The sequence below is a fragment of the Barbatula barbatula genome (genome assembly GCF_947034865.1).
Source record: "Barbatula barbatula genome assembly, chromosome: 19".
Lineage (NCBI taxonomy): Eukaryota > Metazoa > Chordata > Actinopteri > Cypriniformes > Nemacheilidae > Barbatula > Barbatula barbatula.
Window position 1 is genome coordinate 63194 of NC_136782.1, and position 60948 is coordinate 124141.

Here is a 60948-nt window from a genome sequence, read left to right on the forward strand (position 1 = left end):
AACGCGGGTCCTGGTAAAAGTAGTTGGGAAGCGGACGAATAGTGGTTTGGTGGTAGGGGGCGTGGCCTCGGAAGGGTCTGCGGGGTCGAAGGTCAAATTGGCACCCATAGTTGATCAGGGGACGAATAGTTGTTTCGTGGACCCTGGCACCGGTGGGCGGAGCCCGGCACCCGCCTCCCATGCAAACAAATGAGCCGTGGTACTCATATGATGTTGGAGGACAAGCGGGGAAGCACAAGTACATGGGATAAACCTGTGAGGTACGAGGCGGGGCCGGCACCGCTAGCCAGCGAACCGCCCTCTCCAGGGGCGATGAAGCAGATCGTACCTCTAGTGCCCCTGTCGCAGTCTTTGAGTGCTTGGTTAGCACTCACCAGACCGTCAAGGTGGCTGGAGAACACGATCCGTCTCGGCTACTTCCAATAACAACTGATGCATTTGTTGCATCAAAGAGTGCAGAACAGTACTCTACTCTCAGCCAGTCTTGTCTCATTGTTCCAAGGTTACAAGAGCGGAGCGGGCAGGGCGCAATCCATTCCTAGACCTGACCAATGCTGGACGAAGGAAGTGACGTCCCTACAAAACTTCAGCCACTATTAGATTATTAATGATAATTTTAAATCTAATTTTTTTTTATTTTCGCCTTGTTGTGCAAGCACTGTTGAGCTTGTGCAGAGGCTGCAGTTTTTGCCAGAGGGGAACTGGAATCCCCTGGTTAGGCCTGGTTTCCCTCCGAGGTTTTTTTTCTCCTCCAATGGAGTTTTGGGTTCCTCGCCACCGTTTGCATACTGTTTTGCACTGTTTTGCCTGGCCGGGGGGGCTGCTAGAATTTGGTAGTCTTATTTAATTTAATTAACACTGCATATAGGAATTTATTGTGTGTCTGATATTTGACCTGTGTTTTGAATTCCATAACCTTTTATGTTTTACTTATAGTCATTTTTTCTTGTACAGCTGCTTTGTAACAATGAAAATTGTAAAAAGCGCTATATAAATAAAGCTGACTTGACTTGACTTGACTACTCGATCCAGTTTGCCAGACCTCCACCCAAGTTTCGGGGCATCCTCTTTACCTCGGTCAGAGGCAGAGATGCTCCCGTGCTGCGGGAGGAGGTGGCAACCCTTCTGGTGAAGGGAGCGATCGAGCCCGTCCCCTCGGCCGAGATGTCCAGCGGGTTCTACAGCCCGTACTTCATCGTCCCCAAGAAGGGCGGAGGGTTGCGCCCCATTCTAGATCTGCGTACCCTGAACAAGCACCTCCAGAAGCTGCCGTTCAGGATGCTCACGCAGAGGCGCATCTTGACGTCCGTCAGGCGTCAAGATTGGTTCGTGGCTATCGACCTGAAGGACGCGTACTTTCATGTCTCGATTCTCCCTCGTCACCGGCCATACCTACGGTTCGCTTTCGAGGGGCGAGCATATCAGTACAGGGTCCTCCCATTCGGTCTGTCCCTGTCCCCACGTGCCTTTACGAAGGTCGTGGAAGCCGCCCTCACTCCCCTCAGGGAGAGAGGTGTGCGGGTACTCAACTATCTCGACGACTGGCTTATCTTAGTACACTCGCGAGAACTGTTGTGTACACACAGGGATCTGGTGCTCCGGCACCTAGACCGTTTGAGGTTACGGGTCAACCGAGAGAAGAGCCAACTCTCCCCGGCGCAGAGTTCCTTTTTTCTCGGTATGGAACTCGACTCTGTCTCCATGACGGCGCGGCTCACGACAGAGCGCGCACAGTCAGTGCTGAACTGCCTGAAACTCTTCAAGCAGCGACCAGCGGTCCCCCTGAAACTTTTTCAGAGGCTCCTGGGCCACATGTCGTCCTCGGCGGGGGTAATTCCCCTCGGGTTGATGCACATGAGACCGCTGCAGCACTGGCTACAGAGACGAGTTCCCTGGAGAGCGTGGCACGCAGGCAGGAGGTTGATCGTCATGTCACCTCTCTGCCGTCGTATCCTAACCACGTGGTCACCTTCCTACGGACTGGCGTCCCCATGGGGCAGGTCCCGAGGCGCGTCGTGGTAACGACCGACGCCTCCTTACGGGGTTGGGGTGCAGTGTGCAAAGGGCACACAGTGGCGGGTCTTTGGACGGAGTCCCAGCTGTGTTGGCATATCAACCGCCTAGAGTTGTTGGCTGTTCTGTTGGCACTCAAGGGACTACGGTCCCTCGTGCAGGGCCAGCACGTTCTGGTCCGATCAGACAGCATGACTGCAGTAGCGTATATCAACCGCCAGGGGGGTATACGCTCACGACAGTTAACGCAACTTGCCCGACGCCTCCTCCTGTGGAGTCAGCAGGTGACGAAGTCTCTGCGTGCCACTCACATACCGGGCGACCTGAACCAGACAGCCGATGCGCTCTCTCGTCAGTCGACGCCCCGTGGAGAGTGGCGACTCCACCCCCGTGCGGTCCAGCTTATTTGGGTGCAGTTCGGGCGGGCACAGGTGGACCTGTTTGCCTCCCTGGACACCACCCATTGCCCGCTTTGGTACTCCCTGACCGAGGGCCCCCTCGGCACGGATGCCCTAGCGCACAGCTGGCCACGGGACAAGTGGAAGTACGCCTTCCCCCCAGTGAGCCTCATTGCACAGGTCCTGTGCAAGGTCAGGGAAGAGGAGCATCAAGTGGTACTAGTTGCGCCGTACTGGCCCAACCGGACTTGGTTCTCGGAGCTAATGCTCCTGACGACAACTCCCCCCTGGCCGATTCCCCTGACGAAGGACCTTCTTTCTCAGGGGAAGGGCATGTTGCGGCACCCGAGACCAGACCTCTGGAACCTCCACGTCTGGCTCCTGGATGGGACGAGGAGATCCTGAGTGGTCTACCCCCCGCGGTGGTGGAGACCATCACTCAGGCTAGGGCACCTGCCACGAGGCGGCTGTACGCCTTTAAGTGGCGCCTCTTCTCGTCTTGGTGTTCTTCTCGCAGAGAAGACCCACGGATTTGCTCGGTCAGGCACGTGCTGTCCTTCCTGCAGGAGAGGTTGGAGAGTAAACTCTCTCCGTCCACACTGAAAGTGTATGTAGCCGCTATCGCCGCTCATCACGAACCAGTTGCTGGAAAACCTCTAGGGCAGCATGACCTGATCATCAGGTTCCTCAGGGGGGCGAGGAGGCTTAACCCACCTCGATCGCGCTCCGTACCCTCTTGGGACCTCAATGTGGTCCTGGCGGGCCTCCAGAGGCCTCCCTTCGAGCCCCTCGGAGAGACCGATCTTTCTCATCTCTCGATGAAGACGGCTCTCCTGACGGCGCTCGCCTCCATCAAGAGGGTGGGGGATCTGCAAGCATTTTCCGTGTCCACAGAGTGCCTAAATTTCGGGCCCGGTGATTCTCACGTGATCCTGAGACCTCGGCCCGGCTACGTGCCCAAGGTTCCCACCACTCCCTTCCGGGACCAGGTGGTGACCTTGCAGGCGCTCCCCACTGGGGAGGAAGACCCAACCCCGTCCGTGTTGTGTCCAGTACGCGCCTTTCGCCTCTACGTGGACCGCACGCAGAGCTTCAGAGGCTCTGAGCAGCTCTTTGTTTGTTTTGGAGGTCAGCAGAAGGGGAAAGCTGTCTCCAAACAGAGACTGGCGCACTGGATCGTGGACGCCGTCATGGCTGCGTACCGATCTCAAGATTGCCCGTGCCCGCTGGCAGTGAGGGCGCACTCCACCAGGGGTGTTGCCTCCTCGTGGGCACTGGCTCGGGGCGCCTCTCTGGCAGACATATGCAGAGCTGCAGGTTGGGCTACGCCCCACACCTTCGCGAGGTTCTACAACCTCCGCGTGGATCCGGTGTCAGCTCGAGTCTTGCAGGATAACACCAGGTAAGACCGGCGGCCGGCAGGGCGTACGCCTGCGACAAGCGCCAGCCCCCCTCTTGGGGGGGGTCAGTGCGCAATCGTCTGCCTCCCTTCTTTCCCCTCGGGCGAAGAATAGGCATTCCATCCATCACTAAGCACTCAAGGCAGCGGGCTGGGCGGAGCAGCCTGCCACCTTTGGCGGGCACAAGTTGAGTTATCTACGTGTGACTCTAACCGACCTCAGTGCTCCAGACGTGGTAACCCCCCAGCAGGGTGGTTCCGTCTGAGATTCCGTCATGAGCTGTTCCCCCGGAACTCGTGACCTTCCCCGGGTGAGCATCCACCCTGCGGATTCTCGCACATACCTCCCATGAGTTCTTCCCTGCCGGTAAGACCATGCTGTTTCTCCACTGTATTCCCCCCGAGGGTGGGAAGTGGTCTCCGTAGCGCACCTCCCCCTTGATGGTCCTATGGCCGGACGGCTCTCGCCATTGGGGCCGTCTGAGTTGACAGAGGACAGGGGCTACCCATCTTTTCTTGGAAGCTCTGGGTCCCCCTGTCTACCTACTGGAAGGTTACAATCTCGCGAGAGCGCTTCGTCTGACTCGCCTAGGCTGGCCAACGTCGCTTCGCTGGAGATTGTGATGCGGCTATTGCCGTGGCGTTTTCCATAGGAACCCCATCTGTCGGCTTCGACACAACGTCGAGAGACCGACAGAAAGGGAACGTCTCGGTTACGTATGTAACCTCTGTTCCCTGATGGAGGGAACAAGACGTTGTGTCCTTCTTGCCACGACAATAGCCGTCCGCTGCAGCAGTCACGAGATGCTTTTAGGCTCCTCAGCACAAAAGGTAAATGAATGAGCACGCCGGCTCCCCTTTTATACCCGGATTTCCGGGGGCGGGGCCCGGCATGCAAATTTCATTCGCCAAATTTCATTGGCCTTTTCAAAATAGTCAGAGATGACTGGTTCTCAAGGGCGAACCCCATCTGTCGGCTTCGACACATCGTCTTGTTCCCTCCATCAGGGAACAGAGGTTACATACGTAACCGAGACGTTCTCAAGTGCGAACCCCATCTGTCGGCTTCGACACAACGTCTTGTTCCCTCCATCAGGGAACAAAGGTTACATACGTAACCGAGACGTTAGTCTCCCTATATATATACCCTCTTGTCTATTGTCTTGTTGCTCGTTCGTTGTGTATGTTTCCTTGCTTGTACTTGTATCCTGCCTCTGAGTTGTGCATTGTCCTAAAATCCTATGCAGTTAACTATAGTTTGTTTAGGTTTCTTTTGAAGTTAAAGTTCTTGTTTAGTTTGTCAGTAGTTCGTGTTTGGTTAATGTGTCCCCGGTTCTTGTTTTGATACCCCCACGTGGGTGTTTGTTTTGTTATTTATTATTAAAGTCTGTTACCCCGTATTGCTGCCTGCGCTTGGGTTCTTCACTACCTGTTTCGTGACAGAACGAACGAGCCAAAACAGAACCCAGCAGCAGCATGGACACTGGCCGGTCTAGCTTGGCCCGCCGCCTCTGCAGCCTTCTCCAGGGAAGTGAGACTGTGGATGATTATGTGGAGTGGTTCCGAGTCCGGTGGTCCCGAGTCCGGTGTCTCAGCCGGCCTTCCAACCGGCCTTCCAGCCGGTGTCTCAGCCGGCCTTCCAGCCGGTCTCTCAGCCGGCCTTCCAGCCGGCGTCTCAGCCGGCCTTCTAGCCGGCGTCTCAGCCGGCCTTCCAACCGGCCTTCCAGCCGGCGTCTCAGCCGGCCTTCCAACCGGCCTTCCAGCCGGTGTCTCAGCCGGCCTTCCAACCGGCCTTCCAGCCTGTGTCTCAGCCGGCCTTCCAGCCGGTGTCTCAGCCGGCCTTCCATCCGGTGTCTCAGCCGGCCTTCCAACCGGCCTTCCAGCTGGTCTCTCAGCCGGCCTTCCAGCCGGCGTCTCAGCCGGCCTTCCAACCGGCCTTCCAGCCGGTGTCTCAGCCGGCCTACCAGCCGGCCTTCCAGCCTAGAGCCTCTGTGACTCCCCCTAAGACTTTTACACCCTATCCATTTCCTTTTGGACTGCCCCCTAGGCACTCTTGTTTGCCTCCATTCTGTCATGATTCTGCCTTCTCTTGATTTTCTGGTCTGGGTTAGGGTTAGGGTCTACATCCCTGACACATGTGTGCTCCCCGCCTTCTCTCCTCTGTCTGAAGCTGATGTCTCCAAGGTCATTGGCTCCAACCACCCTACCAGCTCCAGTCCTTCTCTCCAATGGTTGTGCCTGCTCTGACCCACATCATCACATTTACATTTATTCATTTGGCAGACGCATTTATCCAAAGCGACTTACAAGTAGTTTTTTTTTTTTTTACAGTGACATTACTGCAGAGCAATCAGGGGTATCCGTTTTCAGATCCGTTTTCCTTAAGTCCTGCGCCCTCAGCAGGTTGCGTTGCCAGGAGAGTCTCAAAAAACACACACACACACACGTCCAACTCGATTCACACGTGAGTGACGATTTGTGTGTCCACTTTATGTCAAAGAGGTGAAATGGACTCAACCCCAACACTGTGAAACAGCTTTCAGTTACACAAGAACTATCACTGCCAAGTGTCATAAGCACATTTAATAACAGATAATCCTATCGCATAATGTCCTTATTCACTGTGTGTGTGCAGAGACAGAGTACATTCGATCATATTCAATCATTTCAGCTCATATAATATTGTATTGTCACACTTTAATGGGTAAATTAATGTAGGTTTCTGGGTTAGGTGGTGGTTGCTTCATCTGACAGAGCTTCTTCCACAGGCTTCTGGCTGCTATGTTTTAAATAAGCACCAGATGACGCTGTTCTCTAAACTCTCGAAGCTTTGAATCTTTTCCCGGAACCATCAGGAGAAAGCCTCAGAAGGTTTCATTTCCCCATCCCTAAAAGAAAGTCCCCAGAGCAACAAAATCCAGAAACCCACACGAAATGCTATAAAGGCACAGGTGAAGGGATAAATAGGAGATGGGACACAGGTGAAACCAATAGACATTAACAGGACACAATGCATTAGTTAAAATTGAGTCTTAAACCAAAACACTGGCAGAAACACAGAGCAACATGGCGCCCTCGGGTGGAGAGCTGAGATGTCAGCAACAGGCTGTGACAAATCCCAACATAACCCAATTTCCTTGGAAGTAACAGGACTTTCAGCCATATCATGACTTAATGCATAGAAATAAATGTCCAATGAACATAGTTTATTGAAAATATATTTCAATTAAAGAAGAAACAAATAGGTAGTTCATGCAAACTCAACTGTCATAAAAATGTGCAATGAAAAGTAACGATTATGTTGTATGCAGAAATGTATCAAAGTATTTATGTTTCACAAAAAGAGAAACTCTATAATCCAGCAGTTGTTTTTAGGGATGTACACATGACATCATGCAGACTAGTTGGCGTATATCACATCAAAGTGTCAGAGAGCAGACTTTTCACTCATTTGTTTTCTTTCAATCCATTTGTTAACCAGTCTGTTGCTTGAAGTTTATTTGCAAGATCCTGTGTCTTTGTAGATCATAAACCTCTCTGTAACTACTATTCACAGCAATACAACTGTTCAAATATTCCAAACAGGTTGCACAGAACGCTGCAGAGCGTAAACACTGGAAAGTGTAAAAGAAGTGTGAAAGACCAGAAGACGTGACAAAACCATTCAGTTTCCTCCTCCTCTCTGGTGCTCTCGCTATTAATTTATATACAAGAATTATGGCTAAAATGAAATGACACTGACAAAAAATGTAACTGGCCTTTGTTCATTTAAATATCAAGACATAACTGGAGATAAACATTTCGCTGATGGAGCAAGGCTGTGTTCAAAAATTACATCTGGCCTGACAGGAGTGCTTTTACTAATATCATATTAGAGGACGACTATGTGTAGTCAGGAAAATAACATTTATTTTCTTAGAGTCAGGAGACGCAGCAGCACTCCAACATTCTCTTTCTTTTCATAAGGCCTCTTGTTTTGTGCTCATTGCGGGGAAGGTGGTCGAACAGCTCGTGCAGTGTGAACATGCAGAAGGAGATCTCTTCGTAAGCTGTTCTGCTGCCATTCTCAAAAAGACAAGCAAAGACTGTGACCGCTGGGGCATTGCCAGACGTCAGCTCAACGTACGCCAGGTCCGAGTAGGCACTGGGCCCGTCGTATATGACCCATGGTCCTAACCAGCTGTCCGGGTCACGTGGCAGATGGCTGAGGTAAACGCCTAGGTCGCGCCGGGCATTTGACCAAGTCGGGTGTGTATATATCACCCACGTTGGTGCGAGGAAGTTCTCTGGAGACCACATCTGGAGTCCCGGGGACATCGGCTGTACCAGTAAATGTTGGGTTTGACTAAGCGAAGAGAAGGGAGCTGGAAACCCGATCACACTGCCCTGACATCCATTCTTGGGCTCCACTAGTTTCTGCACCAACTGGCCATCCACAAAAACAGCACCCTTGTTAAAGCTAATAGCCTGTACCCGGCAACCCGACGAGCTCCGAGCGTTGCAGTACAGAACACTGACTCCATTTTCTTCATCTACAGACACCATTTGACATTCCACACTCTCAGGAGCCACCAACGCCTCCCCATAATGCCAAACCTTTCCATGTGTGTCGCTGTAAAAACAGAAGGAGTGAGCCGAGGTTTTGCACTTCTTGCCAAAGCAGTTTCTGCAGTCAATATGGTATGCGTAGGCAGGGATTATAAGCCGTCCAGATTTTAACTGCGTCCCGTGACCTGGACCCACAGCAAAAGTGGCCCACTCTAATAGGGAAACAGAAATGCAAAACCTTTGTTCACCATAAAGTTCACCAAATTAAAGAAATGTGAAAGGTAAAGCTTAGCTGTGGAATTGCTGAGCCACTAGCATCATCAGACAGACAGGTTTTCCAATGCTGGCTTATTCTAAATAAATGGTTCACAAACACGTTTTAACTGCAACGTAACTTTGTCTTTCCTTTTCTTTGACTTAAACCAATGCTTAAAATGTTTGTTTATAATTATTATAAAATAATAACGAACATGGGCGCGATTTCCCACGCAAGCACCCATGAAACAAAACGTGTTTATCTCTCTCTCCTGCGTTAATGGGAAACCGTTATATCTATAAATATATGGATATTTACGAGGGTGACGTTATGACATATGAGTTGTTTCAACCATGGGCGTAAATTTCATTTAACAGTGGGGGGGACAATAAACATAAAATGTCTTAAGAGCAATTTTTGAAGGGGACAAAAATAATAAAGTCAAAATTTTATAAATATATGTGAACACAGAGGAATGCCTTGCTAATATCATTATTGTAGCATGGAGACAGCATCATTATCATTTTTTTTAAGTTTCTTTGGATCAATGAAAAAGCATTTCTTTCTTCAAAACTATTTATTGAAATGTTTTTTAGTTGTTTAGAATCAAGCCATCAACATACAACCACATCTAAATGCAATCTCTGTTATTGTGAAAACGTATGTAGTATAAAAAACTGACAAAAAAACTCCTAAAGCAGCAGAAAATAATGTTTTCATACTCATAATAACTAACCTGTTTTCATTCCACTTGTAAAATTGACAGATCCTTCTGTTAATTGATGAGCCTGTGATGTTCATCTGCTGAACAGCCACAACTCTTAAAACATTAAAGGGATAGTTCACAGAAAGATCCTGTCATTTACTCACCAAATCTGTATAAATGTCTTTGTTCTGATGACGTAGAGAAGGATATTTGGACAAATGCTTGTGACCAAATAGTTTTTGGAACCCACTGACTACCATAAGTAAGAAAAATTACATCGATTTGTTTTTGTTCTGTTGAACACAAAAAGTGATATTTTGAAGAATGTAGGAGAGCAAAGAGTTCTGGGCAGGGCTGGACTGGGACAAAAAAAGGGCCCTGGCATTTTTACTCAGACCGGCCCACCACAATGGGTCGGACACAACCAACCAGTACACCATCCTTGCGGTCCCTGTAGATATGCATATCTACCATTCCCCCAAAAACCTACAAAGCTGAGAACTAAGTGCCATGGACCAGTGTACCAGTGCAAGTGGACCAGTGTACTCACTCTCTCTTGACTGACTCCCTGGTGATAGACCTATACCTACTTGTGGTGGGATTCGCGCAAATTGAGCGTTATTAAGGGAAGCCAAACAATCCAATAGTGGGATGAGACAGCGGGGTATTACAGAGCTCGCGCCGCGCTGACATGTCATCTGCGCGATTCAATTTCCTATCGCCAACCGATGGGCAGCGTGGCACCAACCAATCCGCTGCACTGACCAATTAAAACATATACAATGTTCATTTGGCGCCACTCATTTACATTTTACCCATAAACCTCTGCTATTATTAACATAAATAGTTGAGGTAAAATGGCTAGGTGCAAAACGTACTACAATAATAAAATAAATTACCTGAACATGTAAACTGTCCTATATAATTTCCAGGAGGTTGGCGTGCTCCTCAAGACTACGATATTGGAAGTCATTGAAGTTTCTGCTTTGCACAGGTCTTTCCGTAGCCTCTATAGTATTGAGTCTATACATATGAGAAGTTCTTCAAAGTATCGATGCAAAACACTACAGTTAACTGGTACACTATTAAAGATAATAATAAAAAAAAATATGCATTTCATCCTGATTTCCTTTGTCTTCTGTAGGGAAAAACTGATAGACTTGTGTAAATGTAAACAAATGTAAATGTTTTTTAGGAATGAGGGGTTTCTTTATTGAACATTTGAGTGTACGGTTTGCGCTGTTTAAATAACGTGTGCGCTGACGAGGAGTCGGCTGGCTGGGCGATTGAATCGCGCAGATGACATGTTCGCGTTTACGAACCAGGAGCTTGCTCTAGTAGGGACGTGATTATGACATAGCGAGCGGAGGCAGGAATCCGAAACAACAATAAAGGACTGCGCCTCTGAAGCATTTGATGGACCCAGACATGGCGCCGAACGAGTCTACGTCGTTCTTCAGCCTTCCATAGCACATAATGCGCAGCTATCCTCTCAACTAAATCCATGTCCGCCATTTCGCAATTAGACGGGCGCCGCCTGACAGAAGCCCCTCCATGACGCGAATGAAGCGAGTAAAAGCAAAATGTTCAAGCGTCCAAATAGACGCTAATAGCGCGATTTACTGCGTTTGGTGTGAACACTCTATAAGTCACTGACTGCATCTGACACGAGAAACTGGGGGGTGGGGGGGGTGGAGTCTGTTAAGAGATGATTGGGCCAGCCCAGTGTCAGTATGGAAAATGAACCAATGAGCTGCTGTCCCTGCTTTATGGGCCGGTAGTTGGCTGATTAAAAAAATATTATATTATATCGGCCCCCAAGTGCGTCGGCCCACCGGGCATTTGCCCGGTATGCCAGATTACCAGTCCAGCACTGGTTCTGGGGCACTTTTAACTACCATTGTCATTTTTACTGCAATGTTAGTCAATGAGGTCCAAGAAATGTTTGGTTACAAGCATTCTTACAAATACTCTGTGTTTAACCAAACAAGAAATGTTTACAGATTTGTAGAAACTGTACATCTTCAATTGCGACAGCAAAAATAATCAGTTCAAATAATCAGTATTTTAACAGAAAAGCATAAGTTGCCTCACATGTCGCAAGTTATTTACTCACTTTTGTCATCTCCGTCTCTTCTGACTGACTCTTCACCACCCAAACGGAGGCGGGTTTAAGAGTTTTAGAATCCAATCACATTACAGTTCGCCAGTTTAAATATACACACCCTACGTTTCCATATACATGCATTACGAATGATAACTTAATGCACAGAAACATAACGGAACAAAATGAAAACCCTTTTACACGTATTTAAAAATGAGCCCGCGGCGTGAGTTTTTTTCAAGGCGACCGTTAGAACGTATCACTTTAATATTTTCATGGCATTTTTTCTTTTTTATTCAATATATACAGAACTTGTAAACTATGTCATGAAACATCTTATATTCTGATTGTCAAATATATGTATATGAATGTGTCTTGTTGTTTAAACACTTTTATAATGATTGCGTCAGTTGAACTAACAGTTTTACGGGCGCCGCGATTCAGGAGGATTAGTTGTACAGTTTCCACAACAAATTTATTAATAAATCAGCACCAACTACATTAAATATAATCAGTTCATTTAAAGCTAATAACTTAATAGCGTTCAATATCAACAACCACATGAGCTGAGCCATGTAGGCCCTACCTGGCTTGCGTGTCTACTCTGTGTAGCGTAATAAGATGAATAGGGAAAGCTTGCAGTGGACCAAACCAATGTTAGGCAGGGGAGGGGAAACTCAACGGTTTTAAACTTAAAACACGTTCATTGCGTTTGTATTATTTCTGTTTACACAATTATTTTAGGTATACATAAATATATATTTTTCACAAAAGACAGTGAGATAAAAAAAAGGTTTTTGGGGGGGACAACACTCGGATTGGGGGGTCGTGTCCCCGGGATTTACGCCCATAGTTTCAACTAAATATATCGGTTCAAACAAATCATTATGTCACAAATAGAACATTATTGAACATTGACGTGATGTTTGTTATTCACAGCTGTTAGGACATCGCAAAAGGTTGGAAGTTAACACTGAAAACACTGGGTAGGATTTGTCAGCTGAATGTGCGGAACACTTGTCAGGGAAGAAAAGGCAACATGTTTTTGAGCACATTCACACCCGACTGTAAAGCACATAAAATATTCTCTGAATGCGCCACATGAAACATGGATTCTGTCTTCTGACCTTGCTTTTGATTTACTGTTGTGAGGGAGAGCGACAGTTCAGAAACCGACTGTGGCGAGTTGGCCCGGTCCCAATCAGCGTCGCCATGGATACAGAGGCAATCAATGACATCACCTGCCGATCGTCAGCCCCTGCTGCTAATTCACGGAGGATATCACTGGATCAACTCCAGAGACTGTATGACGTTGACCCTGTTTCTCTCTCTCTCACCAATACTCCCCCTCACGGGACCGAATTTCCCCACTGGCACCGTTTTGGAGTAGTTTGTTTTTGTTTATCCACGAGTGTTATTTAATTAACAACCCTCCGGGGCTGTGTTCACCCTTTAAAGTGTCTCGTGTCTTGCTCGCCACACCGACCTGTTTTACTTCATTAAAGCCACAATATGAAATAATTTTGTAGTGAAATATCCCAAAATCACTTGCACATTGTGATATATTTCTTGCAGGTGTGTACTTACATTATCCCGAATGTTGCCAAGAATGGGCAAATCCGGAGAAATACCTATTTTTTTAAATGGCCCGTCCCTTGTCTGCCTTGTATTTTTCGCATATAAGTGACTTAGTTTCCGCTGCCCAGCACAACCTGGTTGATGTTACTATGGCAATACGCAAATGGTTATACCATTTGCCATACAGCATCTCGATTACTCTTTGGCGAGTAAAGGAAATGCAAAAAAGCGTAAACGTAGTTTACTTTTTAAAATGCGACTGTATGTCTGTTTTAAACACGTAAAACTGTGTATCATTACGCTACCACATCAATTGACAAAGTCTTATATCATTCACAGGCAGGGCAAAATTTTGCACCAATGCTTCCCTGTCAATTCAATGTGTATAAACTATGTAAAGTACAAAAAAGCTGTATTTTGCACATACTGAGAATGCTTGTATCTCCTTCTTTGCCCCGCCTCTCTGAAACACATGGATTTTTGAAAAGTGAGGTGTGCTATAATTGGCCAGTTGACCACTGCAAAGTCATCGGTCGAATACTGCAAGCGTGTGACGGAAATGTAACGCCTCTTACCATATTTGGAACACCAGGTTCCTCTTCAATGGTACTTACAGATACACCCAGCTAACTTGCATTTGCATTTGGGGCGGTCTTAGTCAAATCATACCACAAACTGTCTGGGTGAGTATTCGCTTTTAGATAGAATGCATCTTTTATTCCGAAACTTTCATTTTTTGCAATTTTACGTGTCTAATACATGCATGAGCAACTATAACACACCAAAGACACAGAAAAACACGTATTTGTGCCATAGGACCCCTTTAACTAATTTACTGTAAAAGTAACACTGTACTGAAAAATACTGTGAAATGGGACCTACAGTAACAAACTTGCTTATATTAAACATGAACGAAAATGAACATGACGGTGGCTATATCTCACATGAAAGACATCATTTCTGGAATATGAGAAGTATTGAAATATGCAAATATAGCACCCTGGAATAACCCTCACCTTTAATGGTGTCCCCTATAACTGTCTTGGTAAGGTCTGTGACTGAGCTCCAGGTGTCTCCCTGATCACTGCTGGACACAAAGCAAAGACGGGTCACGTTCTTCCCTGTTGTTAACTGGTAAGATTCTGAGGTGTGACCCAGAACAGCAATGAAAAACAGAAAGACGGTGCCGGTAAAGTCATCATAAATAGGACAAGGGTTCATTGAACGGTGGCCAGGCAGTCGAGCTGTGCTCAACACCTGCATGTCCTTCCACTGCCAAGAGAGAAAATCAGAACATGACATTAAAACCTAATTCTGTCCAGGTTGCACATCGTTTCAAAACAGCGTTTTAGAAAGTCACACTGCCTTAGATTGCATTGCGTGACAGAGTCCCAGCTCACCTCCACGTAGCTTTTGTGAAAGGTTCCTTTGCGCATGGCCAGCAGATGCGCTTGATTGTCTGCAGGAGACAGTCGCTCTTCGCAGACGGACAGAAAACATCGGCAGCGAGGCAGGTAGATCAAAGCTGGTATACGATATGTCACTCCACTGGACTCCTTTTGGAAAAGCACAGAGCGTGCTGGGAAAGATTGAGAGGCCATAGCTCCACGTACCCGAAGAATAGTCAACACCAATCAAAACCAAATACACATGTCGGCTAGGGTTGGTCCGGATCTCACACAACACTTTTTGACTCGAACACGGAGGACAAGAAGCATTTGAGTCAGCTTTCACAAAGAAAAAAACAAGAGCGCACACGCACATATGGAACACAACAGAAGGTGTGAAGAGTGTCTGTTAGTTTAACGCAGTGTGAAAATCATTGAGTCAATGTGCAGAGAGAAGACAAAGTTCAGCGTCAGCATTTTGCTCAAAAGGCTTCTGGATTCAAATGTGAAAACTGCCGAGCTTTGTAATGTTTGCTTTTTAACAATAGTGTTTTCATTACCCTATTTAGCAATAATAAACAAATCTGGTGACAAAAAATCTGAAGGATTTCTCGCATGACATCCCCCGTATTCACTTATAATCTATAGACAAGCACGCATTACATGTCCACAGATCCACTTGACCGTTTTTTTCCGGGGTTAACATTTTAAGAATGTTTTCAAAACAAGACCAAGAGGATCCTTACAACGGTTGAGCTGAGAGATGTGTTTCTCTGTGTTGTGCACGAGCTGGTGTTCATTCATGTGTTCACAGGTTTGACTCATCAGCAGCACACAATAAAAAAAGAGCAGAACAAACATCTTTCCTCTTTCGCTTTAGATCAATACCTTGTTACATTTATGCAATTCATTTCTTAGAATGGTTTACTCGTGTTGGGTTAGGTAATGTTGGTTATATTGCACTGCTAATCTGTAGAAAAGTAGTTGATTTAGGTTACAGGGTCATTGTTATGGTCAGTTATGACTAGTTCCCTTTCTGTCTGTCTCTCGACGATGTGTCGACAGAATGGGGTTTGAACTTGAGAACATATCATCTCTGATTGTACTTTTAAAAGGCCAATGAACTTGGTGAATGGCAGGGCATTCCAGTCTTCCCCCCCTTGCATACGGGCATAAAAGAAGATGGCGCGCTCATTCATTCACCTTTTGTTCCTAGGAACCTGCGAGGCCATAATGTTGAGCTATAAATATCTATCTGATCCTACTGGACTTCTACGACGCAGAGCAGCGGACTCGTCCTCATGTGTGCAACTCCCTGGGTGTTTCCGAAGCGGACTAAAGTGTCTACAAATGTTATTTTTTAAGAGACAGCAGAGTAGAGAATGTAAGCAAAATATTATCTTAAAAAATTATATATTTCAAGTTTGGGTCATCACAGAGGGCTCTGAGGGTTCGCTACTATACAGTATATACAATCAATATATCAGTCAGGGTTCCCTTTCGAGAGCGGTCACTTCGACATTGCGGAGACCGCATATGAAACTCCTCCTCTTTTTCACTTTTCCTGAAGTCCTATAGGATAACGCCAGTAAAAAACTGGCCAATTGTCGCAAGACATGCACAGTATGCAAATACTGACGAGTCTAGACAGTATAATTACAGTGCATGTGACGACAATCCTCAGAATCTTCTTTTTCACGCTGCCATCGTTGAAGACGCAACTGGACACTTCTTCAACGCATCCGATTGGCTTCTTTCTGTCGTCTCTGCGCGGGCCCCATTGGCCCGCAGGATACTCACGAGCACTGCATTGCCTGCCTGGGCCTTGCCCATGCGGAGGATGCACTCTGCGAGTCTGATTGCGCGCACTGTTCAGACCTGCCAGCGCGTGTTTTGAGGACTCGCAGGAACATCACACGTGGACTCATAGGGTCGAGGCTCACCGCCGCCAACGAGCCGCTGGTGAGTCCACCCATTCCACGAGGTGGCGGCGACGACCCCTTCGTCCTCCGCCTTCCATCGCGGACGCCGTTTCCTTCGGCGTCGAGGAGGACGATGACTCCATGTCCATATCAGCTTCGGACAAGGACTGGGCAGGATCGGAGCGAGATCGTCCCGATCCGGAGAGCACCCCGGACCTCCACGAGGAGTTCGTCAGGGTTCTCGAGAAAGCCGTAAGCGAGCTCGACATCACCTGGGATCCACCTGAGATGCCGGCGAAGAGTAAGCTCGACTCCTGGTACTTTCAGACGAGTCGCCGCCAGGCCATGTCGAAAAGGAGTTCGCTGTTCTTCCCAGATGTCCACGAGCACGTGGTGAAGACGTGGTCAGCACCTCAGTCGACGAGCGTCCACGCTGCTACGCCGGCCATGTTCGCCCACGTGGTCGGGGCCGAGGCCCACGGTTACGTGCGCATGCCACCCGTCGAGGAGACCCTCGCCGCTCATTTGTGCCCTTCCGCCACCTCGTTGGGCTCGGACCCAGGCCTGCCCGTGCAGGTTTACCGCCCATCTCGCCGGTAAGGCATACGCGTCCGCTGGCGAGGCCGCCTCCGCCATGCACACTATGGCGGTGCTGCAGGTGTTCCAGGCAAAGATCCTACAGTTGCTGGATAGCGGCAGCCTGGAGGCGGACGACTTCGCGCTGATGGCTACGAAACGCGCCGCTCAGGCTATCGGCAGATCTATGGGGTTTATGGTCGTCCTCCACCGTCATCTGTGGCTTACGCTGGCGGATCTAAAAGACGCCGATCGTAAGTCCCTGCTCAACGCACCGATCACTCCCTCCGGCCTCTTTGGTGACGTCGTGGAGTCGGTAGTAGAGCGTTTTGGTGAGGCGCAAAAGCGCGCCAAGGCCATGAGTCACGTGCTGCCTCGACGCTCTTACCAACCGTCTCCGAGAGCCCGCTCTTCATCCGCGCCTCACTCCTCGCAGAGACCCGCCAAACAGCAAGCGGCTCCCGCACCGGCTAGTCGAGGTCGCGAGCCGGACGTCCGTCCTAAACAATGGTCAGGCCCAGCAAAGAAGAGGTACGGGCCGAAGAGAGGTCCACGCCACGACGGCGGAGCCCGTCGTCCTGACGGACCTGGGAAGAGGAGGAGAGAGTCCGTGAGTGTGCCGGCGGCCCCCAAACGCCGCTGTTTGCAACAGTTTTCCCCCTGCGGTTGCGGGCGATTATTGCAATGTTGTAAGTGTTGTTTGTATGATTGCAATAAAAACACATACCTGTTCACAGGCGGAGCTCTTTCCCCCTCACCCACACAATGCTGCGTCCCTTGCCCTGCCACGGTGCAGCGCGAAGCCGCAGCTAGTCACAACTATAACCAGCATTCCCTCGTCCACGGACGCTCCCGTGGACGAGAGACCACTGGAGTCTCACGCGCAAGCTATTTTCCCGCCAGTGCATTTAGCCTCGCTGGGCCAGCGCGCTACCCTAAACGGTCCGATGACGGTAACCCCCGATCAGATTCGGCCGTTATGTCTGTTTCTGGACGCGTGGAAAGCCATCCCAGGCATCTCTCTTTGGCTGCTAAACGTGATAGAACACGGGTGCTCCCTGCAGTTCAGGCGCAGACCTCCCCGCTTCAGCGGTGTGGTCCCGTCGCTAACATCAGCGCAAAACGCACCTGTGCTGAGGCAGGAAATCTGCAGCCTGCTCGCGAAAGTAGCGATCGAGCGTGTCCCCCCGAACGAGCGGGAAAGCGGGTTTTACAGCCGGTATTTTGTAGTGCCCAAGAGAGATGGTGGTCTGCGTCCGATTCTGGACTTGAGACCCGTCAACGGAGCGCTTCACAAGCGAGCGTTCAGAATGACAACTCTAAAACAGATCCTGGCACAAGTGCGCCCCGGGGACTGGTTTGTTTCCGTAGATCTGAAGGATGCGTACTTTCATGTTCAGATAGCCAAGCGCCACCGAAGGTTCCTGCGATTCGCATTCGAGGATTCAGCGTATCAATTTGCTGTCCTCCCATTCGGGCTGGCATTAGCTCCGCGCACATTCTCGAAGTGCGTGGACGCGGCGCTTTCCCCTCTCAAAGCGGGCGGAATGCGCATTCTCAATTATCTGGACGATTGGCTGATTTTAGCCCACTCTCGGAAGGCGCTAATCGGTCACACGCGGATGCTGCTTTGTCACTTGACATCCCTGGGTCTGCGCGTGAACATGCAGAAGAGCATACTCACGCCGAGTCAGTCCATAACGTATCTGGGGGTATGTTTCGACTCAGTGGAGATGTGTGCTCGCCTCTCCACAGAGAGGACGGAGTCCATCTCTTCAGCTCTACATTTGCTCAGGCCGGGCCGGTCTGTTCCCCTGAGGGAGTTCCAGAGGCTTTTGGGTCTCATGGCATCGGCGTCGGCGGTCTGCCACCTAGGTCTTCTGCACATGCGACCACTTCAGTTCTGGCTGAAGGCTCGGGTTCCATGGAGAGCATGGTCCTCGGGTCGGGCGCGAGTCCCGGTTACACGCGGCTGCCTCGGCGCCCTGAGTCCGTGGCGCGACGCGAGCATGTTCAGTCGGGGAGTTCCCCTGGGGCTTGTGACGAGACGCACAGTCGTTACGAAGGATGCATCGTCCTCGGGTTGGGGCGCGGTGTGCGAGGGCATGCCGGCATCCGGCCTTTGGTCACAGTCTGTGAGGAAATGGTACATAAATCGCCTGGAACTAAAGGCGGTGTCTCTAGCTCTTCATACTTTCCAGTCGAGGCTGGAGCAGAAACATGTTCTGATTCGCACCGACAACATGTCCGTGGTTTCGTACATAAATCGCCAGGGAGGGATCCGTTCCGGAGCTCTTTTCAAACAGGCGGCGGGTCTCCTACTATGGGCAGATCGGCATATACTCTCTATCAGAGCAGCGCATATCCCCGGTCATCTGAACCGCGGAGCGGACATGCTTTCGAGGGAGGGTCTTCAACACGGGGAATGGAGGCTTCATCCCGACACAGTCCTGTTAATTTGGGAACGCTTCGGGAAAGCGGAAGTGGATCTATTCGCAACAAGCGAGAACGCACACTGCCCGTTGTATTTCTCGCTGATCCACTCCCCCATGGGGAGCGACGCGCTGACGGTGCAGTAACAATATCGACCCGGCGTCTTGCCCCGTGTCTGATATTTTATCTTTCCTGCAGCACAGGCTGGACAACTGCGGCCTCCCGTCAACGCTGAAGGTTTACGTAGCGGCTATCGCCTCGTTTCGTTCCCCGGTTGATGGGCAATCGATTGGTAGGCACATGCTGGTGGTCAGATTCCTCAGAGGAGCGAGGAGACTTTTCCCCCCGCGAACCCCTTCGGTACCGCCTTGGGACTTAGCGCTGGTGTTGAAGGCTCTCTCTTCTCCCCCTTTTGAGCCTTTGGACGCGGCTTCTGTAAGAGAGCTCACACTAAAAACCGTTCTCCTTCTCGCCCTTGCTTCGGCTAAGCGCATAGGGGATTTACAAGCGCTCTCAGTCGGCGCTGATTTCATTCGTTTTGGACCCGGCGACTGCAGCGTCACTCTCCGGCCAAAATCGGGTTATGTGCCAAAGTCCATGTCTACCCCTTTTAGAGCACAGGTCATTTCTTTGCCCGCCTTGTCTTCCGAGTCGTCAGACTCGCAGGATGCTAACGCTCAGAGAGCGGTCTGCCCGGTAAGGGTCTTGCGGGCTTACATAGATCGCACGGCCGGGTTTCGGCAGTCGGAGCAGCTCTTCATTTGTTTTTGGTGGGGGTACTAAAGGCCGGGCTGTCTCAAAACAGAGGCTCTCTCACTGGGTAGTGGACGCTATTACCTTGGCGTACGAAAGCCAGGGTCAGAACTGCCCCTTCGGTATCAGAGCTCATTCGACTAGGGCTATCGCCTCTTCGTGGGCCTGGTCTAAGGGCACATCTATTCAGGACATATGCTGTGCAGCTGGCTGGTCTTCTCAGAATACTTTCGCCAGGTTCTACAGATTGGATGTGTCCTCGTTGGCTTCTCAAGTCCTCTCGGTGAGTGCTGATTAAGCTTTATCTTCTACCTTGTAATGTATTGTGCTACACAGTTGTTGCCGCATTGCTGTTTACACTGTACTTGGTGTACTTATGTTCGCTATTATATCGCCCGGGTTTCCGTGCTGGTTCTACTGCTGTGGTGTCTGCCCTGTTCAGCGCAGCCCGCTGCATTCGTTGGGTTTGGATATGCAAATTTGACAAAAGACCAATCTAGCAGTTCATTGGCGTGCTCAGTGATCTAGCAGTCCATTGGCCGGTTTCAGCCAATCAACGGTTAACGCTTGGGGCGACCTCGCGAATGGTTGATTTGTCTGCTCCGCATACTGTGTGCGTGTTATCCCAGTTATCGGGCTGTTTTGCTGGCTCTCACGGCGGGATTGTACTACCGTTCCATATGCAGTCTCCACAATGTCGAAGTGACCGCTCTCGAAAGGGAACGTCTCCGGTTACTTTCGTAACCTCGGTTCCCTGAGAAGCGGGAACGAGACATTGGGTAGATCGCCGTGTTCGCCGCTTGTCACCGGGCGGGCGTTCTATCGTAGATTCTGAGGATTGTCGTCACATGCACTGTAATTATACTGTCTAGACTCGTCAGTATTTGCATACTGTGCATGTCTTGCGACAATTGGCCAGTTTTTTACTGGCGTTATCCTATAGGACTTCAGGAAAAGTGAAAAAGAGGAGGAGTTTCATATGCGGTCTCCGCAATGTCTCGTTCCCGCTTCTCAGGGAACCGAGGTTACGAAAGTAACCGGAGACGTTTTCTCACCTTCATGTTATGTAGCGTGCGCGTGTGTGTGTGCTTTTTTAGAAACTTCATTACATTATTTCATGATACTTGTAATAATAGGCAATCATAAATCTACAATGAATGAATGAATGAATGAGACATTTATATAGCGCTTTATGCCAAATGCATAAATGTAATTGTGTGCTCTGCTCTGCGTTTTCGGACGCAGCCCATGAGCTCACCTACTAACGTCACTGGAGTTGCGTGCTGAGTGACGTCATCAGCGGGCGACGCGGCGCAGGAGTGACGGCAGTTCATAACAGGTTTTCTTATTTCTCATTTTAACGATAACAACATAAGATCAGAATCAAGCATGTGCGGGTTTACTACTTATTCAAGTGTCGATTTAGCCTGATCACTCAGTAAAATCTGCCACGTGTTTATAAACGTTTTAATGGCGGTTTATAATAATTCGACTTTGGCACGCGACAAAAAGATAAAGAAAACAAATGTAGATTTCTGCCGCGTGTAGACGTTAGTAAAGGGTTTGTTTAAAGATATCACGAATGCTGCCTGCACGCGCTATAAGAAACGTACCACGCGAGCTCGTCGCGTTCACGTGGAATCAGGGAGTCCAGACGATCAGTGGTTTAGACTGAAATGTGTCGTCCTGTCATCTGTCCAAAACAAACCACCGAAAATCCTCAAACGCAAGACTAGCATCGGATTATCCCTCACATGAACTATTCAACTGTCTTCATGATTCACTTTAACCCTGATAGCACACGTACATCCGGCAGACATCGATTTCATATCTGCATTTTCCTCTGCAAGACATCTGCTCTACATGTCTGAGACGTCCTGTAGACCTCTAGAAGATGTTTATCAGTTAGAATGGATGAACAACAGCTCTTTCTAAGATGTTCAGTAGACGTTTTTCAGATGTACCTGTGCTATCTGCGATTAGATTACTGCTGTGTAGGTGTTCTTCGTCATTATATTAGACCCGCACCCTTCCGTTTTAACAAGCAGCATTCTATATGTATATATATATATATATATAATTATTTATCTGTCACAGTCATTGTGTTTATTTGTCATCGCAAAGTTTATAGTTCTGATAAAATTTCACTATTAGCCACATGAAATAATTTTTTCCGGTTATAATGATCCATTTTAATTTTAGTAGTTCCCCTCATAGCACAATCCGTCCGTTTTACGTCTATTTGACATCTGCAATACGTCTGTAATACGCAGTGTTGTAATGTAACGAAGTACAAATACTTCGTTACTGTACTTAAGTAGAATTTTCACATATCTGTACTTTACTTCGTTATTTCTTTTTCTGGCAACTTTCACTTTTACTCCACTACATTTCCGAAATAAATCGTGTACTTTTACTCCGATACATTTCTCCTAACCATCTTCGTTACTCGTTACTACAAATTAGAAGAAATTTGTGTTGGTGACGTGACGTAATGCCTGTTCGAAATCATGTCAAGCGCCAAGCACGTTACCACTGACGGGCGTCTCGACTACAGTCGTGAACTTTGTGAACTTGGTGGTGGTGACGAAGATAACGTTACACACCCGTGGCCGTATTTGCAAGAAATATTTTCGTACATTCGAGAGAGAATTCTTTCTACCGGATTAAGTGCCTGTTATTCGTACCGAGAGTCACTGAAATATTGGCATTCAAAAACTCCCCGTCCAACATGAAGAAGCACATCGCAGTTTAAATTAGGAAGGTTAAATACATTTTCATTCAATGAAGCCGTAATGTCAACGCTATTTTACATGAATTAGTTATCATATAAGCCTGTTCTGATATCTGGCTAACGTGATGGCCAGGCTAATGTGTGCTAGTTAACTTTTCTGATGAGCCAATGTGCAGATATTTAACAACACAAATGATTTTCCTATGAAATAATTCCACACGAAACTCTTGAAGAGATGTCCATAATACTGAAAGGGTTAATAGCGGTTTCTGGTATAGCGGCTGAATATTTCCTTCGGTAAATTAGCGTTACACCGGTGGAGGTTTTTTTTTAAAAGTACATTAGGCTACTTCACATGGCAGCTTCCAGAGGAGCGTTCAGGATTACTCGTGTCTTCTAAAGCACCACGCATTTAGTTATACTTGAGATTTACTTTGATTTAATTACCTCAAAACTTGTTATCGGCTAATGTTATATATTGTGAATGTAGGCTTACATATTGATCAAAGTCAAAGTGCTTTTATTGCCACATAACATAGGTCAGCTAGTAATAGACAGGAGACAAACGACCAGTTAACACAATACAGTACAGGCTACACAACACCAACAACAGCAATGAATCCAAGCTAATAGTGTTGGTCTTGCAGTTAGGAAAATACAATATAAAAAAATGCTCATGTGACTGTTATTGTTGATTCCAACCGTTCACTATTTTTGAAATACTTTTACTTTTAATACCTAAGTACAATAAATGTCGGATACTTTAAGACTTTTACTCAAGTAAAATTTTGAAGGGTGACTTTAACTTCTACCAAAGTCATTTTCTGGTAAGATACTTGTACTTTTACTCAAGTATCGCTTTCAAGTACTTTATACAAGACTGGTAATACGTCTTCTGGAGATCTGGAAAAATCTACTGCATAAAAACATCTGCTGATTATCTTAGAAAGAGCTGCTGTTCATCCACTCTAAATCATACACATTTTACAGATGTCTTCTCGATGTCTATATGAGGTCTGACAGCAGACACCTCCTCTCGCAGATGAGCAAACTATGTACTGTAGATGTCTTGTAGACGTCAAATAGAAGTAGAGCGCATGTATGTGTGCTATCAGGGTCAGATTATAAGCATTCAATCGTGGAAAAGGATTTAATGGCCATTCCCAGACTCGAGTGTGATTTACATCATTTGAAAGTCAAGTCAGCGTGTGTTTGAGAACCAGGGCCCTTTGTAGCAGTGTTGTCACTAAGGGGTTTCTTGCCACCGGCTGCAGAACGTTAATGCGTGCAGCCCTAAACATTCCCTCATGTTTAATGACATGTGTGTTTGTGTCAGGATGATGACGTCACAGAGATGGAGCGGCGGTCACGTGTCACCTGTGCTCTGTGCTGGTGTTTGTTGTGGTTCAGAACAGCTGATGGCCACCGGAGCTGAAGGAGGTGAAGTGACGCTGTGGAATCACGACGGATCACCGCTCTCTAAACTGCAGGTGCGTGACGATGAGGACATTACGAGTGTAGCGTTCTCCCCATCGTCGCCCTGCGTGCTGTACGCCTCTCATGGACAGAGCGTCAGCGTCCTCGACCCCAGGAATCTGAAGACCACCGTGACTGAACTGCGGGATGTGGCGGAGGAGGAAATCAACTCGCTGTCTGTGAACGAGACGGGTGGCGTGCTCGCCGTGGCCGATGATTCTGGAGTCGTGACGGTGATAGACGCGCAGCTAGAGAAAGTGACCCGGACCCTGCGGAAACACATCAACATCTGCTCTTCTGTGACCTTCCGTCCTCATCGGCCTCAGAGTTTACTGTCTGCTGGACTTGACATGCAGGTAAAGACTAGCTGAAGACATCCCATAATATGTCTCTTACCATATGCTGCAGGCCGAGGAAATGATGAGGGTATTTTGTATTGTGTAATGCTGCAGGTGATGCTGTGGACTCTTCCTAAGGTGCGTCCGCTGTGGTCTTACAGTCTACAGGACGGGTCGGTAGAAGGCGCAGGGCAGATGTTTAATCCTCCGCTGGCACACTGCATCGACGCCGCCTCTTGCGGTGACGTGTTTGCCTGCGCAGCCGAGGACGGCTGCGTTCATCTGCTGCGGGTGTCTGCAGACTCCAGGCTCAGAGGACGAAGCGCGTTTAAAGCTCACAGTCAGGGAGTGTCACAGGCGCGATTCCTCAACTTCATGTCTCATCCGTACTGGCTGGCCACGGGAGGGAACGACGGACTGCTGGCTCTATGGGACCTGAGTGTAGACGCTGCGGCTCTCGACAACAAGATGACCGCCTGCAAGAAGAGATCTAAAGCCCGAGCAAAGACTCTGAAATCCCAGGAGGAATCTGATTCAGAAATGTGTACAAAAGTTGAGCCAAAACTGAGTTTAAATCACCAGGATAAAGTGAATTGGCTGTGTCCGGCTGTGTTAAGGGGGAAGCCCAGTCTACTGGTGACGGACCAAAGTCCCCAGCTGTCGGTGTACTCACTGGACAAGCTATAATGTCCATCTAAAATCTTTCTCAGCGCTTTGAGCACGTATGTTATGATTCATTGTTGGAATGTTTGGTTGGGGGAGAACAAAACTCTTTGAAAAATAACCTAGACAGTACTAAACTTACATGTGGTGACATCCATACGTTTAAATCTTATTCGTTCTTGTCACTGTATCACTGAAAACTCAACTTGAGCTTAAACCAAAGCATATGTGAAAGTTTTGTTCCTGTGATGATAACTGCCTTAAAATGACTTTGTTTCTCTACACCCTTAACTGATTTGGGGCCAGATTAATTTACACCAAAGCTACTGTGGGTATTTACTAAAGACGAGCAGTTAAAATGAGCTCTGAGAGGTGTGGACTGACCTTATTGCATATACATTTGTAGGAGTTTTCTCTGCTGAAGCAAATTTTATCTGAGGAGAATTTAAATGAATCTGGTCATTGTACTGGAATTTGTGGCTTTATTTAACACCTGAAAATAAAGCATGTCTGAAACCATGCGCTAATTTGCACTACTAGATTGGTAGATTGCATTGGTTATTATGGGAATGAGAGATGCATGTTAAAAACCTCACAGGGGAACTTTATTATATGACAACTATTCTCAAAAGACGTGCCATAAAATGAGATTTAAGTTTGTCAAGTGTTGCCACATTTACAGTAAGAGCTCTTGGGTTCAGTTTTATTAGATCAACAATTTATAGGGTTTTTATTTAGGCGTGTTTGTGTTTGTGCTTTTTGAGCGTGGATAAATGATGAACTTGTTTTTTTGGCTGAACAACTCCTTTATCAGGTCAAGGCTTTAAAAACCAATGATTGTCATCAGAGTCTTAAAACTCATCGTTTAATCAAAACAGACACAAAACATGAATACAGTTTGTAAAACATGAACCTCACTTCAGTTTCATTCTGAGAGCCACATCAATGATTTTAACCTGCTGAAAACTAAAGCAACAGGAGATCAAATAAACATGCGGTTACACAACAAACAACGTCCTGAATCTATTCATGTGTACACAACATTGCGTATAACAAATGTCTGAATGATTCCAGTTGTTAAAGGTTGAAGTCAGAGTTTGGCCAGAAACTTTTCCAGTGCATCAATATCAGCATCTCCATCTTCTTTACTTTCACGTGCATGGCACTCAACAAACTCCACACGATTAGTCAACTGAGAGAAGTCGAAATCTTTGCCCTTCTTCCCCAGAAACACGGAGGCAGTCCCCACAGGCCCGTCCTGAGACGAGAGCGCTGCTGATCGGGTGAGTCTCAAGGTGTTCCTGCGTAACAAAGACATTATTAAAAACATGTCACTGAGATGAAGAAGTGTCTAGCACCTTCTGTCTGTGTCTGTAACAGAATCATGAGGAGATGTGGAGCGTTTCAGCCGTAAGTATTTTCATTCATCTAGAGGAGCAGCAGGAGTACACGAGTGATATAGATTTTCCATCCGTCACTTACAGTCCAGATGGACCCTTTATTATAACAGCGTATAGTTTGAGTCAGGGATGGGCCTGGAGAGTTTAGTTTACACCCTAATTAAACACCGGATCAGGTGATCCAGACTTTCAGGACAACTACCCTGCGTTCCAGTCTGAAGCGATCATACCTTATATATCCCCTTCTCCCTTCCAAGAGTTAAGCTTTTGATGTGTCCTTTAAAATTCCCTTGGCAAATGGAGCAAGTGATATTTTTGGATACATTCTGTTAAGGACAGATGTTGAGTACTTCACAGTTCAATAGAGCTCCTTTCACAATTTGCATTGTTGCAAGTTAGCTGTACAGAAAACATCATGACATGACAGAAAGTTGAGAACCGCGGTTCTAACTCCATACTGACTCTCATGGTCCCCGATTGTGCAGAGTCACTTATCAAGATCAAAAGAATTTCAGCTAAGTTTTATGAGAAGACCCCCATCACCACAGACAAAGACAAGTTACTTTCCCTCTAAAGGTGCCACCGTCTGATTGGGTCAGTCACAGCTATAGGGCGTGACCTCCTCACAACTTAAATAAGAGATCACTTCTCTCTGCTCTTTTTTTTTTCCTTGTTTTTCACCTTTGGACCTGCCTCGACCAGAAACCAGTTCTTGGAGTCTCTTCGGAGATTGTCTTCACCCCCATCGGGGGGGTGGGAGAAGGAACAATGGACTGCGGCCTACCACTGAGCCACGAGGCCAGAACTTTTCCATCGAGATCGCATCCTGAAACCAATTGCAACCTTGCCATCCCTCCAAACGCTACGGATACAAATACAGCACAGAGCTCGCAAGTATTCCGTCCTATTCATAGAATAGCTGCGTTAAGTTTGTGCCTCTGTTAAAGATGTTTTATTGGTGTTCAGATGGTATTCTCACAATCTATTCTTCTCACATTTCTATCTCTCCTCTCTCCATATGTGTATTCATGTTGTGTGTTTGTTTGTATTTGCGATCGTTAAGTGTACCATTTAGATATAGTTTAATAAACAACCATATATTCATCTGTGATGGGTTTCTGTGATCAATGCTCACAACGCAAAGTAAATTCAACTGTGTTAGATCCAGGCTACCTCTGCTCCAGCCTCTGTTTAGTGAAGTAACGTAACTTATGGCCATGAGATAACGTAAAGTGTATTAATAATTGATACATTCGCTGGACGAATAAATACCAATATTGTTATACTGTACATTACTAATCAGAGACTGTAAAATATGTATATTTAATAACGATTATTATACATATTGTACATTGAGCTAAACTAATTCCTTGACTGTACTGATGTTTAAATAACTCAGTTCATTAATTTGATTAGACAGATCTGGTGGAGAATTCATTTGGTGAGCTAAGCTCGTCATTATTTTAACATGCAGCTAAAACCGCAACATACTCACACTTTTTGTCTTACTTTCTAGTAGAAATATCTAAATTATTAACTCTAAATATATATACTTGACCAGGAAAGTGACTTAAACAAAACAAAAAAGCATTTACTTCCCCTCAAGTTTTTGTTTTGTTGAACACAATAGATGTTTTTAAGAATTTGGTTAGCCTAACACTAACCAAACGTGACAAGATTCCTGCGATAAGCAGTTTGTCTGTAATTAAATGTTACATGATTTAAAACTATAAAATTGTTAGTTTATGTGGTCACATAGATGGCACATCGTTTGTTTCGATGAATCCGCATGTAATAAAGGTTTTGCAAACGCTGCATGTTGCGGTTTTAGTTCATTTAAATGTATGCATTCAGTAGAGACTTCTACGTGTTTGTACAAGTGGCTGATGTAGTCACGGTTGGTTTACACTCACTGGCCACTTTATTATGTAGACCTGTCCAACTGGTCGTTAACACAAATTTCTAATCAGCCAATCACATGGCAGCAACTCAATGCATTTAGGCATGTAGACATGGTCAAGACGATCTGCTGCAGATTTCACGCACAACCATCTCTAGGGTTTACAGAGAATGGTCCGAAAAAGAGAAAATATCCAGTGAGCGGCAGTTCTGTGGGCGCAAATGCCTTGTTGATGCCAGAGGAGAATGGGCAGACTGATTCGAGCTGACAGAAAGGCATCAGTAACTGAAATAACCACTCGTTACAATCGAGGTATGCAGAAGAGCATCTCTGAATGCACGACACGTCGAACCTTGAGGCGGATGGGCTACAGCAGCAGAAGACCACACCGGGTGCCACTCCTGACAGCTAAGAACAGGAAACTGAGGCTACAATTCACACAGGCTCACCAAAATTGGACAAAAGTAGATTGGAAAAACGTTGCCTGGTCTGATGAGTCTCGATTTCTGCTGCAACATTCGGATGGTAGGGTCAGAATTTGACATCAACAACATGAAATCATGGATCCATCCTACCTTGCATCAACGGTTCAGGCTGGTGGTGGTGGTGTAATGGTGTGGGGGATATTTTCTTGGCAAACTTTGGGCCCATTAGTACCAATTGAGCATCGTGTCAATGCCACAGCCTACCTGAGTATTGTTGCTGACCATGTCCATCCCTTTATGACCACAGTGTACACATCTTCTGATGGCTACTTCCAGTAGGATAACGCACCATGTCATAAAGCACGAATCATCTCAGACTGGTTTCTTGAACATGACAATGAGTTCACTGTACTCAAATGGCCTCCACAGTCACCAGATCTCAGCACATTTGGGATGTGGTGGAACAGGAGATTCACATCATGGATGTGCAGCCGACAAATCTGCAGCAACTGCATGATGCTATCATGTCAATATGGACCAAAATCTCTGAGGAATGTTTCCAGTACCTAGTCGAATCTATGCCACGAAGGATTAAGGCAGTTCTGAAGGCAAAAGGGGGTCCAACCCGGTACAAGTAAGGTGTACCTAATAAAGTGGCCAGTGAGTGTATAGTTTCAACTATTAAATCGCAGAATGGCCTATTTTAGTCACCGTATTTAGATAATGTTATAATGTTAAAGCATGTCATATAATATATAACTATACACAAGATGAGATATCTATAAGGATATTTCTTCACAACCATGAGCATTTCATTAGGTTGTCCACCGCGGCAGCCTTATCGTGTGATAAACCGTAAAGACCTGCGACTCCACCGACACCTTTTTGTATGAACCTTTGCACAGTTCTATTTCTCCCTATAACTTTCCTATTCTTCACTCTTGTGTTTGCAAATCCCTTCAATCACTACAACTCATAAATCTCATGTCTTAAATCGTATGCAACTAAAAGTCTGCACACTCCGTCCATGTCTAAAACGGCATTACTTAATCTTCCAATTGGTTTATGGAATTTATATCTGCCCTATACAATAATGATGTTTTCTCTTCCTGATTTGGCCTACTAATGTCAAATGATTGGAAATTGACATTACTACCTCCATTGTGCGACAACAACTAGTTCAGGTCAATCATCCACCCTGATTAAATCTACTCCGTCGTTTTTTTTATCGTCAGCCTGGATATTTCTTGGAGGAGTTGGATGTGCTTCCTCGAGGAGTGCATCGCTCCAGGCTCAGGTCTGCTGAGAGGAAGTGATGCAAATCAAAGGACCCCACGGACCTCTGTTTCTATCAGTCTCTACTCTCTTCTTTCTCCACTGCTTAAACTCAAAACTGATACTACCACTCTAAAATCAACAACTCGCCCCACTTTCATTCTCCCTTTAAAACCTTCTCTGCTCTTTTTGTCCGCCCCAAAAAAATGCAGAAATACGTATTTATATGGAAAAATCCCATCCATGGTAGTATTATTACAGGATTTCACTTAACCCATGGCCATGTGAAAGCCGCAAATGTATTACATGGTAAAGGCATTTACCATCATACCGCCCAGTCCTAGCTACTGTATAACGTACAAATAATGTTCAGTTCGGTTTGTTTTTCTTAAAACATCAATGTGTTGCCTGGAGGCACATGATTTATTTTGTGTTACCCTGACTCTTTAATGAACTTCTGAACGCTTGAGCAGTGTTAGAATTGTGACAGACATGATACTCACAGCTCCTTCTCCAACTGCTGCTGAATTAATTTAGCTGATTTGGCCATAGTAACATCTAAAAAGAGAACACAAAATAATGAAATAACCAAAACATGAGCAGACTAAAAGGCAGAGAAATATGTTTTTTCCGAGTTGTCAATTCATGATTCCTTTTCATGTCTTAGTTCATTCAATTCCCGCCGCCGCAGAATGTCTACCGCTTCTTTACATTGACTTAACATATAAATCACTCGCACTTAACGCTTCATTCACATCTGGTATGATAAGACTTAAATAAATAAAAAGCTCAGAGGATTGTTCACAAAGCACACAGAGTTTCTGTGAATGAGGTAAGTGCTGTTCAGTTAAACTGCATGTACATTATCTTCGTCACAACATGTGGGTCTTGTTTGGTTTTGTGGGAGTTACGGTTGAGATGTGCACATTTATTGAAACGTTTACCTTGTTTGTTGCAGGCTACTAAAAGAGTTGGGCCATTTTTTGCTACTATGCTGTCCGTTAGGATCGAATAGAGAAATTCAGCCACATCTCTGACGTCCTTCTGGAAAACACTGCTGTCCACCACAAACACGATGGCTCTACATCACAACAGAAAGACATCTGGATTCATTCATGATCGGTAAAGTTGCGTAGGGAATCATATTTCTCAGCAGTATTTTGATCTCCATAACTCACCGAGCAATGGCCTTGTACTTCTCCACAATCTGAGATCTTAAACTCTCATGTCCAGGAACATCGATGAGAGTCCAGCTGGTGCCCTGAAGACACACACACATTACATGAGACACTGTATTCCTTTGAAATTGAAGATATTTGATATGGAAAAGATGTGCCACTGCTCTTACTATGAAAGCAACGCTCAATATGGCTGCTCTCTAGAAGGATTTCAAAATAGCCCATGGTCAATTGATAAAGACTAATCAATCAACGTTTATTTACAAAGCACAAAAACAAAGGCAGACCAAAGTGCTGTACAAGCAGATAAAACTTTGGGGCCAATAGAAGGTGCGATCGCCTCGATGTTTAAGTCTTGATCTGGGAACCACGAGTAACCCAAGCATATGGCGGCGCTGTACACGATCTCGTGAGGTGCTTGCTAACCTTCAAAAGGGGTTTTAGCACAATAAAAGCTTGTTGTCATAGCTGTTGTTTAATCGCCTGATCGGGATGTTGCCATTTAATTGTGATTTTTGCCAGCGATTTAAAAAAGATCTGACTTCCCCCATTCAAAAGACATCAGGCTGTGGTATTGCTTTATCTGAAATAGCTGCCAGAGGCTATTTCTAATCTAATAGAAAATGTTGTGCGGATATGGTGGTTATATTGTCATTTCCTTCAGACCTTTAGTCTGCACAAGTGTTTTTAATCCAAAACATGACACCAGTGGAGCAGCAGCTAATAACATGACAACATAGGAAAAATATGGATTTTCTTAACAAATAAATACGTTGCCCTTGTCTCACGATCCTAATGCTCCAAGACATAATTAAACATCTAAAATGATCTTCATTTGTTTAGGTTTTCTGAGAGGTGTCTCTTTACTAATACAAACGTGTTCATCGGAACCAAAGCGTTTGCGCGTCTGTGGTTTGGGTTTTAAAACACATGCAGGATTGAGAAAATAAAGTGCAGGACCGATGTTAAGAGAGATAAAGTGCAGGACCTGACTGACGTGAGTTATATGAGCTTTCCTAAAAATGAAAGTTCTAAAAGGAGCTACAGCGGCTCCTGACGACATATTAACGTTTATGAAGCAAATTGATCGGTCTCTCAAATAATGATTAAATATCATCTGTACTCTACAGCTTCTGCGATTCAAACTTCGGATGAATATCAATCGCACCCAAGTGTCTTAACGTTACTCACGGTGGAAATGCAAAAAGGAGACTAGCAACTGTCTCTCATAACGGCCGTATCCATCACATTGGTGACCTGAATAATAAATATCAATGCCATTTTCTCTTTTACAGACACTGTGCAGTCGCACGGGTGCAAACATGACGTTTAGAACACAGATTCAGGTTGGACCAAGGACCAAAAAGATGATGCGGTTAGCTGCTTTTCTTGATTCTGGTTGGCCAAACAAAACCAGGTGCTGGACCAAAGACATTTCAGACACCCGAGAGTAGATGACTAAGCTTAAAGCACTCGTCAACAGACATCTCCAGAGATCAGTCTGTCAAGCATATTGTGCAAGTCTGCAATAGATGCTTTGCTCATCTACAATAGGGAAATTACATGAAACTGTCGACCTTACCATGAACGAAATTAAGTTTTGCCAAGGGTTTTTACTCTGGTAACAGCACATAAATTAACATTTGGTGGTTCTCTTCAGATTTGTAAAGCATTTGTCCTTTTTTGTCACATCCATAACGCATGTTTATTTGCATTAGTAACAACAGAAAATGTTTTCATAGACTGATGTAATGTGTTTAGACTCTACCAGCAAGGGTTTAGTCAAATATAAACAGATGGTTATATATATTCCTAACAAATTCATTCTCTGAGCATTTTTATGTCACGTCCATAACATTGGAGTTGCCCAATATTTAGTCTCAGAGACGTCTGCTAAAGATCTGGAGAACATCTGCTGCGTATGTTAGAAAGAGCTGTTGTTCATCCATTCTAAATCATACACGTCTCTTAGAGGTCTACAGGACACCTGACAGATGTACATGTGATGGAGTGTAGTATCAGGATTATATAAAAGTGTTCATATGATCCATGTGAACGTAAGAACTTACTCTGTCGTTTTTGCTTCTGTATGACGCGCTGCTCTCTGTAATGGACGTCTGAGTTCTCACAAACCTTCCTGTTAGTAACTGCAAACACACACACACACATGAGATCTAGCATGTCGAATATGACATGTAACAACACATGTGTGACGTCAACTCACTCGTGTGAACAGCAGTGTTTTTCCAGAGTCACACAATCCCAGCAGAAGCACAACATTCCTCACTTTACTGGAGCCAAACACCTTTCCGAAGAACACTGCGCAGGAAACACATGAATGAAACGATATAAACACACACGCTGAGATCCGCAACGATGACGCTTCTTACCGACAGTGAGAACTATAACCGCAAGCGCCACAAATATCCCGATGATAACCAGAGGATCCTGCTTCTGTATCTCTGCGATAAAAGCGTCCAGCAGTGCGGGCGAGTCTGAGGAGAAATCCTCCACATCCAGATTCACTTTATCCGCCATGACTGACGCGTGCTCCTCACAACACGGCGGAAAGGATGATGACACGTGTACTTCAGCGCGCGAGCTCATGAATATTAAAGACAACGCCATGACGTCGCCTGTCCATAGACATATTTGATTATACTATATTGTATTTATTTTAATGAATAAAACCTTCATGTGTGTTCTACTGAAGAAAGGCGTTAGTGTGAGTGCATTACGAGTGGATTGGTTCATAGTCAGTGAGCTCTTGAGTAGGCGCGTGGCGCCGGAAGCAGACGGGCTGATGACGTCAGTTTTGTGTATGTGTGTCGTGTAAAGATGGCGGTGAGTGTTCTGTCGGTGTGTCAGTACTGGAAGCGCTTTGACTTGCAGCAGCTTCAGGTTAGTTTGTAATCGAACAACGTTACTCCTCCTAAATTCACTCATCCCATAATAATTCATTAAATGCTTTAACGTTTCAAAAAGAAAAGTATTGTCCTTTAATTAGAGTTCTCTTGGCGTCTATTATTGGTGTGTGTGTTGTGTTTCAGAGAGAGTAAGACACTCTGTTATTGGTGCGTGTTGTGTGTTTCAGAGAGAGTTAGACACTCTGTTATTGGTGCGTGTTGTGTGTTTCAGAGAGAGTTAGACACTCTGTTATTGGTGCGTGTTGTGTGTTTCAGAGAGAGTTAGACACTCTGTTATTGGTGCGTGTTGTGTGTTTCAGAGAGAGTTAGACACTCTGTTATTGGTGCGTGTTGTGTGTTTTAGAGTGAGTTAGACACTCTGTTATTGGTGCGTGTTGTGTGTTTCAGAGAGAGTTAGACACTCTGTTATTGGTGCGTGTTGTGTGTTTCAGAGAGAGTTAGACACTCTGTTATTGGTGCGTGTTGTGTGTTTCAGAGAGAGTTAGACACTCTGTTATTGGTGCGTGTTGTGTGTTTCAGAGAGAGTTAGACACTCTGTTATTGTGTTTCAGAGAGAGTTAGACACTCTGTTATTGATGTGTGTTGTGTTTCAGAGAGAGTTAGACACTCTGTTATTGGTGCGTGTTGTGTGTTTCAGAGAGAGTTAGACACTCTGTTATTGGTGCGTGTTGTGTGTTTTAGAGAGAGTTAGACACTCTGTTATTGGTGCGTGTTGTGTGTTTTAGAGAGAGTTAGACACTCTGTTATTGGTGCGTGTTGTGTGTTTCAGAGAGAGTTAGACACTCTGTTATTGGTGCGTGTTGTGTGTTTTAGAGAGAGTTAGACACTCTGTTATTGGTGCGTGTTGTGTGTTTCAGAGAGAGTTAGACACTCTGTTATTGTGTTTTATAGAGTGTTAGACACTCTGTTATTGTGTTTCAGAGAGAGTTAGACACTCTGTTATTGATGTGTGTTGTGTTTCAGAGAGAGTCAAGTCAAGTCAAGTCAGCTTTATTTATATAGCGCTTTTTACAATTTTCATTGTTACAAAGCAGCTGTACAAGAAAAAATGACTATAAGTAAAACATAAAAGGTTATGGAATTCAAAAGAGAGTTAGACACTCTGTTATTGGTGCGTGTTGTGTGTTTCAGAGAGAGTTAGACACTCTGTTATTGTGTTTCAGAGAGAGTTAGACACTCTGTTATTGTGTTTCAGAGAGAGTTAGACACTCTGTTATTGGTGCGTGTTGTGTGTTTCAGAGAGAGTTAGACACTCTGTTATTGTGTTTCAGAGAGAGTTAGACACTCTGTTATTGATGTGTGTTGTGTTTCAGAGAGAGTTAGACACTCTGTTATTGGTGCGTGTTGTGTGTTTCAGAGAGAGTTAGACACTCTGTTATTGTGTTTCAGAGAGAGTTAGACACTCTGTTATTGGTGCGTGTTGTGTGTTTCAGAGAGAGTTAGACACTCTGTTATTGGTGCGTGTTGTGTGTTTCAGAGAGAGTTAGACACTCTGTTATTGTGTTTCAGAGAGAGTTAGACACTCTGTTATTGTGTTTCAGAGAGAGTTAGACACTCTGTTATTGTGTTTCAGAGAGAGTTAGACACTCTGTTATTGGTGCGTGTTGTGTGTTTCAGAGAGAGTTAGACACTCTGTTATTGTGTTTCAGAGAGAGTTAGACACTCTGTTATTGTGTTTCAGAGAGAGTTAGACACTCTGTTATTGTGTTTCAGAGAGAGTTAGACACTCTGTTATTGTGTTTCAGAGAGAGTTAGACACTCTGTTATTGTGTTTCAGAGAGAGTTAGACACTCTGTTATTGTGTTTTATAGAGTGTTAGACACTCTGTTATTGGTGCGTGTTGTGTGTTTCAGAGAGAGTTAGACACTCTGTTATTGGTGCGTGTTGTGTGTTTCAGAGAGAGTTAGACACTCTGTTATTGATGTGTGTTGTGTTTCAGAGAGAGTTAGACACTCTGTTATTGGTGCGTGTTGTGTGTTTCAGAGAGAGTTAGACACTCTGTTATTGGTGCGTGTTGTGTGTTTCAGAGAGAGTTAGACACTCTGTTATTGGTGCGTGTTGTGTGTTTCAGAGAGAGTTAGACACTCTGTTATTGATGTGTGTTGTGTTTCAGAGAGAGTTAGACACTCTGTTATTGGTGCGTGTTGTGTGTTTCAGAGAGAGTTAGACACTCTGTTATTGGTGCGTGTTGTGTGTTTCAGAGAGAGTTAGACACTCTGTTATTGTGTTTCAGAGAGAGTTAGACACTCTGTTATTGTGTTTCAGAGAGAGTTAGACACTCTGTTATTGGTGCGTGTTGTGTGTTTCAGAGAGAGTTAGACACTCTGTTATTGTGTTTCAGAGAGAGTTAGACACTCTGTTATTGTGTTTCAGAGAGAGTTAGACACTCTGTTATTGTGTTTCAGAGAGAGTTAGACACTCTGTTATTGTGTTTCAGAGAGAGTTAGACACTCTGTTATTGTGTTTCAGAGAGAGTTAGACACTCTGTTATTGTGTTTTATAGAGTGTTAGACACTCTGTTATTGGTGCGTGTTGTGTGTTTCAGAGAGAGTTAGACACTCTGTTATTGGTGCGTGTTGTGTGTTTCAGAGAGAGTTAGACACTCTGTTATTGGTGCGTGTTGTGTGTTTCAGAGAGAGTTAGACACTCTGTTATTGGTGCGTGTTGTTTGTTTCAGAGAGAGTTAGACACTCTGTTATTGGTGCGTGTTGTGTGTTTCAGAGAGAGTTAGACACTCTGTTATTGTGTTTCAGAGAGAGTTAGACACTCTGTTATTGTGTTTTAGAGAGAGTTAGACACACTGTTATTGGTGCGTGTTGTGTGTTTCAGAGAGAGTTAGACACTCTGTTATTGTGTTTTAGAGAGAGTTAGACACTCTGTTATTGGTGCGTGTTGTGTGTTTCAGAGAGAGTTAGACACTCTGTTATTGTGTTTCAGAGAGAGTTAGACACTCTGTTATTGGTGCGTGTTGTGTGTTTCAGAGAGAGTTAGACACTCTGTTATTGTGTTTCAGAGAGAGTTAGACACTCTGTTATTGGTGCGTGTTGTGTGTTTCAGAGAGAGTTAGACACTCTGTTATTGGTGCGTGTTGTGTTTCAGAGAGAGTAAGACACTCTGTTATTGGTGCGTGTTGTGTTTCAGAGAGAGTAAGACACTCTGTTATTGGTGCGTGTTGTGTGTTTCAGAGAGAGTTAGACACTCTGTTATTGGTGCGTGTTGTGTGTTTTAGAGAGAGTTAGACACTCTGTTATTGGTGCGTGTTGTGTGTTTCAGAGAGAGTTAGACACTCTGTTATTGGTGCGTGTTGTGTGTTTCAGAGAGAGTTAGACACTCTGTTATTGGTGCGTGTTGTGTTTCAGAGAGAGTAAGACACTGTTATTGGTGCGTGTTGTGTGTTTCAGAGAGAGTAAGACACTCTGTTATTGGTGCGTGTTGTGTTTCAGAGAGAGTAAGACACTCTGTTATTGGTGCGTGTTGTGTTTCAGAGAGAGTAAGACACTCTGTTATTGGTGCGTGTTGTGTGTTTCAGAGAGAGTTAGACACTGTTATTGGTGCGTGTTGTGTTTCAGAGAGAGTAAGACACTCTGTTATTGGTGCGTGTTGTGTTTCAGAGAGAGTAAGACACTCTGTTATTGGTGCGTGTTGTGTGTTTCAGAGAGAGTTAGACACTCTGTTATTGTGTTTCAGAGAGAGTAAGACACTCTGTTATTGGTGCGTGTTGTGTGTTTCAGAGAGAGTAAGACACTCTGTTATTGGTGCGTGTTGTGTGTTTTAGAGAGAGTAAGACACTCTGTTATTGGTGCGTGTTGTGTGTTTTAGAGAGAGTTAGACACTCTGTTATTGGTGCGTGTTGTGTGTTTCAGAGAGAGTTAGACACTCTGTTATTGGTGCGTGTTGTGTGTTTCAGAGAGAGTTAGACACTCTGTTATTGGTGCGTGTTGTGTGTTTCAGAGAGAGTTAGACACTCTGTTATTGGTGCGTGTTGTGTGTTTTAGAGAGAGTTAGACACTCTGTTATTGGTGCGTGTTGTGTGTTTCAGCGAGAGTTAGACACTCTGTTATTGGTGCGTGTTGTGTGTTTCAGAGAGAGTTAGACACTCTGTTATTGGTGCGTGTTGTGTGTTTCAGAGAGAGTTAGACACTCTGTTATTGGTGCGTGTTGTGTGTTTCAGAGAGAGTTAGACACTCTGTTATTGTGTTTCAGAGAGAGTTAGACACTCTGTTATTGTGTTTCAGAGAGAGTTAGACACTCTGTTATTGTGTTTCAGAGAGAGTTAGACACTCTGTTATTGTGTTTTATAGAGTGTTAGACACTCTGTTATTGGTGCGTGTTGTGTGTTTCAGAGAGAGTTAGACACTCTGTTATTGGTGCGTGTTGTGTGTTTTAGAGAGAGTTAGACACTCTGTTATTGGTGCGTGTTGTGTGTTTCAGAGAGAGTTAGACACTCTGTTATTGGTGCGTGTTGTGTGTTTCAGAGAGAGTTAGACACTCTGTTATTGGTGCGTGTTGTGTGTTTCAGAGAGAGTTAGACACTCTGTTATTGGTGCGTGTTGTGTGTTTCAGAGAGAGTTAGACACTCTGTTATTGTGTTTCAGAGAGAGTTAGACACTCTGTTATTGTGTTTTATAGAGTGTTAGACACTCTGTTATTGGTGCGTGTTGTGTGTTTCAGAGAGAGTTAGACACTCTGTTATTGGTGCGTGTTGTGTGTTTTAGAGAGAGTTAGACACTCTGTTATTGGTGCGTGTTGTGTGTTTCAGAGAGAGTTAGACACTCTGTTATTGGTGCGTGTTGTGTGTTTCAGAGAGAGTTAGACACTCTGTTATTGGTGCGTGTTGTGTGTTTCAGAGAGAGTTAGACACTCTGTTATTGGTGCGTGTTGTGTGTTTCAGAGAGAGTTAGACACTCTGTTATTGTGTTTCAGAGAGAGTTAGACACTCTGTTATTGTGTTTTAGAGAGAGTTAGACACACTGTTATTGGTGCGTGTTGTGTGTTTCAGAGAGAGTTAGACACTCTGTTATTGTGTTTTAGAGAGAGTTAGACACTCTGTTATTGGTGCGTGTTGTGTGTTTCAGAGAGAGTTAGACACTCTGTTATTGTGTTTCAGAGAGAGTTAGACACTCTGTTATTGGTGCGTGTTGTGTGTTTCAGAGAGAGTTAGACACTCTGTTATTGATGTGTGTTGTGTTTCAGAGAGAGTTAGACACTCTGTTATTGGTGCATGTTGTGTTTCAGAGAGAGTTAGACACTCTGTTATTGTGTTTCAGAGAGAGTTAGACACTCTGTTATTGGTGCGTGTTGTGTGTTTCAGAGAGAGTTAGACACTCTGTTATTGGTGCGTGTTGTGTGTTTCAGAGAGAGTTAGACACTCTGTTATTGTGTTTCAGAGAGAGTTAGACACTCTGTTATTGTGTTTCAGAGAGAGTTAGACACTCTGTTATTGGTGCGTGTTGTGTGTTTCAGAGAGAGTTAGACACTCTGTTGTTGATGTGTGTTGTGTTTCAGAGAGAGTTAGACACTCTGTTATTGGTGCGTGTTGTGTTTCAGAGAGAGTAAGACACTCTGTTATTGGTGCGTGTTGTGTGTTTCAGAGAGAGTTAGACACTCTGTTATTGATGTGTGTTGTGTTTCAGAGAGAGTTAGACACTCTGTTATTGGTGCGTGTTGTGTTTCAGAGAGAGTAAGACACTCTGTTATTGGTGCGTGTTGTGTTTCAGAGAGAGTAAGACACTCTGTTATTGGTGCGTGTTGTGTGTTTTAGAGAGAGTTAGACACTGTTATTGGTGCATGTTGTGTGTTTCAGAGAGAGTTAGACACTCTGTTATTGGTGCGTGTTGTGTGTTTCAGAGAGAGTTAGACACTCTGTTATTGGTGCGTGTTGTGTGTTTTAGAGAGAGTTAGACACTCTGTTATTGTGTTTCAGAGAGAGTTAGACACTCTGTTATTGATGTGTGTTGTGTTTCAGAGAGAGTTAGACACTCTGTTATTGGTGCGTGTTGTGTGTTTCAGAGAGAGTTAGACACTCTGTTATTGGTGCGTGTTGTGTGTTTTAGAGAGAGTTAGACACTCTGTTATTGTGTTTCAGAGAGAGTTAGACACTCTGTTATTGGTGCGTGTTGTGTGTTTCAGAGAGAGTTAGACACTCTGTTATTGGTGCGTGTTGTGTGTTTCAGAGAGAGTTAGACACTCTGTTATTGTGTTTCAGAGAGAGTTAGACACTCTGTTATTGTGTTTCAGAGAGAGTTAGACACTCTGTTATTGTGTTTCAGAGAGAGTTAGACACTCTGTTATTGGTGCGTGTTGTGTGTTTCAGAGAGAGTTAGACACTCTGTTATTGTGTTTCAGAGAGAGTTAGACACTCTGTTATTGTGTTTTAGAGAGAGTTAGACACTCTGTTATTGGTGCGTGTTGTGTGTTTCAGAGAGAGTTAGACACTCTGTTATTGTGTTTCAGAGAGAGTTAGACACTCTGTTATTGGTGCGTGTTGTGTGTTTCAGGGAGAGTTAGACACTCTGTTATTGGTGCGTGTTGTGTGTTTCAGAGAGAGTTAGACACTCTATTATTGATGTGTGTTGTGTTTCAGAGAGAGTTAGACACTCTGTTATTGGTGCGTGTTGTGTTTCAGAGAGAGTAAGACACTCTGTTATTGGTGCGTGTTGTGTGTTTCAGAGAGAGTTAGACACTCTGTTATTGTGTTTCAGAGAGAGTTAGACACTCTGTTATTGGTGCGTGTTGTGTGTTTCAGAGAGAGTTAGACACTCTGTTATTGGTGCGTGTTGTGTGTTTCAGAGAGAGTTAGACACTCTGTTATTGGTGCGTGTTGTGTGTTTCAGAGAGTGTTAGACACTCTGTTATTGTGTTTCAGAGAGAGTTAGACACTCTGTTATTGTGTTTTAGAGAGAGTTAGACACTCTGTTATTGGTGCGTGTTGTGTGTTTCAGAGAGAGTTAGACACTCTGTTATTGTGTTTTAGAGAGAGTTAGACACTCTGTTATTGGTGCGTGTTGTGTGTTTCAGAGAGAGTTAGACACTCTGTTATTGTGTTTCAGAGAGAGTTAGACACTCTATTATTGATGTGTGTTGTGTTTCAGAGAGAGTTAGACACTCTGTTATTGGTGCGTGTTGTGTGTTTTAGAGAGAGTTAGACACTCTGTTATTGGTGCGTGTTGTGTGTTTCAGAGAGAGTTAGACACTCTGTTATTGGTGCGTGTTGTGTGTTTCAGAGAGAGTTAGACACTCTGTTATTGGTGCGTGTTGTGTGTTTCAGAGAGAGTTAGACACTCTGTTATTGGTGCGTGTTGTGTGTTTCAGAGAGAGTTAGACACTCTGTTATTGGTGCCTGTTGTGTGTTTCAGAGAGAGTTAGACACTCTGTTATTGGTGCGTGTTGTGTGTTTCAGAGAGAGTTAGACACTCTGTTATTGGTGCGTGTTGTGTTTCAGAGAGAGTAAGACACTCTGTTATTGGTGCGTGTTGTGTGTTTCAGAGAGAGTTAGACACTCTGTTATTGGTGCGTGTTGTGTGTTTTAGAGTGAGTTAGACACTCTGTTATTGGTGCGTGTTGTGTGTTTCAGAGAGAGTTAGACACTCTGTTATTGGTGCGTGTTGTGTGTTTCAGAGAGAGTTAGACACTCTGTTATTGGTGCCTGTTGTGTGTTTCAGAGAGAGTTAGACACTCTGTTATTGGTGCGTGTTGTGTGTTTCAGAGAGAGTTAGACACTCTGTTATTGGTGCGTGTTGTGTGTTTCAGAGAGAGTTAGACACTCTGTTATTGGTGCGTGTTGTGTGTTTCAGAGAGAGTTAGACACTCTGTTATTGGTGCGTGTTGTGTTTCAGAGAGAGTAAGACACTCTGTTATTGGTGCGTGTTGTGTGTTTCAGAGAGAGTTAGACACTCTGTTATTGGTGCGTGTTGTGTGTTTTAGAGTGAGTTAGACACTCTGTTATTGGTGCGTGTTGTGTGTTTCAGAGAGAGTTAGACACTCTGTTATTGGTGCGTGTTGTGTGTTTCAGAGAGAGTTAGACACTCTGTTATTGGTGCGTGTTGTGTGTTTCAGAGAGAGTTAGACACTCTGTTATTGGTGCGTGTTGTGTGTTTCAGAGAGAGTTAGACACTCTGTTATTGGTGCGTGTTGTGTGTTTCAGAGAGAGTTAGACACTCTGTTATTGGTGCGTGTTGTGTGTTTCAGAGAGAGTTAGACACTCTGTTATTGTGTTTCAGAGAGAGTTAGACACTCTGTTATTGGTGCGTGTTGTGTGTTTCAGAGAGAGTTAGACACTCTGTTATTGTGTTTCAGAGAGAGTTAGACACTCTGTTATTGTGTTTCAGAGAGAGTTAGACACTCTGTTATCGGTGCGTGTTGTGTGTTTCAGAGAGAGTTAGACACTCTGTTATTGGTGCGTGTTGTGTGTTTCAGAGAGAGTTAGACACTCTGTTATTGGTGCGTGTTGTGTGTTTCAGAGAGAGTTAGACACTCTGTTATTGGTGCGTGTTGTGTGTTTCAGAGAGAGTTAGACACTCTGTTATTGGTGCGTGTTGTGTGTTTCAGAGAGAGTTAGACACTCTGTTATTGTGTTTCAGAGAGAGTTAGACACTCTGTTATTGGTGCGTGTTGTGTGTTTCAGAGAGAGTTAGACACTCTGTTATTGGTGCGTGTTGTGTGTTTCAGAGAGAGTTAGACACTCTGTTATTGTGTTTCAGAGAGAGTTAGACACTCTGTTATTGTGTTTCAGAGAGAGTTAGACACTCTGTTATCGGTGCGTGTTGTGTGTTTCAGAGAGAGTTAGACACTCTGTTATTGGTGCGTGTTGTGTGTTTCAGAGAGAGTTAGACACTCTGTTATTGTGTTTCAGAGAGAGTTAGACACTCTGTTATTGGTGCGTGTTGTGTGTTTCAGAGAGAGTTAGACACTCTGTTATTGGTGCGTGTTGTGTGTTTCAGAGAGAGTTGGACACTCTGTTATTGGTGCGTGTTGTGTGTTTTAGAGAGAGTTAGACACTCTGTTATTGTGTTTCAGAGAGAGTTAGACACTCTGTTATTGTGTTTCAGAGAGAGTTAGACACTCTGTTATTGGTGCGTGTTGTGTGTTTCAGAGAGAGTTAGACACTCTGTTATTGTGTTTTAGAGAGAGTTAGACACTCTGTTATTGTGTTTCAGAGAGAGTTAGACACTCTGTTATTGGTGCGTGTTGTGTGTTTCAGAGAGAGTTAGACACTCTGTTATTGGTGCGTGTTGTGTGTTTCAGAGAGAGTTGGACACTCTGTTATTGGTGCGTGTTGTGTGTTTCAGAGAGAGTTAGACACTCTGTTATTGGTGCGTGTTGTGTGTTTCAGAGAGAGTTAGACACTCTGTTATTGTGTTTTAGAGAGAGTTAGACACTCTGTTATTGTGTTTCAGAGAGAGTTAGACACTCTGTTATTGGTGCGTGTTGTGTGTTTCAGAGAGAGTTAGACACTCTGTTATTGTGTTTTAGAGAGAGTTAGACACTCTGTTATTGGTGCGTGTTGTGTGTTTCAGAGAGAGTTAGACACTCTGTTATTGGTGCGTGTTGTGTGTTTCAGAGAGAGTTAGACACTCTGTTATTGTGTTTCAGAGAGAGTTAGACACTCTGTTATTGGTGCGTGTTGTGTGTTTCAGAGAGAGTTAGACACTCTGTTATTGGTGCGTGTTGTGTGTTTCAGAGAGAGTTAGACACTCTGTTATTGGTGCGTGTTGTGTGTTTCAGAGAGAGTTAGACACTCTGTTATTGGTGCGTGTTGTGTGTTTCAGAGAGAGTTAGACACTCTGTTATTGTGTTTCAGAGAGAGTTAGACACTCTGTTATTGTGTTTCAGAGAGAGTTAGACACTCTGTTATTGTGTTTCAGAGAGAGTTAGACACTCTGTTATTGTGTTTCAGAGAGAGTTAGACACTCTGTTATCGGTGCGTGTTGTGTGTTTCAGAGAGAGTTAGACACTCTGTTATTGGTGCGTGTTGTGTGTTTCAGAGAGAGTTAGACACTCTGTTATTGGTGCGTGTTGTGTGTTTCAGAGAGAGTTAGACACTCTGTTATTGGTGCGTGTTGTGTGTTTCAGAGAGAGTTAGACACTCTGTTATTGGTGCGTGTTGTGTGTTTCAGAGAGAGTTAGACACTCTGTTATTGTGTTTCAGAGAGAGTTAGACACTCTGTTATTGTGTTTCAGAGAGAGTTAGACACTCTGTTATCGGTGCGTGTTGTGTGTTTCAGAGAGAGTTAGACACTCTGTTATTGGTGCGTGTTGTGTGTTTCAGAGAGAGTTAGACACTCTGTTATTGTGTTTCAGAGAGAGTTAGACACTCTGTTATTGGTGCGTGTTGTGTGTTTCAGAGAGAGTTAGACACTCTGTTATTGGTGCGTGTTGTGTGTTTCAGAGAGAGTTGGACACTCTGTTATTGGTGCGTGTTGTGTGTTTTAGAGAGAGTTAGACACTCTGTTATTGTGTTTCAGAGAGAGTTAGACACTCTGTTATTGGTGCGTGTTGTGTGTTTCAGAGAGAGTTAGACACTCTGTTATTGTGTTTTAGAGAGAGTTAGACACTCTGTTATTGTGTTTCAGAGAGAGTTAGACACTCTGTTATTGGTGCGTGTTGTGTGTTTCAGAGAGAGTTAGACACTCTGTTATTGGTGCGTGTTGTGTGTTTCAGAGAGAGTTGGACACTCTGTTATTGGTGCGTGTTGTGTGTTTCAGAGAGAGTTAGACACTCTGTTATTGGTGCGTGTTGTGTGTTTCAGAGAGAGTTAGACACTCTGTTATTGTGTTTTAGAGAGAGTTAGACACTCTGTTATTGTGTTTCAGAGAGAGTTAGACACTCTGTTATTGGTGCGTGTTGTGTGTTTCAGAGAGAGTTAGACACTCTGTTATTGTGTTTTAGAGAGAGTTAGACACTCTGTTATTGTGTTTCAGAGAGAGTTAGACACTCTGTTATTGGTGCGTGTTGTGTGTTTCAGAGAGAGTTGGACACTCTGTTATTGGTGCGTGTTGTGTGTTTCAGAGAGAGTTGGACACTCTGTTATTGGTGCGTGTTGTGTGTTTCAGAGAGAGTTAGACACTCTGTTATTGGTGCGTGTTGTGTGTTTCAGAGAGAGTTAGACACTCTGTTATTGGTGCGTGTTGTGTGTTTCAGAGAGAGTTAGACACTCTGTTATTGGTGCGTGTTGTGTGTTTCAGAGAGAGTTGGACACTCTGTTATTGGTGCGTGTTGTGTGTTTCAGAGAGAGTTAGACACTCTGTTATTGTGTTTTAGAGAGAGTTAGACACTCTGTTATTGTGTTTCAGAGAGAGTTAGACACTCTGTTATTGGTGCGTGTTGTGTGTTTCAGAGAGAGTTAGACACTCTGATTTTGTGTTTTAGAGAGAGTTAGACACTCTGTTATTGTGTTTCAGAGAGAGTTAGACACTCTGTTATTGGTGCGTGTTGTGTGTTTCAGAGAGAGTTAGACACTCTGTTATTGGTGCGTGTTGTGTGTTTCAGAGAGAGTTAGACACTCTGTTATTGGTGCGTGTTGTGTGTTTCAGAGAGAGTTAGACACTCTGTTATTGGTGCGTGTTGTGTGTTTCAGAGAGAGTTAGACACTCTGTTATTGTGTTTCAGAGAGAGTTAGACACTCTGTTATTGTGTTTCAGAGAGAGTTAGACACTCTGTTATCGGTGCGTGTTGTGTGTTTCAGAGAGAGTTAGACACTCTGTTATTGGTGCGTGTTGTGTGTTTCAGAGAGAGTTAGACACTCTGTTATTGTGTTTCAGAGAGAGTTAGACACTCTGTTATTGGTGCGTGTTGTGTGTTTCAGAGAGAGTTAGACACTCTGTTATTGGTGCGTGTTGTGTGTTTCAGAGAGAGTTGGACACTCTGTTATTGGTGCGTGTTGTGTGTTTTAGAGAGAGTTAGACACTCTGTTATTGTGTTTCAGAGAGAGTTAGACACTCTGTTATTGGTGCGTGTTGTGTGTTTCAGAGAGAGTTAGACACTCTGTTATTGTGTTTTAGAGAGAGTTAGACACTCTGTTATTGTGTTTCAGAGAGAGTTAGACACTCTGTTATTGGTGCGTGTTGTGTGTTTCAGAGAGAGTTAGACACTCTGTTATTGGTGCGTGTTGTGTGTTTCAGAGAGAGTTGGACACTCTGTTATTGGTGCGTGTTGTGTGTTTCAGAGAGAGTTAGACACTCTGTTATTGGTGCGTGTTGTGTGTTTCAGAGAGAGTTAGACACTCTGTTATTGTGTTTTAGAGAGAGTTAGACACTCTGTTATTGTGTTTCAGAGAGAGTTAGACACTCTGTTATTGGTGCGTGTTGTGTGTTTCAGAGAGAGTTAGACACTCTGTTATTGTGTTTTAGAGAGAGTTAGACACTCTGTTATTGTGTTTCAGAGAGAGTTAGACACTCTGTTATTGGTGCGTGTTGTGTGTTTCAGAGAGAGTTGGACACTCTGTTATTGGTGCGTGTTGTGTGTTTCAGAGAGAGTTGGACACTCTGTTATTGGTGCGTGTTGTGTGTTTCAGAGAGAGTTAGACACTCTGTTATTGGTGCGTGTTGTGTGTTTCAGAGAGAGTTAGACACTCTGTTATTGGTGCGTGTTGTGTGTTTCAGAGAGAGTTAGACACTCTGTTATTGGTGCGTGTTGTGTGTTTCAGAGAGAGTTGGACACTCTGTTATTGGTGCGTGTTGTGTGTTTCAGAGAGAGTTAGACACTCTGTTATTGTGTTTTAGAGAGAGTTAGACACTCTGTTATTGTGTTTCAGAGAGAGTTAGACACTCTGTTATTGGTGCGTGTTGTGTGTTTCAGAGAGAGTTAGACACTCTGTTTTTGTGTTTTAGAGAGAGTTAGACACTCTGTTATTGTGTTTCAGAGAGAGTTAGACACTCTGTTATTGGTGCGTGTTGTGTGTTTCAGAGAGAGTTGGACACTCTGTTATTGGTGCGTGTTGTGTGTTTCAGAGAGAGTTGGACACTCTGTTATTGGTGCGTGTTGTGTGTTTCAGAGAGAGTTAGACACTCTGTTATTGGTGCGTGTTGTGTGTTTTAGAGAGAGTTAGACACTCTGTTATTGGTGCGTGTTGTGTGTTTCAGAGAGAGTTAGACACTCTGTTATTGGTGCGTGTTGTGTGTTTCAGAGAGAGTTGGACACTCTGTTATTGTGTTTCAGAGAGAGTTAGACACTCTGTTATTGGTGCGTGTTGTGTGTTTCAGAGAGAGTTGGACACTCTGTTATTGGTGCGTGTTGTGTGTTTCAGAGAGAGTTAGACACCACTGCTACACTTTTGGCCAGTAGACAGGATGACAGCGAACAGTCCAGGAAAAACCTAATTGAACAGAGCCGACACTTTAAGAAGAGCACGTCAGAGGTATAAGTCACAAATACACAACTCTTACATTTCATTATTAACCGTGTTAAAGGAATTGTTTACTTAAAAATGAAAATTATGTTATTAATTACTCAACACCAGGTTGTTGCAACTTGATGAACACAAAGAACGATATTTGGAAGAATGTTAGCTGTTGAAATTTCTTTTTTGCATCATTGACTATCATAGTAGGAAAAATTACAATGATAGTCATAGGTTCTGATATCAATTCGAGCCTGAATGACGTTATAAAGACTATAAACAAACAACCTTACACATCATTCAGAGTTTGTGAGAGATAGAAACACGCTGGCATTACAGCAGGGAATGGAAATATAATAAATAACGTGCATGCTTTGGCCCTTTTTGATCAACCAGTGTTATGTCATGTCTCGTTACTACTCAACAAAGACAATAAACCCATTTATAAACTCGAAGTTTGTTGCCTCTGGTTTGAACATCCTTACTGATTATTAGGACTTATGTTGTCTTTTTTCACGTTGTGCGTGTCTGCATTTGCAGATCACACAAAGAAACAACATGCGCTACAAACACACAACAAACTCAACTCATGTAAGTCCGTAACAAAGTCTTTTACAACGAAAATATACTTACAGGCTGCGAATCTGAAGCGCCAGACTGACTTTGCAAAGTTTGAATGGTTTTGAACAAAAGCTTTTGTGCACAGCTGGCCTTGATCTATCACAGGTTCATGAAGCAATTATTTGTGAAATGGCCGTCATTAAGCCTCTAATCAAGAAACCAAACTTAGATCCAAATGAACTAGGAAACTATAGAACGATTTCAAATCTCCCAAAATGTCAAAATACTAGAAAAAGTAGTGTGCACTCAGTTGTGCTCTTTCTTAGAAAATAACGACATACACGAAACATTTCAGTCAGGCTTTAGACCGCATCATAGCACTGAAACTGCTACAAACGACCTGCTTATAGCATCAGATAAAGGTAACATCTCACTCCTGGTCCTGCATGACCTTAGTGCTGCGTTCGATACCGTAGACCATAACATACTTCTAGATCGCTTACACAATTATACCGGTATTGAGGGACAGGCACTAGAGTGGTTTAGATCTTACTTGTCAGACAGACATCAATTTGTCCATTTAAATGGGGAATCATCCAATCTAACACAAGTTAATTATGGCTTACCTCAGGGATCGGTTCTAGGACCCGTGCTGTTCTCCATATACATGCTGCCCCTCGGAAACATTATTAAAAAACATGGAATTAGCTTCAATTGCTATGCAGATGATACTCAGCTATATATCTCATCAAGACCAGATGATTCCTCCCAGCTATCCAAATTATCAGAAGATATAAAACATTGGATGACCTGTAATTTCCTTCTTTTAAATTCTAATTATAAACTGCAAGTTGAAGGATGTACTGTTACTCCAACAAATACAGTAAAAGATCTAGGCGTTATATTAGACAGCAACCTGTCATTTCGAAATCACATCTCAAATGTCATAAAAACAGCCTTTTTCCACCTAAGAAATGTTGCCAAGTTACGAAATATTCTGTGTGTTGCTGACGCGGAGAAGCTTATTCATGCATTTATGACCTCAAGACTTGACTACTGTAATGTGCTACTTAGTGGTTTTCCTGCATCATCAATAAACAAACTACAGTTAGTTCAGAACGCAGCTGCCAGAGTTCTAACCAGGTCCAGAAAATACCATCACATAACCCCAATGTTCACGACAAACTGGGTCAGCTTTACTAATCAGAGCGTTTCGGAAGGAGGGACTTAAAAAAACTGCAAACCAGTAAAAAACTATTTGTGAGAAGAGGGACAGCGGTGAACAATAGACTTTATGAATGTGAAATATAAAGCGTTTTTTTTTAAACTAGAAACATGAACATCCATCGTTAAACAGCCAAAAAACATCATCAAAGTTTAGAAAACAGCCCAAGTATGGCACCTTTAAAATATGTAATATCAACAATACAAAAATAATTATACAATCAGTTTTCCTACTACGGTAGTCAATGATGTCACAGATATTTTATTTGTGTGTGTATGGGAAGCATTGTAAGAAATAAATTGCAAAAATAAAGATAAAGTCATTCATTAAAAAAACTTTGTTTTCCTCACTTAACATTATTTTAATGATGAATGTTTTCAGGATCTCAGAAAACTTGTGGCTCCACTACTGAAGAGTTTTCAATCTGAGGTGAGTCTCTCGTGAAAGAGAACTCAATTCAGTATTAAAGTGTATATATATACAGTATATATATATATATATATATATAATTACATTAAATGATATGGTAGTAACCAGTGTCCTAGCGTAAGTAACCGTAATGTTATTAAAGGTCATGACTAATATCATGCGGATATGAAACTGCACATCGTAATATTGTAAATAACCCAGCATCACATTGATATTCACATTATGCTGGAGCTTTCAGTCCTTTTCATTTCCTCATTATAATGCTGTCATGTGTTTATGAAAGACATCGGTTCATCACATTCATTCATTTAGCAGCACATTGATCTACAGAAGAAACTCTCCGCAGGACTCCACATGAGTTAAGCTTGTAGAGAATGAGATGAATGAGTCTTCACAACACAATGAAGGGAGAGAAATGTGCTAATGATGTCTGACTCGTGTTTGGATGTGTGTTTCAGATTGATGCATTGAGCACTAGGAGTAAAGAAGCAGAAACTGCCTTTCTGAGTGTCTTTAAGCGACTGATCGATGTGCCAGGTGAGCGACTTCAACCACACACACTCTTAACACAGAGTCTCTATAGAGACATACTGTAACTCATGAAGATTTCCTGTGTGTGTAGATCCCGTGTCAGTGCTGGAGTTGTGTCAGCAGTTGCAGTTGAAGGTTCAGAAGATGAACGATGTCGAAACTGAGAACCAGAAACTGCGGCAGACACTGGAGGAATACAACAAAGAGTTTGCTGACGTCAAGAATCAGGGTAACGCGAAGCACCTTCTTTTGACATTCCTCACCACTTTCTCTCATGTGTCATTTAAAGCCCCCAATGACTTTCCTGGATCTTCTCAATCGAAACTGACATGTTTTTTCTCTACCGTAACATTGCTTTGCAACTACATCTTCTCAAGCTATTAATTTACAAAATGCTTGGCTTTCTGAAATCGCTGGCAAAATCACAGTTAAATAGCATATTTCTGATCGATGATTAACCCTGATATGGTCCGAACCATAACTTGAGTTTACTAAGATTGATTTGAGCTAGAGATCACCTTTTTCAAAGTCACTTCAGCTATTGTACATGCACACACACTGGCAAGCGCTGAATGATGATTGGAAATTTTTTTACTGGAAGGCGGGACTATCTTAGCTAGAGCGACCATATTGATAGGGTTATTGATACGATTGCAGTTAAGAAGCACTTCTAAACGACTACCACAGAGATGACATATGACGCTTTTCCATCGCATAGTACTGCACGGTGCGACTCGGTACAGTTAACTTTTGGGAGCTTTTCCACTGTCTACAGTACCTAGTACCTGTACCTTCGAGGTGTCGTTCGAGGTTCCAAATGAGCCGAACCGATACTAAATTACGATGTGCAAACAATGCAAAGTTTTTCAGGCTAACCCGGAAGTGCCGCGCTGGTTCTCTCAACTGAAAGCCTATGCATTTTTCCCCTAGACTTTTGATGGATCCCAAAAAATTATCTCTGTGATAAACAAAGGTTTATGATGTTTACATGTTTTGTCTATCAAGATCATCTTTACAAATCAACACCACATTTGTTACTGTTGAAACGAAATATAATCGGCAGAAATAAAAAGCTAACTACACTTAAGGTCGCTCAATAGCACCGCTGGATAACACAGCCAAGCCTTCGAGATTTGTGCCATGTTGAATTATTTGTGAGCTTTATATGCGTGATGTCGTCTAACGTCCCTGCCTAAGAAAGTAGTCGCTTTTGGCAACCGCCGTTTTTAAGACACAATAAAGCTTGAAAAAAAAATCACTAGCGGGTTATAACTGGTGTGTTTTATGTCATAGAGTAAAACGTGACAATATTTAGAGGTTCCATGAACCAATGCCCTTATTTCATACCCATAAAAAAACCCAAAGACTTTGGAGCGATGGAACCGGTAACTCGCTTCTGGGGTTTGAGTACAAAACTACTTCATCTCTGAGGTATAGCAGTGACCCCCAAATAAAGACTTATAATCATGCTCCGATCAAATCTGACTGGACTAACCATTTCATCAAAATGCAGTGATAATGTGTGTGGAAGTGTTTTGAGTTTATTCACACCGGTTGTGTGTGTGTGCGGTGTTTTGCCAACTGACAGAAGTGACCATTAAAAACCTGAAGGAGAAGATCCGCGAGTATGAACAGACCATGAAGAATGAGGCGCAGAATCTGGCCCTGGAGAAACAACAGCAGATCCATAAAGATTACGCTGAGAAAGAGAGGTCTGTCTTGCACATCATCACATCACAGCAGTTTGATTCATAAACTGATCTCACAGAATTAAATCAAGGTTCATTGTATCATCTTTATGACACGCAGGTGAAAGTTACAGTGATGCTCATCTCTTAACATTGACTGATTTTAAGAAGTGACTGTCTAACGTCATTAATGTTAATGAGCTATGACATTCGTCAACGTCAAGAGAAGATTCTCTTGGCCAGATATATGAGTTTAATCTTTGTCCAGTAATAAGGCTCAGAAAGTAACATGTTTAGTGTTCACGAAGTTCACGATTTGATTTATGATACACAGTGTGACGATATATGAACGGGGTAATTCACGACCAGCCGTGCCTCAAAGGATTTTAATGCACAACGTGTGTGCCAAGAACGTTAAAGAAAGTAAGAAAGTTAAAGCTGTTATTGATGTTTACGGAGTCATTTTTGATCAGACAGGTGAAAATGAGAGTGTATACTGTATAATCGTCTGTTCATTTCAAACATTGATGCAATAAACAGTTTTAATGCTCACCTTCCAGCCAATCAGAATCAAGTATTCAAACACACCATGCTATAAAATGATAATAAAAAGTGTTTAAGAAACAATTATTGAACATTGCAATGATGTAAATGAACCATGTCATATCCTGTTCTGTTTTCTTTATCCTTTGAGGGATTATAGTATGAGATCCGCATCACATCTATTATACTGTTGAACATTCAAGGCCATGAAGAACTATCGTTTCATACAGTCATGTGACCCCCATTATATTGAAACTTCATGACTGATAATATTGTTACATCCCTAATAATAACAGAAGGAGGCGTAACACTAACATAAGAGCAGACCACGATGGAGACGCATCATATCCTCTCTGTGATGCGAGGCAAACACATGTTCACTGATCATGATGGATGTGTGTTGTGGTTTGTGCAGGAGGATTCAGGAGTCTCGGGAGGCGTTGCTGTTGAAGCTTCAGGACGCAGAAGTGAAAGCTCAGAGTCTTCAGACGGGTAAAAGTCTCGTCTCAGTCAAAGCTTCATCTTCAGCTCTTCCAGCTCATATTAAACACTATCAGAGCTGCTGGAGAGACATGACCTCACTGTAGTTTCTCTTCATTCATTGGCTTGAACTTCCAATAGCGGCTGTGCTTCTCTAGTACAACGTCACCAGAAATCTGAATCAGAAAGAGCTTTATTGCCAAGTTTGCTTTGACACACAAGAACTTTGTCATAGTGACAGAAGCTTCCAGTGCACACACAGGTTCAACATGTGAGAGACCATACACATTAGACTAAAGGACAATAGGCAGTATATTGTATGTACAGATGTACACTGTTGTGTTATTGCTTCATTGTCGTTTTACAGCACTTGAAAGAACTCAGACAGAGCTTTTCGATCTGAAGACCAAATATGACGAAGAGTCAACTGCAAAGTAAGCGTGTGTGTGTGTGGTTGCGAGCGTGCATGTCAAATCTATCGTTTCTTAGTTTCCTTTTTTAACACCATGTGTAATGTATGAATCTCTCTTTAAACTTCAAGCACGTTAAATGTGTTCAGTGTTTTCTGAAGCAATGTTTCGGTCAATGTCTTTTGTGGATTGGTTCTCAGGGCTGATGAGATCGAGCTGGTGATGATTGATCTGGAGAGAGCCAATCAGGTACGGGATGACAGATGAATGCGTGTCATGTAAAGATGACGTGGGCTTGTTTTATAGCTGTGAAAAGGATTCAGTGCTTTATTGATGCTGATCATATTTCACCTGCTCACGAAACCAAAGTACACATGACATGTCCATCACAATTATCATAAGTATGCACAACAAAGCCGACTGTGGTACTTTTGCAACTTTAGCTTTAATCCCAACACCTTTGACCTTTTTATTGATTATTCTGTGCTTAAGTCCCTAAATCATATCAACCTTTCATATTTACAATTTCGGTTGTGATGGGCTCTCGTTCGGTGTTTTAACATGAACAGTACTTCTGAACAACTGCTTGCAGTATTCAGTATATTCTAAATGGTTGAATAGGCAAAGGTTCTTTCACACATGCAGAGATAGCGGTGTTCCCCTCCTCTCGTGGGTTACTTGGCCTCAGTCAGGTGGTCTTCTGATCCCAGCGGCAGTTGAAGGCTTGTCAAAGTTCTCCTCACAAATCCCGTCTTCTCCTAGCTCTTTAGTTGTTGTTGTGCTCGTCTTTTTTCAATATGGCTTTTCTAAAATACACATCATCAAGTTTTATTCTAAATGACTCAACACATAGTATGCTTGTGTGTATGTGTGTGTATATCAGCATGAGCAAGTACACAAACATTAACATATGCAGTATGATACACGAATGCCTTGTTGTCTCAGTAACTAAACAGACTAACATAAAGAAACCTGTGTGTTATTTTCAAGGCATTTAAAATGACAGCAAGCAGTGTGTGTGTATGTGTGTTACTAAGGAAGAGTGTAGGTTACACACAGGCACATTCAGTCATTAACAGTTATCAACAATCATCCAGAAAACCCTTTAGACTTCTTTCAATGACACGTGCCTCTCCACGTACACTGGTCATTGTAATCGACCAATAATAATATTTTACTTCAAGTTTGAAAATAATAACATCTTAAAGGAAAAACTTGACTTTTCACAGCATTAGTTTAGTGTGCAAACAAAACAAACACGTGGAAGTTAGGTGGAGGTTTGGATGTAGTTTCTCATGATGTTACAGCAGTCAATCCAAGCTTTTAAATGGTTTGTACTGAAGGAGACGACGTAGATGCAGTGTAGAGGACAGTTTCTTTCATGTGGACTTATTTTCCGGTGTGTTCTGAGCAGCAGGGTGTTTTAGTGACAGTGTTTGGATCTGTGACATGGTCACCTCCGACTTGTCATAACCATCTCTTGATTCTCTTCACCTGTGCTTTATATATCCTTTTCACAAATGCAGTATTAATACGTTTTTCAAGGTAATGTCTGAGCTGTGATCCGTTTCCATGTTCATCACAGAGAGCTGAAGCTGCTGAGAGAGAAGTGTCGACACTGAGACAACAACTGACTTCACAGATCTACACCAGTCCAAACACGGTACTACACACAGCATCTCCATAGACTTGAAGTGTATAGATCATGTGTTTAAGCGATCCCAAACTGAGAATTCTGTCATAGTTTCATGTCAAACCTGTATGAGTTTCTTGAAGTTTTTTGGAAGAACGCTGGTAACCGAACAACAGGGCTGTTCACCCATTCGTTTGCGTTTGTTTTGTGTCCGTACAACAGACGTGAACGGGTACCATTGTTGTTCGGTTGGCAGCGTTCTTCCAAATATCTACTCTTGAGAAATGAACTCATACAGGTGGATGATGACAGAATGTTCAGTTTTGGGTGAACGTTTTGTGATTTTGATTGATTGTACGTTGTGTCCAGCAGAGAAGCTTGAGTACTGACAGGAGCGCGTACATTTCAAAGAATAAAACAACAGAATTTCCAGAGTTCATTCTTTATCTTAAAGATCGCGTATTAGGAGCTGTCTCATATATCTTAGAAGAGTGTTTAGTTAGATCACATTTATAAAAGAGAGATACAGCTGTACGATTATTTCCTGAAAACACGAGCAAACAACACATCATCACATTAGTCCCTGCATGTTTTGTACATTATGCAGGTACACGCCAATTGCCAACAAAACACAGACGTATGACTTAGTTTGACTTACCGCATGCTGTTCATGTCCGTCATCTTTTAGAGCTGTGACTGTGCCATCTATCAGTTTCAAACCAGCGTTATATCCACCGTTTAGATAACATCCATCACTGAAATGACCTGAACAAACAGACACACCTCAACTTCTCTCACTATCGCAAGAGTAACACCCATCTTTGACGCAGCATGATACCCGATCTTTCAAACTGCCTTCAAGGTTGTGTGAAAGAATAAAACAACACATCAATCAATCAATCAAATGTCTTCATTCATCCGTCTACATCTTCTCTGTCCTCTGTTGGTGTATTGCACATGTGTGATTGATGAGGGTTTGTGTTGGCCACAGCAGGACGAGAGTGAAGATATTGGCTCACGGCCGAGTCTAGAGGCGGAGCTCAGCGCCAAAGAGCGCGAGATGATTCAGTTGGTGGAGGACGTTCAGAGACTGCAGGCCAACCTCTCCGGTCTCAGAGAAAACTCATCCACACAGATCAGTCAGTTACAACAACAACTCAAGCACAAGAGCGCAATGCTCAAGGTACACGTCCACTTCTGTCTTTCACTTCAGTGTACTGCGCATTCACCATCATTCAGCTTCATTTCTCTTCTCCAGCAACTAGAAGAGAAGCTTCAGACACATGCAGATTATGAGGAGATGAAGAAAGAGCTGAGGTAAGAAGTGTGAGTTAGGTTTAACATCTGCTCACGGAGGTCAATCGCAGCCGAGGCGTCACAGCTTCTTATCCTGACGGCCTGATTTCTTTGTAATTTGACAGCATTCTGAAGTCCATGGAGTTCGGTCCATGTGACGGTTCCACACTGCAGGTATACGCAACTCTTTGAGTTTTGTGAGTATTTGTGAGACATAAGTTGCTCACTTGAATGATTTGTGTTCTGCTACAGGACTCGTCCAAGTCGTTCGAAGTGCTTCTGCTGGAGAAGAATCACAGTCTGCAGTCTGAGAACGCATCACTGCGTATCGCCAACACTGAACTGAACGGTGAGTCTAATCTCAGCATGTGTCAATCCTCATGAAAAATGCATCACTTCAAACCATTGCTGAAGGTTTTTCTGCATAAACCGGCTTTGCTTGGAAATCACAGTTGTAATAAACCTGTAACCAGTCACATCAACACATTTGATTGAGTGGATCAGAAGTTTGAGTCTTAGACGTGTATGAATGACACATGTGCCCTTTTCACACAGCAATGCCAGTAAATTACTAGTAATGTCATTCTGGTCAATTGATGGTAAATGCACAAATGTACCGATAAGACAGCGTTTGCACAGGTGTCTCAAAATACCAGTTATATGATGTCATCAAGCGCAAGCTTCCTCATAAATAGCTGCAACACAACCGGAGTTATGTTTGAGTGATTTTATATCTGCACAAACACAGGGTTGTTGATGTTTGGGTCATACACTTGCTCTTAACCCATGTGCACTGCGCCGTGCTGCTCGCGTGTGGTGCAGACAGGGAAATCTTCAAAACTTTTTCTTGACGTCTCCATGAGGGCGCCATTATACGAGTAACTTCCTGTTTGATGATCCTCACTTCCGTTTTGTAACATGTAAGAGGACATTTCTGTTAGTGGTTCAAATGAAAGTTTCTCAAAACTTTTTGCGGTAAAAGGCTTTCACAACAGCCACAGAAAGCTCAGAAACCTTACGAACGAGTGACACACTAAGAGCGTAAAGTAAATAACATTTAAAGACGGCTCGGTCTCAGCTCTGACTACTGAATTTGCACCTCTCAGAATCACCACAACAAATAGTTTACTTCGTTATTTAATTTATTGTTATTGCATGGTACATCACTATTGTGTTGTATATCGCATACGCAAGGCATAATGGGTCATTTCACTTATTGTGAAAAAGGTGGATAAGAGGACAAATGCAGAGACGCATGCAAAAACAGAATATTTATAGAAGGTGCATGAGGGACGTGAATGGCCCAAAGCAGTCAGAGCGTCGTACGTGCTCTTACAGGTGTAATCTTCATTCACTTCATTCTGTGTGTTTTCAGGTCACTATGCGTCTCTTCAGATTGAGTTCTCTGCAGCGGTGAAGTTGAGCTCTGATCAGAAAGAACTCATCGTGAAGCTGGAGCAAGATCTCAGCTACATTCAGAGCATCCAGAGTCGACCCGACGCTGAGGTTCACATCACACGGCCTTCTCTTTACTTTCATAAACGGCTCCAAAGAACAGCCAAAGTAGTGACAGCTCTTGGAGAAAGTGAAGATTAAATGGAGGAAATGAAAGAAGGGCTTTCAGCCCCCAGCACAGTCACGATGAGCTGTGATTCAACTCGATGATGAGGAATGACGTGTGTTTGTGTTTGGGTTGTAGGGTGCAGACAGCAGTGTCCTGGTCGTCCCTGAGCCTGTTAAAGAAGCCACGTCTCTCTTCTCAGGTAAACTGACTGAAGCTGTGTAGATTGCGTTTAGAACAGTTCTTTGGAACTGGTTATATTGCGTTAGTGTTTCTCTCGCACACTTTGTGAAGTTGTTGCTTTGTTCGTGGAGTAGCGAGCGGTTCTCCTCAGGCAGATCTTCCTCAGGGTCAGATGGATTCTCTTCTGACCATCATCTCCAGTCAGAGAGAGCGTTTCCGCTCGCGTAATCTGGAGCTGGAGGCTGTGAGTGCATCAGTCCTCGCCATCATCATCTCTTTGTGTTTGTCCGAGGAGCGGACGGATTGTGATGCTGTTTTTATTCTCATCTCATTTAGGCCAACGGTTCACTTCAGCAAACCTTACAGTCACTGCAGAGCGAGCTGGACAGCATGCGTGCTGACAACATCAAACTCTATGAGAAGATCAAGTTCCTGCAGAGCTTCCCGAGCAGGGTACAACATCCTCATCATCTGGATCATTAGTATTATTATTATCATCATCATCTTCAGGCAGTCGATATAAACTCGGTGATGGTGATGGTGTGTTTCAGGCTGGAGACAGTGATGATACAGTCATGCGGTACTCGTCTCAGTATGAGGAAAGACTCGACCCTTTCACGTCCTTCAGTAAAAGAGTGAGAACATCACCTTACACACAACTCTGTCTGTTGGATCCATTCGTCTTCTCATCCCTCTTCCTCCTCCTTCTTGTTCTTGTTCTTGTTCTTCCGCCATTGCGTCTGTGGCACACTGTTAGACATTTTGGCTCATAACTTATCAACCGTTGTAGTGCAATATTTCTTCTGAATCCTTGGCTTATGAGGATTCCAGTGCACTATATGCACTATATACATTACAGAAAAACAAGAGTTGTTTAGACATGTTAGAAAACCCGAAACTGCCACGATGTACATGTTCTGTACAAGCTGTTTATTTGTACTGACTCTTTTGTTTTTTTACTTGACCTCAGGAGCGTCACAGAAGATATCAGAACCTCAGCCCCTGGGACAAAGCCACACTCAGTCTGGTGTGTACTGTTAATCCAGAGATATCTGTTATATATAAAAATACTTCCCATAACCCTCATTACCAACTTGAGAAGTTTACTCGAGCCTTTGTTCTGTCTACATTTCATCTGCTTTGATGTTTTCAAATGTTTAAGTCTAGTTGGTGACAGAAAGATCTCTAGTCATGTAGTGTTATCATCACCTTCGGTTAGGTTGACATGTTTAAGCAATGCATGCGATTTTTTCATTTTAAACCTGTTTGAGTTTCTTCTGCCCAACACAACAGAAGATATTGTAAAGAATGTTGATCATCAAACTACACTGAACTCCATCGACTTCCATTGTATGAACACAAAACCACGGAGAGGTTTCTTAAAATATCTTCTATTGTGTTTCACTGAAGAAAGATTTACAACCACATGAGAGAGAACCATGACAGAAGATGTTGTGATCATTTATTCATCTTGAAGTTTGATGTCAGATGTTACTAACAGTTAGGAATCAGATGGTAAACTTTAAAGAAGAGGACCGCTGATACTTGTGTGTGTTTTTGTAGGGCCGTGTCATTCTGTCTAATAAGACGGCCAGAACAGTTGCGTTCTTCTACACGCTCTTGCTGCACTGCCTCATCTTCCTGGTGTGTCACATGACACGACACAACACAACTATCACTACACACATGACCTGCTATATGCTTGAGTTTCTTCTGATTTTACAGGTGCTGTATAAAGCAGCGTGGAGTGAGAGTATGGGCCGGGACTGTGCTGCGTTTTGTGCTAAGAAGTGAGTTCTTCCTCTTCCTGATGGAATTCAATCACTGCATATGAGTGTGTGTTTTATTTGTATGGTTTCTTTCCACAGGTACTCGGATCACCTGCACCGTTTCCATGAGGACGGAGACGCTTGGCAGTAAATGAACAGCCGTCTGTAAACCATTAAATGCAAAATCAACTTGATTTAGTTTGTCTGCTTTCATTGATTGTTCCTGGGACCGCAGGTGTCTTTGGGGTCTAAACTGGGTTTTATATTTATCTGTGAGGATGTTTAAAGGTTTGATGTTATTTATATAACACACGTTATTTGTGGAATCTGATGGTTTCATTTGGTTTCTCTCTGGTTTTTTCAAATCTTTCAACTAAAACATCTCAATCATCATTCTTGTTGGTTTTCCTCGTGCCAGATGAGAGAATAGTGAAATGTATCCATCAAATAAAAAGTTAAATTGTCCTTATTTTTGTAGCCTACACTATATTCTGCTAATGTGACATATTTGGAGTCTAGAAACAGTCTAATAAAATTTCAAAGAAACTTTTGTGTGGTGTTATTGTTGTTGTCATTATTTTTGTGTTGCAAACAGAAAAAAACAAAATAAAACACACAACTCATTTGAGTAGAATCCAGAGGAATAAGACAACCGGCTGCACACACATGACAGAAACACACCACCGCCAGGCTCGCAAAACTGCGCTGGACTTTTGGGGTTCAATAAGTTTTGTCATGGCCATTCAAATATTCACTCGTATGTCGTGGCATCACATGAGATGTTGTTGAGGGAACAACACCTTTGTGACTGTTTTTGGACACATTTGCCTACATTTTTATGAGAAAAATGAGTTTGTCCCTTGAGCACACAAAAAAAGATGGATTTCAACAATGGTCAGTGGTTGGAAACAGT

At 43.8% G+C, this 60948-nt stretch overlaps 4 protein-coding genes across 10 annotated transcripts; 2 read left to right on the forward strand and 2 right to left on the reverse strand.

The window, feature by feature from the left end:
- Positions 1 to 6379: 6379 nt before the first annotated feature.
- On the reverse strand, positions 6380 to 14816 carry neu4 (sialidase 4). The gene is made up of 3 exons (XM_079482377.1): positions 14403 to 14816; positions 14019 to 14274; positions 6380 to 8570 (listed from the first exon to the last, which is right to left on the reverse strand). Exons 1-3 carry the CDS (start codon positions 14601 to 14603, stop codon positions 7732 to 7734), a joined length of 1296 nt encoding a protein of 431 aa, XP_079338503.1. The 5' UTR covers positions 14604 to 14816; the 3' UTR covers positions 6380 to 7731.
- An 847-nt stretch (positions 14817 to 15663) lies between these two features.
- Positions 15664 to 26289, forward strand: wdr53 (WD repeat domain 53). Of its 3 annotated transcripts, XM_079480922.1 has the most exons (4): positions 15664 to 15774; positions 21320 to 21413; positions 24145 to 24640; positions 24737 to 26044. In XM_079480922.1, the coding sequence occupies exons 3-4, from the start codon at positions 24146 to 24148 to the stop codon at positions 25307 to 25309; spliced, it is 1068 nt and encodes a 355-aa protein (XP_079337048.1). In that variant the 5' UTR covers positions 15664 to 15774; positions 21320 to 21413; position 24145; the 3' UTR covers positions 25310 to 26044. The 3 variants fall into 3 exon arrangements, with proteins under 3 accessions (XP_079337048.1, XP_079337049.1, XP_079337047.1); XM_079480923.1 differs by lacking the exon at positions 21320 to 21413; XM_079480921.1 differs by lacking the exon at positions 15664 to 15774 and having other exon boundaries at positions 21350 to 21413; positions 24737 to 26289.
- srprb (SRP receptor subunit beta) lies at positions 26129 to 34271 on the reverse strand. Of its 2 annotated transcripts, XM_079480924.1 has the most exons (7): positions 33854 to 34271; positions 33688 to 33782; positions 33533 to 33610; positions 31464 to 31546; positions 31230 to 31366; positions 30789 to 30843; positions 26129 to 26586 (listed from the first exon to the last, which is right to left on the reverse strand). In XM_079480924.1, exons 1-7 carry the CDS (start codon positions 34089 to 34091, stop codon positions 26376 to 26378), a joined length of 897 nt encoding a protein of 298 aa, XP_079337050.1. In that variant the 5' UTR covers positions 34092 to 34271; the 3' UTR covers positions 26129 to 26375. The 2 variants fall into 2 exon arrangements, with proteins under 2 accessions (XP_079337050.1, XP_079337051.1); XM_079480925.1 differs by lacking the exon at positions 33533 to 33610 and having other exon boundaries at positions 33854 to 34115.
- Positions 34020 to 60581, forward strand: cux1b (cut-like homeobox 1b). Of its 4 annotated transcripts, none has more exons than XM_079480918.1 (23): positions 34020 to 34364; positions 47634 to 47744; positions 49894 to 49941; positions 50400 to 50478; positions 50564 to 50701; positions 52061 to 52184; positions 53119 to 53195; positions 53551 to 53617; positions 53794 to 53842; positions 55179 to 55256; positions 56218 to 56409; positions 56485 to 56543; positions 56648 to 56696; positions 56775 to 56871; positions 57898 to 58028; positions 58222 to 58285; positions 58401 to 58510; positions 58603 to 58719; positions 58818 to 58901; positions 59237 to 59293; positions 59830 to 59910; positions 59992 to 60056; positions 60135 to 60581. In XM_079480918.1, exons 1-23 carry the CDS (start codon positions 34302 to 34304, stop codon positions 60184 to 60186), a joined length of 1992 nt encoding a protein of 663 aa, XP_079337044.1. In that variant the 5' UTR covers positions 34020 to 34301; the 3' UTR covers positions 60187 to 60581. The 4 variants fall into 4 exon arrangements, with proteins under 4 accessions (XP_079337044.1, XP_079337046.1, XP_079337043.1 ...); XM_079480920.1 differs by having other exon boundaries at positions 34264 to 34364; positions 56221 to 56409; XM_079480917.1 differs by having other exon boundaries at positions 34268 to 34364; positions 58398 to 58510.
- Positions 60582 to 60948: the final 367 nt, after the last annotated feature.

Coding starts and splice junctions, on each gene's coding strand:
- srprb (XM_079480924.1), bottom strand. CDS start 34,091: ATGGCGTTGTCTTTAATATTCATGAGCTCGCGCGCTGAAGTACACGTG. Junction 33,783..33,853: donor GGTTATAGTTCTCACTGTCG/GTAAGAAGCGTC, acceptor TTTCCTGCGCAG/TGTTCTTCGGAAAGGTGTTT. Junction 31,547..33,532: donor ACAGAAGCAAAAACGACAGA/GTAAGTTCTTAC, acceptor GTGTGTCTTCAG/GGCACCAGCTGGACTCTCAT.
- cux1b (XM_079480917.1), top strand. CDS start 34,302: ATGGCGGTGAGTGTTCTGTCGGTGTGTCAGTACTGGAAGCGCTTTGAC. Junction 53,196..53,550: donor AGCTCAGAGTCTTCAGACGG/GTAAAAGTCTCG, acceptor GTCGTTTTACAG/CACTTGAAAGAACTCAGACA. Junction 56,872..57,897: donor CGCCAACACTGAACTGAACG/GTGAGTCTAATC, acceptor GTGTGTTTTCAG/GTCACTATGCGTCTCTTCAG.
- neu4 (XM_079482377.1), bottom strand. CDS start 14,603: ATGGCCTCTCAATCTTTCCCAGCACGCTCTGTGCTTTTCCAAAAGGAG. Junction 14,275..14,402: donor TTCACAAAAGCTACGTGGAG/GTGAGCTGGGAC, acceptor CTCTCTTGGCAG/TGGAAGGACATGCAGGTGTT. Junction 8,571..14,018: donor TATAGGGGACACCATTAAAG/GTGAGGGTTATT, acceptor TTTCCCTATTAG/AGTGGGCCACTTTTGCTGTG.
- wdr53 (XM_079480923.1), top strand. Junction 24,641..24,736: donor CTGCTGGACTTGACATGCAG/GTAAAGACTAGC, acceptor GTAATGCTGCAG/GTGATGCTGTGGACTCTTCC.